The following is a 62749-nucleotide window of genomic DNA, read 5'->3' as shown; positions in this document are numbered from 1 at the left end:
AAGCAGATTTTGTTATGCATTAGTTTACATATTTCCATTAGATTCTTGCTGGGAGATGGTGGCCTAGGTGAATTATGTACCTACCGGGCCTTGCTCCTTAAATTGTAGGTGAACGGCCACCCCAAGCAGATCTTTTTTTTACACGGTAGTTTACATATTCTAAGTAGATTCTGGCTAAAAGATGGTGGCCTGTGTATTATTTGCCACTGGGCCTTGCTCCTTAAATTGTAGGTGAGAGCTACGCCCAGTCATATCTTTTTATTTTTATGGTAGTTTGTATAGTTTAAGTAGATTCTGACTGGGAGATGGTGGCCTGTAAATTATGTGCCTACCGGGCCTTGCCCCTTAAATTGTAGGTGTGTGTGTGTATTTTAGTTTTTGTCAGACGTGTATCAATCAGATATGATTATTTACGTCTGGGACCGACCTTTAACGTCACCATCCGAAAGACGTGACCAGGGCTCGAACCTCGAACCTCTGCATCAATTTGTAACTTCCCCACACAGCTTGGATTGCAGGCGCACGCCACAACGCCCAGTTGTAGGTGAATTGTAGGTGAACGGCCATGCCCAGTCATATCCTTTTATTTTTTACACGGTAGTTTACATATTTTAAGTAGATTCTGGCTGGGAGATGGTGGCCTGTGAATTATGTACCTACCAGGCCATGGCCCTTAAATTGTAGGTGAACGGCCACGCCCAAGCAGATTTTGTTATGCATTAGTTTTACATATTTCCATTAGATTCTTGCTGGGAGACGGTGGCCTGTGAATTATGTGCCTACCGAGTTACCCCTTTAAGTTCTAGCTTAACGGCCATGCCCAGGCAGATATTGTTATGCAGTAGTTTACATAATTCTATTAGATTCTGGTTGGGAGACAGTGGGTGTGAATTATATGCCTCCCGGGCCTTGTCTTTAAATTGTAGGTGAACGGCCACACCCAGGCCAAAAAAAAGTAGTTTGTTGAAATGATTTTAATTGATTATGTCTGGGGGTTGGTGACCTGTGAAATTATGTGCCTACCGGGCCTTGCCCCTTAAATTGTAGGTGAACGGCCACCCCAAGCAGATCTTTAAATATTTTTTAATACAGTAGGTTATGTAGTGTAAGAAGATTTGAGCTGGGAGATGGTGGCCTGTGAGTTATGAGCCTACTGGGCTTGCCCCTTAAATTGTAGGTGAACGGCTAAGCCAGGCAGATTTTATTATGAAGTAGTTTACATAATTTTATTAGATTCTGGCTGGGAGTTGGTTGCCTGTGAATAATTACGGGGCTTTGCCCCTTAAATTGTAGGTGAACGGCCACGCCAAGTCCTATTTCTTTACACGGTAGTCTATAAACATATATTTTAAGTAGATTCGGGCTCGGAGATGGTGGTCTGTGAGTTATGTGCCTACCGCGCCTTGCCCCTTAAATTGTAGGTGAACCGCCACGCCCAGGCAGATTTTGTTATGCAGTAGTTTAGGGAAGGTGTCCAAATTAACAAGGGCGGGATCCAGCGGGATTCCGATGACGCCGCTCTAAATTTGCGCTTGTCTTGAAAATCAGAATGCAGCGGGATCCAGATCACATCGTACACGCTCTAAAAGGGGCTGTGGTAGGTAGCGTCACGCCGGGGCTCGCCGCGTGGTGGTATCGCCTTGCCCCTTAAATTGTAGGTGAACCGCCACGCCCAGGCAGATTTTGTTATGCAGTAGTTTAGGGAAGGTGTCCAAATTAACAAGGGCGGGATCCAGCGGGATTCCGATGACGCCGCTCTAAATTTGCGCTTGTCTTGAAAATCAGAATGCAGCGGGATCCAGATCACATCGTACACGCTCTAAAAGGGGCTGTGGTAGGTAGCGTCACGCCGGGGCTCGCCGCGTGGTGGTATGCCGCGGGATCACGATCCTCTTTGATGACGTGAAGCAATCATGGCACTGCATTGCTTTCTTTCCTGTTTTTTACTCTCGGTACTCAAGCTTTACTACAACCAATGTTCTTCTCCCCTCCTCATGTTCAAAATTTGTAATGGTTTTTATGTTGATAGGCCTATATATCTGATTGACCAATTTCTCACTCGGGTTCTCACTTTCTTGAATTTCCACTATCTCATTACTCCTCTCTCGATCATTAATCTATTTCTATTCTCTTTTCTTTACCACTCTCCAATCATTTGCCTTTTATTTTCATAAAATTAGAATGCTCATTCTCTGACTCTCATTAGTCTATCTCTGCGATGCTCAAGTCGATGTTTATGAATTAACAAAAATTATATATTCCTAAGCAGGAGCGGATCCAGGATTTTCCTGATGAAATTTTGACAAGTGTATGTGTGTATTTGAGTTATGTCAGACATGTATCAATCAGATATGAGTATTTACGTCTGGGACCGACCAGGGCTCGAACCTCGAACCTCTGCATCAATTTGTAACTTCCCCACATAGCTTGGATTACAGGCGCACGCCACAACGCCAACCCCCCCCCCCCTCATAAAAAAGGTTCCTCACATTGAATAGGGGGTGGGGCACACATGGGTGAAATTTGCATATATTATATTACAAATTTTGATTATGGCTATCAAGGGGGGGGGTATGAGCTCGATGTGCCCCCCTCCTTGGATCCGCCAGTGTTCGTATCAATGTATTGTCATGGGATTGTCATTAATATGCAGATCTATCATCGATTTTTATGTTTTCATTGTTTGATTGATTTCTTTTGATTGCCTCTCACCATAATCACTTCACCCTTTGCTTCATTTTACATCTGCTGTCATTAGCTCTCTTATTCGACTTTATTTTCTCTTTGTACTCATACCTTAAAAGCATACTAATTTGGTAGTATTGTTTTCAATGCATATTTGTCAAATAACAAGGAAAGAATTGTCTTTATAACTAAGACCCTAAGTTGGATCATATTAGCCTTAAAGGCCCAACAATGAACCACTGGCCTTAACTAAAGTCCGACAATGGTAACATTAGGTCAATTTACTGTATGTCACACCAAGGATATCCCTTAATTTTACAACTAATTATAAGTAAATCCCCAGGTTAAATCCAAACCCACATTTCATTAATTCTTTCATAATTATTTAAGGTACAGCTTCTCTCCTGACTTGACCAAAGACAAAGTTCCTTTGAAAAAAAGAGCAAAGTACACAATGGAAATTTTAACATTCTTTTCATAACTTTCTGACCCTGTTAGTTATGTTTGCTTTCAAAATATGTGCAAACTGCAAACTCACCTAATAATATATATATAGATATGAAAGTTGATTTTCTGTCTTTCGTAGCTGTCAGTGTGTCAGTCAGTGTGTTGCTTTAAGAAGGGGTCTACTAGATGTAAACTCACTCTCATACTGTACAATGATGCAGGTTTTGTATTTCTCTGTCTGATAGAATGTAAAATTTAGAGGTAAATCGGAGCTCGGCACTGCACCGTATGTCGAATTGGCGCTGGTTAGAAGTACAAATAGAGTCTAGTGTATCAATCTATCTATCAGCCCTTCATGTCTCCATGAATATTCATTACATGATCTAATGAATATTCATCTGTTCGTGAAGACATGCTTAGAACTGTTTGACCAGAAAAATGTAAATCTTTATAATTCAATCACTAAGTTATTTGTAATCCGATTTTGATGAAATTTTCAGCCTTTTGCTTTGCGAGTTTGACTATTTATTGATATATAAATATCTTCAGCTTGGAGTATCCCTTTAAAGACAGCCGTGACATTGGGAACCTAGGGGTACTCTGGGCAGAAAATATTTATATCTAAATGAATATCAGATAATAGCAAAATTATTGAATTTCAAAGTTAAGCAATATATTGTAAAAAAAACCCCCAAAACCAGTTATTCACTTCGTCATGAATATTATTACATGAAATCATAATTGTTTCATTTCTTTCATCGTGTGTGAATGATATGTCTACCTTGTAATGAAACAAGTTGCAGCAACAGTGACGTACATGTACGCAGGGAGGGGGGGGGGGGAGGTGGTTACAGGTGTTCAACCCCCCTTTAATATTTTTTATACCCAATCCCCGCCCCCTAAGAATTCACCCCCCTCAAAAAGCAGAGTGAGACTATAGGCGCCACTTTTACGACAGCGATGGCGGCGGCGGCGTCAACACCAAATCTCTAAGGTTAAGTTTTTTAAATGACAGCATAACTTAAAAAGTATATGGACCTAGGTTAAAGGACCTAGTTCATGGAACTTGGCCATAACCCATAAGGTTAATCAAGTATCACTGAACATTCTGCCTGAGTTTCAGGTCACATGACCAAGGTCAAAGTTCATTTAGGGTCAATGAACTTTAATAGACCATGTTGGGGGAATCAACATCAAAATCTTAACCTAAGGTTAAGTTTTTGAAATGTCATCATAACTTAGAAAATATATGGACCTAGTTCATGAAAGTTTAACATAAGGTTAAGTAAGTATTACTAAACATCCTGCTTGAGTTTCATGTCACATGACCAAGGTCAAAGGTCATTTAGGGTCAATGAACTTTGGCCAAATTTGGGGTATCTGTTGAATTACCATCATAACTTTGAATGTTTATGGATCTGATTCATGAAACTTGGACATAATAGTAATCAAGTATCACTGAACATCCTGTGCAAGTTTCAGGTCACATGATTAAGGTTAAAGGTCATTTAGGGTCAATGAACTTTGGCCAAATTAGGGGTATCTGTTGAATTACCATCATAACTTTGATAGTTTATGAATCTGATTCATGAAACTTGGCCATAAAAGTAATCAAGTATCTTTGAACATCTCGTCCGAGTTTCAGGTCACACGACCAAGGTCAAAGGTCATATAAGGTCAATAAACTTTGGCCATGTTGGGGGTATTTGTTGAATTACCATCATATCTCTGTAAGTGTATTGGTCTAGTTCATAAAACGTGGACATAAGAGTAGCCAAGTATCACTGAACATCTTGTGCGAGTTTCAGGTCACATGACCAAGGTGAAAGGTCAATGGACTTTGGCCATGTTGTGGGTATTTGTTGAATTACCATCATAACTCTGTAAGTATATTGGTCTAGTTCATAAAACTTGGACATAAGAGTCATCAAGTATCACTGAACATCTCATGCGAGTTTCAGGTCACAAGACCAATGTCAAAGGTCATTTAAGGTAATTGGACTTTGGCCATTTTAGAGGTGATTATTAGATTGCTGTCATAATTTTCAAAGTTTATAGATATAGCACTTGTATAAAATGTGGATATAGGGGTAATCAAGTATCACTGACAAGTTTTAGGTCACATGATCAAGGTCAAATGTCAATGAATGTATTATTGTATCATTATATCAATGGTGTTTTTTTGTGAATAATTATTTTATAGTAGTTTTCAAAGTCAGCACTGCTGCTATATTGAATCGCGTGATGCAGGTGAGACAGCCAGAGGCATTTTACTTGTTTACATCTCTCTCAGCTTGAACCCCCTATCTTTTCAAAAATCCTGCGTACGCCACTGCGCAGCAATGAATATTTATAGTGCACTATCACAGGGCCCTTAACAATTTTTCCGGGAAGGTTTTCAATACAATTTGAGATCCAACTGGTGAAATTTGAAAAGTAAAAAAAAGTAAACGAAGGTCACTCCTCTTCCCAGCGCTATGCACTATCAGATGTCATTTTATTATTTTTTTTATGTCTTGAATGAAAAAAAATGATGTGTCACATCCTCCCTTCCCTTTTTCTTATATTACATGAAATCGTAATTATTGCGTTTTTTCATATAAAGACATGAGAAAATGAAACACATTGTGTTGATGCTATGTCTACCTTGAAATATAATAATTTGCAGGAAGGAACATCTAATGCACTTAGTTTGTTATTTATATGGCTGATGATGTCACATCCCCGCTTCCCTTATGTTATTACAAGGAGTCGTAATTGTTCATTTTTTTCATACATTATTGTGTTGATGCTATGTCTACCTTGAAATAAAATAGTTGCGACAACGAATATCTAATGCACTAACATCAGTAGTCAAATAATTTTTTTTCCCGAGAAAAAAAAATGAACAAACCTAATTCCTACAAAAGAGAAATTGGGTATTGTCATCATGAATTATGAAGACATGCCAAGAACTGTTTGACCGGAATTATGCATATATCTTTAAAATGTATAGTATATTTTTAAAAAATATATGCACAAATACACAATGCATACATTATAACGGTATGCATATTTCTGATCAAACAGTTCTTCATAATTTTGTTTTTCCTTGTTCGATTTTGATGAAATTTTCAGTATTTTGTTAGTCTGATTTTTTTTTTACAGTGCCAAGATAAAAGACAAATATAGATGCGTTCATGCATTCAAGAATATGAGAGAAGAAACTCAATTGCATATCAAAAACGAGACATTGTGTTCAGGTAGGTTTTGAATCGAAGTGGCTATTCAGGAGGACAGGCTAGGCTGGCTAGCTATAGGCATGAACGAGCGCACATTTTACTTTAATGGCGCACATCTGTAGCAAGGGCGGTGATGAAGATTCAGGATCCTGATGAGTATCTGAGAAGACAAAATCGTCTTCCGGCAGGATCCTGAACCACTTTTGTGATACGCGTAGGCTGCCTATCGCGCAATCAGGATCAAGCAGGATTGGCGTGGAATCTGGCGGCGCGCCGCTGATGATAATTTGGACGCCTTCCCTAAGATTTGAGCTGGTAGATGGTGGCCTGTGAATTATGTGCCTACTGGGCCTTGCCCCTTAAATTGTAGGTGAACGGCCATGCCCAGGCAGATTTTATTATGCAGTAGTGTACATAATTTTATTAGATTCTGGCTGGGAATTTAGTGGCCTGTGAATATAAGACGAAATGGTGAGTGGATGAAATGGCAATTAGAGTATTAGACCAATGATATGCTTTTCACACTGCATTTCCTTGATTACCCCATACTATCTTTTTTGTTTTCACACTGTCTTTTTTAACCCCATACTATTTGCTTTAATTGGCGGGGTTAACGCCTTAAGCCCGGACTATCGCACAGTTCATGAATATTGATGATTTTGCCACACAGAGCGTGATTAATGTGCAATTTTGAATTATGTGATTGGCTAATGCTTAGCCCCACTTTTCCTTTTATTAGTAGCCCGGTTTAGTTTCACACTGCTTCCCACTTTGCTATTAAAACGTATTGTGAAAATATGTATATGCAGTGTGAAAAGCATGATAGGAGAAGAATTGGTAGTAGACGAATTGAAAATAAATTGATAGGTTCTGTAGGTGTTATACACCTTTGGTTGTTACATGTACACTCTTTGGTGTTATGTTCAATCTCTAGGGTGTAATTTTTACCCCTCAGGGTGTGGTTCTCTATTAACACCAATTGGTGTCGGTTTTAACACCACAGTTTTTACAGTGTATGCTCCTGTGCCATGTGCTCCTCTCTTTATATCTCAGAGGGCATAGAGTTGGAGTTTGGATATAAGAGTATTTGGTTCAGACTCGGAGTAATGTAAAGATAAGGATTAGGGCTTTTATATTTAGTTTTAGATTTGGAATTTGGTTTTATTGTCTCACCTGCATAGCAGAGTGAGACTATAGGCGCCGCTTTTCCGACGGCGACGGCGGCGGCGGCGGCGACGGCGGCGTCAACACCAAATCTTAACCTGAGGTTAAGTTTTTGAAATGACAGCATAACTTAGAAAGTATATGGACCTAGTTCATGAAACTTGGCCATAAGGTTAATCAAGTATTACTGAACATCCTGCCTGAGTTTCATGTCACATGACCAAGGTCAAAGGTCATTTAGGGTCAATGAACTTAGACCATGTTGGGGGAATCAACATCAAAATCTTAACCTAAGGTTAAGTTTTTGAAATGTCATCATAACTTAGAAAATATATGGACCTAGTTCATGAAACTTATACATAAGGTTAATCAAGTATCACTGAACATCCTGCATGAGTTTCACGTCACATGACCAAGGTCAAAGGTCATTTAGGGTCAATGAACTTTGGCCGAATTGGGGGTATCTGTTGAATTACCATCATAACTTTGAAAGTTTATGGATCTGATTCATGAAACTTGGACATAATAGTAATCAAGTATTACTGAACATCCTGTGCAAGTTTCAGGTCACATGATCAAGGTCAAAGGTCATTTAGGGTCAATGAACTTTGGCCAAATTGGGGTATTTGTTGAATTACAGCCATAAATTTGAAAGTGTGTTGGTCTAGTTCATAAAACTTGGACATAATAGTAATCAAGTATCACTGAACATCCTGTGCGAGTTTCAGGTCACATGATCAAGGTCAAAGGTCATGTAAGGTCAAAGAACTTTGGCCACGTTGGGGGTATTTGTTGAATTGCCATCATATCTCTATAAGTGTATTGGTCTAGTTCATAAAACGTGGAAATAAGAGTAACCAAGTATCACTGAACATCTTGTGCGAGTTATAGTAGTTTTCAAAATCAGCACTGCTGCTATATTGAATCGCATGATGCAGGTGAGACGGCCAGAGGCATTCCACTTGTGTTTGGCTTTAACGTGCTGATTTTCCATCGGAGCAATTGTTGCTGGTCCAAATGTCATTGAACCAAATTAAAGGGAAACTCCAGGCTGAAAATATTTATATCTAAATTTAAATAGAGTAAAATTCACAGAGCAAAATGCTGAAAATTTGATCAAAATCGGATAACAAATTACAAAGTTATTGAAATTTAAAGTTCAGCAATATTTTGTGAAAACAGTTATATGCACTTCATAATGAATATTCATTAGGTGTCCTGATGATGTCACATCCCCACTTTACTTTTTCTTATGTTATTACATGAAATCACAATTGTTTCATTTTTTCATACATGTGTGAATGATGTGTCTCAATTATTATGAAATAAGTTGGAGCAATAAATAACTAATGCGCTTAATCAGTTGTCGATCCAATTGATTTAGTTCTTGGTAGAAAAATTTTGAATAAACTAATTTTATATAATTAAATACAAAAATAAAATACAAGTGGGGATATGACATCAGTTTGGTCATTGAATATTCATGAAGACATGCCAAGAACTGTTTCACCAGAATATTGCAAGTTGTTTAAAATTCAATAAGTTTGTTATTTGTCCAAATTTTCTGCATTTTGTTCTGTGAATTTTACTCTATTAATTGAGATATGAATATCTTCAGACTGGAGTATCCCTTTAAAGGCCTGTGGCACCACCCCTAGATCATGCTGTGACTCAAATTTTCTAGGTTATTAGCTCTATTTTAAAACAATTCCAAATTTATTGGAATAGCCCTTTGTTTTGACATTGATTAGGAATTCTGTCCGTACATGAAACCAAAATGTGTATTAAACAGCACCACCCTTCGTGTTGGGTGACCCCATAACTCATACATGTAGCTTCAATACAACATCTTTCAAATTACCATGTGAGGAATTTGTTCCATCCAGCTCGTTATGAGATAATTTCAGTCCACTTTCCAAGACTGCATGATGGTTAATTTATGGGGGCCAGTCAGATAATGTGGAGTTCAGCCATAGTTTAAAGATTTTAGTGTTATCACGATGGAACTTGACATGGGTGTACAGATCATATTGAGATGAGGTTTAGAGTGTGGGAGCGCGATGGAAGGTGCATTCAGACCGACCCGGTCACTAAAATACGCATAGATTTTTTTAGAACTTGTTCAGGCCTCAAAAATACCTGGGGGTGTTTCACAAAATGACTTATGGGGTGTTGCAATATACTTGCGATCAATTGCAAGTCTATTTCTGGTCCCTAAATCAATCATATATCTTGCAGCTAATTGCAAATTAGTGATTGATTGCTATTCTGCTTCTTGGAACAAGAAGTTTAATCTGATTTGCTACAGCTAACGTTGATCTATCAGTTGTAACATTGCAACAGAATATTTGCAATTGATCGCCAACATTTTCTTGCAACACCCCCTTAGAGTGGCACTTAAATGCCAATTTGTACATGTACATGATACTCCTATATGTAACGCACAGTCTTATTGATCAATATGCAATAGTGCGCATCCTCTTGTCATGATCTGATCAGATTAATTGTACCGGTAATTTTTTTTCTCTCTCTTTTTAGTTTCTTGAGATGGAATCGCTTGGTGATGCCCAGTCATTTGCTTGCCTTCTGGATGGCTACTTCCGTCTTCTTGTAGATTATTATCATTACCTCAGCGAATCCATTGCGCCACCCTCTATCGTCAGACTGACCACCAACAAATGCCACGGACCAATCCCGTATGTAAATCTAATATCAGAGTATTAACAATTTAGTAATATGCCTTGAATACTTGATTTTTTATCATTAATCTCGTTAGATTATGCTGTATTATTAAACACATTTTATACTTAAAATTTTGTTACATACATGTACAATGCCGTGCCCTATGTAGGCAATTTAAAGCTAATGATGATCATGATAACGATAATAATTATGATGATAATGATGATGATAATGATAATAATAATTATAATAGCAATAATACTACTACTAATAATAATAATGGTAATAATAATAATAATAATAATAATAATAATAATGTTAATAATGATAATACAAAAATTAAATAATATTGATAATTTATAATAAGTTAATCTTTACCTCAAATAAAAAGATACTTTTCATTCACATTTGTAGAAAATAAATAAAACGTAATTTGCCAATTTAACCAGAACGTGGACTAGTCCTGAGGTGTGGGGAGGCCTCTTAGAATTACCATTCTTTTGGAGGTTTTGATACTGATGTATTGTTTTCTTCATTGCAGGCTTTCCAAAGCAAAGCAAAAGATTGACGATATGTTTGGACGACAGGAAGGGGTGTACCTCATCCGTCAGAACCCAGTGGATCACTACAGCTACTGCTTGACCGTCAGGATACATACTAATCAAGAGCTTAAGAACTTCAAGATAAATCATTATGAAGGTATGCTGTCTTCATTAATTAATTAATAATGGGCAATTCCGTAAATAGATCAACCTTTTGGTACATCCGACCCCCATTTTTCTCAAGTTTTACTTCTCTTCATAAACTGACCAAGTCATGGTCATTTGACAGCATTACAGGCTGTCAAAAGAACCAAAAATCAGAGACAGAGAATTTCATGAAGGTCCCAAATATAGGGGGCTGGACGTACATATTTTATGGAATTTTATGGAATTGCCCTAATGATAATAATAACGGCATATTTACCCAGGGTAGCCACGACAGTTCCCGAAACTGTTCTCCCAGCGGGCCCTGCTATTATTATCACCCCGGCTTTAGCACGGCTACCTTGATCTTAACCTTGACCTTAATTCTGATCGAACCTGTTTCTTGCTATAACTATTATCATTTTAACAATATGCAACAATTATGTAGAGCTTTAATAAAAGTGCTGCATTCTATTACCCCGGCTTTAGCACGGCTACCCTGATCGGACACTCGAGCATTCAAGGATTTACTTCCCACTGGGCACCTATTTTCCACCCGGGTGGAGAGTGGCATATTTAAATAAATGCTTCCCCAAAGGATACAAATACTGCACCTCTAATAATATAGTGCCATCTAGTACCATCTGGGTATAATCTTTTCTGGGGCGCATTATTACCAACAGTGGCATAAAACATAAAGATGGGGGGAGCACTTCCCCCCCCCCAAAAAAAAAAAAAAAAAAACTTCTCAGCCAAGAAAGGAAGAGAAAAGGAAAGAGAGAAGGGTGAAATATATTATTTTCTAAATATTATGTCAAAATGTATCACAAAATTGGTGTCGAGATTTTTGCTCGCTTGCTTCACAGCAGGGACTCGATTTTAAGGCGCGCGAGAGTGATCGCGCGCTACATGCGCGCCTTAATCCATTTTTGGTAGCGCGATTAATAGCGCGCCTCGCGATAGCTGACCTGCGCGAAAATGCCTAAAGTCGCCCTCGAAATCACAAAAAATCATGCTTTCGGGGGCGACATAAAATCTGAATGTCGCCCCCGAAATTATTGCCGAGTGATAACAACTCAACGGCCCACTAGTGCCATATGCTCGAGCTCCGCTTACCATTTAAAAACCATCCAAAATCCACACTCAAAATCACGAATAGCCTTACAAGTAGCGAGTAGCGCAGTTTCAAATTCCGAAGTTGCGTTATTTTTTCTGTACCACGTATTTCCATACGCATGGTACCAGGTATGGAAAAAAAAATCAACGCAACGGTTGGGAAAGAGTTGCATGTATAGGGGTCAATTATGACTACCACCGTGTGCCATTTCGAATGCACATGTTTCCCCTACAGATATCACAATTCTGTGATAAAATAATTCGAATTACACAGGAAATAAATCCCAGAGTCTAGTAGCCTAGCATTGGTGAGTTGTCATTCGGCTTTGCTTTTCAAAACGGCTTATGAACTTCCAAAATAAGTTATCTAATTTATCAATTATAACTAAAAAATCATTTGTTTTCTTTTTCTAGGGGATGAGGTATTATATCAGACAATAAATCATCAAACAAAGCTTCATCTTTTTTACAAGGACGGCGGCAGGCTCACGCATTGGCGCTTTTACTAGCTAGCCAGTTGGAGCTCTGTCTCTCTGCCAGAGCTCTGGGGGACAATTCGCTCAGTAAAGGCCTCAATGATGGTGATTTTCTGTTTCAGACAGAGTTTACATTTCAGGAATATTATTCAAAACTGCCAATAAAGTTTGATGATTTCTTCATTGTCATGTATATTTAAGTTCTTAATGAATACATTCTCACCAAATTTAGACTCCCCCATAGAGAAATTAAATTTTTATGGAGATCTGCGATTTCAAAGAACTTCAGGAAAAGTTAGGGTAAGGGGGCCTTTATTATATTACATGTACATGTACATGGCTGACTAGGGTATTGTACTGGAATAAATGGAGTAGAAATTAGATATTGAATTCATTTATATCCAAGTCCAACTCACAGTCACACACACACGCACACACCCACCCATCCACACACACCCACATCCAAGATTCTAAACATGATAAATAACGTTAAAAATCATACAATATTAAACAAAAAGTAATAATTCCTTAATAAGTGAACAGGTATTCCTCGAAATACAAAAAAGTAGCATTTAAAAAGAGCCCCCGAAATTTGACAAAAAAATTAAAATGGAGCCCCCGAAAAAAAAAAAAATTGTCGGTGACTTAACTTTTAGCCAAAGTCAAAACCTAACTAAAACAGGTTTTACAACACACAATCTAATTACAATACATTGTAAAACAATTATAAATACTTCCTTTGGTTGTTGATTGTAATTTTATAGTACATACATTTCCTCCATCCATTTCGTTAATTGGGCAAAAAGCTCCCCTTGTATGTTGAAGAAGAGCTTTTTGAAGTGCTCCTCTACCGCTCTCCTTAAAAGTTCTAGGAGAGCTTTTTATTGCTCCCCTTATAATTATAAAACCGAGTCCCTGCTTCACAGGCTCGCAAATTTTGAGAAATTTTGCCCAATATGCCAAATCTAATCCCCTCAAAATGTTTGGCTCATTGGGCCACTGATTACCAAAGCGATGAACTCACCAATTTTTTTTAACTGCGCACAGCGTTTTTGATACCATCAACGGAGTAAGTATGGATAAAACATCCACAACCAAAATTTGGTGGGAATACATGTAGGCCCATGGGAGCCCAAGATTTGAATACCTTTTTAACTAAATTGACCCCAGGCCACTTTATACATGTTTCAATAGGGCCTATTACATGTACATGTACATGTAGGTATCAATTTGGTCTTACCTTTGTTAACTTATCTGTAAATTAAGCAAAATTTTTGTTTGTCTGTTTTTATTTGTGGGTATCAAAATTCCATTAAAACTGTTTAGACCTTTCTGCATCTGATAAATGATACATGGATATAATTCTTCCCAATATTAAAGCTCTTAATTGGTTTCCAAGGTCGGTATATAATATAGTTAGAGATTTCTTAAATAGCATTATTTACTGTCATGCTATTAATGTTTAGCTGCATTCTTACTGGTCATGAGCCAGTGAACATGAAGGTTGGGAGACGCTATTTTTATCATTCAAACATTATTTTTGCTAGAGACCATTCATGATGTTTTTTTTTTTCAAGTCAAGGATTGTGTGCAACTGGTATTGGGCCATACATGTAGGCAGAAGAATTTATTAGTAAGATCACGACGAAAACAGCTAAAATTAAAATAGCAACAAGAAGAACAAGAAAAAACAACAATGATAATAGTAAATATGGTCATTTGTAATGCGCCGGTATCCATCATGAATAGATGGGCATGACGCAGTATTAAAAGGAAACAAAAATAAATGCAAACCTATTAAAGAGGGGTAGAATCGTATTTGCTTTAAGCTTGCATGAATAACCAGTACTGACCGCAAAGAAATGTTGTATAGCGCTAACAATGCGCTATAAATAGAGGCCCTGTTACAACCAGTAATGTGGCGGCGATGCGTACATGTTACAATACATTTTGAAATAAATGTTTTGACTTCACAATCCAAAAGTTGTGACTGGACTTAAAAGTGCTTTGTTTAATAGGCTAACAACGTTTCTCTGCGGCTGGCACTGGTTTTTAGTGAATGTTAGAAGGTGGTAGACAAGTAATATTGTGGATGTCTTTTGAAAGTGGCACAAGTACAATTGCTCTGGCCCCATATCGCATCTGTTGTGATAATATGGCTGGTGGTCAAAATAAGAACAAAATCCTTTTTTTTGTCAGAAAATACTCTCTTTTTCCTGAGAATACTTTTGTTTTTTTTATAAGGAGGTTGGCATCTTTGTTGTAATCAATAATGTTTATTATTGTAGACTCCATGAAAACTTGCTAATCCCTTCAGGGACGCACACACTGTTTGTGATGTTCTGGATCAGGATTGGGATTAGGAATGGGATTAGGAATAGGATAATCCGCTGGACAATTGGTGGATACTATATGAAAAGCCTGTTTTTTATAAGAAAGTGGGTACAAAACATTTTTTTTTCAATTTGGAAAAGTTGATGAATACATCCAAAACTACATATAAGTGTACATGATACCAGAGTTGAATAGATGTCATTTTAGTGTATCTGTTTATAATAATAATAAACAATTATAATGTGACTTATAAAGCGCCAAATCCACTCTCTAGAGAGCTCAAGGCGCATAAAGAGCTAAGAGTCAAATAAAAAAAGTTTATGTAATAATTATTCTTTGTAGACTCCATGCAAACTTGCTACTCCCCATAGGGAAACAAACGCTGTTGTTGAGTGCTGGATTAGGAACGAGATACTTTCTGGACTAATTGTGGATGCTAAAGACAATTTTCAGCCTCTTGGATACAATCTTGAGATAAAGCCATTAATGCTTGAGATTTGACTGTCATGTGGTCGCATCATGGTAATGGCTAATGTGTCCACTTTACTGGACTTGCATTACGGGGAAGTTAGCCTTACTGCAAGGCTCAAATAGTAATTGAAGTGTCTAGATATATGTACATGTATGGCAGTCTAAAACTTGCCTTCTGACCATCTTTCGAAACAGAACCGCTGTACATCAACACACCATTTTTTTAATGAAATGTAAATAATGATTGCCCCTTTCTCATTTCAAAGACTTCAATCTAGTTGAAATTATATTCATTAATCAAATTCAATGAAATTCGTATTTTTACAAACAAAATTAGCATTTCTTTCTTTGCTCGGCTTGCTCGCTCAAAATCATATTATTTTGAAGTCAGATAATCTCATACTCTATGTGTATGAGGAAATATAACACTTTATCTGTACAATAGATTGGAGTTATACCGAGGTTTTTTTACCTGACTGCTAAGAAAGCACGAATGCCTGTGAGCAAGCAACCAGGGGACCAACGGCTTAAGGTCCTCTCCGAGGGACCTGGTAATGAGGATAAATGTCTTACCAAAGGGCACTAGCGCACCGCTTGGGAATCGAACCCGGGTCACCGGAATCCGAAACCCCCGCTCTACAGACTGAGCTATCGCGCCTCCCCGTATCAGAGAGTAGCCTACCAATATATATTGTATCATAATCAATTTCACAGTTTGGAACAGGGGAAAATTACAGGGGGGGGGGGGGGCTCAGGGTGATTTTCGCTCCGAAATCCTCCAAAGAGCCATGGAAATCCCCATACACTGCAATTTTACATAAATAAGCTTTATCCTACATGCATGCAGCAGACTGGGGCAGTACCGGTAGGTTTTGACAAGTAGCCTGGTTTGGAATTACATACATGTATACTGTTTTGCACTGCAAACGTGAGATAATTGTTATACATGTACTATACATTGGGATTGGGACCTAATTAGCGGTCCATTCCGATTAGGAGTATATCTTTGTATGGATGCATGACTCTTGATTTGATGTTTGGGTTTACTACTGCATGCTAGTTTTTATAGAGCTTACCTTTCTTCAAGCTATCAATGATGATGATGAAGAAGAACACGAAGAGGAGGAGGATGAAGAGGAGGAGGAAGAGGAAGATGAGGAGGAGGAGGAAAAGGAAGAGAGAGAGGAAGAGGAAGATGAGGAGGAGGAGGAAGAGGAAGAGGAAGAGAGAGAGGAAGAGGAGGAGGAGGAAGGGAGAGGAAGATGAGGAGGAGGAAGAGGAAGAGAGAGAGGAAGAGAATAAGGAGGAGGAGTAGGAAGAGGAAGAGGAAGAGGAAGAAGGAGGAGGAGGAGTAGGAAGAGGAAGAAGAAGGAAGAGGAGGAGAAGAAGAAGAAGTAGTAGAAGAAGAGGGATGAGGAAGAGGGAGAGGAAGAGGGAGGGGAAGAAGAAGAAGAAGGAGGAGGAGAAGGAGGAGGAGAAGGAGTAGTAGGAGAAGGAGAAGAAGAAGCAGAAGGATGAAGAAAAGGAGAAGGCGAAGAATAAGAAAAAGGAGGAGGAGAGAAAGAAGGAGAAGAAGAAGAACAAGAAGAAGGAGGAAGGAGGAGAAGGAGGAGGAGGAGGAGACAATAGTATATTGTGCTCATAGTCACGTAGGTGCTCAAGGCAAACCTTCATCCCGCCGGCTTCATGTAATCTAGGCCACTGATTTTGGTGGGCTACCTCACAGCCTTTAATATGAGGAATTAATTCCTGTTGGTACCCATTTTACCTTTTCTAATACAATATTCCCTGTTTTTTTTTGTGTGTGTATGTGTGTGAAGAGGGGGGGGGGGATGCTATATTGCTTCATTTCAGTCCACATGATAACCCTTTTTTCACAAATTTAGAAACTTTTGTGACACAAACGTTATAGGCGGGGGCGGAGTGTCATCACATCCGCTTAATGACAACAGCACTGACCTTAGTGCGATGAAAACAAAGTATAAGAAACACAATTAATGTCAGAAACAGCACTGAAAATTTCAGAAAGATTCGTAAACTTCCAGATAACGAAATGGGTAAATTTGATTATCACGACGTTCAGCACAAAGTATGAATGCGATGTTTGTGTATTATGCATTGTAGACATGCCAAAAGCACCGCGCTGCTGTACTTGTCGCTAGTGCATTCTTTTCATCTCCCTCACCCCTGGCCTATATTTCTGAAGAGCAGGGGTGTGAGAGTTCAGATTTTTAGCTGATTTCAGATATATATTTTTTGATTTTCAGCTTAATTTCAGCTTATGTTTGGCTTTCCTCTGTACAAAAACTACTGGAGCTCTTTCTATTTCAGACTTTTTCAACACTCTTCAGCTTTTTTCAGATCTTTTTATTTGTGACCACTCACACCCCTGGAAGAGGTTCCTTGACAAAAAAAGGTTTCACGCTCCCTTAGCTTTTATCACAACAGAAAAACAAAATCAGACAGCCTTGAAGTCAAGACTACTAGAGGGGGCTTACAGAAAGGCATTGAAATTGTAGATTCCCGCCAATTTGGTTGTGAAAGCAAGAACCGTCTTCAGGTGTTGCTTCTCGCCAGAATGAGGCGCATCGTTTACATGGGAGAAAAAAAAGCGACAAATATGAAAGAAAAACAAACGAGGACATGAAGGTGGTATTAAGTATCTCTCCGGCTTTGCCCGCAGGGAGGATATTGGTTACTGGATCTCATCGAAGGCGCTCATCCGATATCTGTGACATCTTCAGAAGTGGATTCATCCCAGGGAGAAAAGCTTGATGACTTTCACGTCTTTCTCTTTACGTCTTCACAATCCCTTCCCCCCTGACTTTTTTTTATAGGTGAAGAGGAATCCTCGGATGAAAACTTTCTTTTTGATTTTTTTTTCCTTAATTAAAAAACCAGATTGCAGAAATATGATCTTTTCCCCAAGCCATTCTCTCTGGTAAACAATTTTCTTTTGTGGCTTTCTATTTTTGTATCTCTGTCTTTATTTTTTTGAAATATTTTTTGAGGGAGGTTTATTAAGGGGGGGTGATTTTGAAGTGTTCTTGGTCGCAAGAGATTCTCTGCAGCCTTTCGAGGAGAAGAATCAAGAGTTCTTTATTTCCGGAGGTTTCTCATTCTTGGGTATTGTATAGGTCCATCTCCATTGGCCAGATTTGTCAAATTATCCAGCTATTTGTGATCTGGCAGATTATTATTCTCTTTTTCTTCCGGCAAATTATCCAACTATTTTTGATCTGGCAAATTATCTCGCTATTTCTCATCCGATAAATTTTCCTGCTAAATTCTGATATGGTATTAGATTGCCTATGATTTAATGCATCTAATTCAACGAATTATTGATTTAGTCATTAAAAAAATTAAGTAAATATTGAATGTAATTTCACTTGATGAATTAGACAAGGTATGTACCTCTGCAATGATCTCTGTATGAAAAGTCACTTTGCGCAAAAAAATCTTGCAAGATATTTCCAGAAATCATGAAATTTTGGGCAATTTTATAGTTTCGTTAATCGCCCGCTCAGATGTCTGATACAGATAATGATATTTATCACTCTCTAGAATAACTAGTGCATTTCCCTTCAGTTGTTATTTGCTATAAAAGCTCTAATAGGTTACTGCCATACTAATTCATGTATATGTTGCAGAATGGCGCCTCTGTCGCACTCTATACATGTAAACTAATGCCTCAGATACGCACTGTCTTTAAAAACACACCTATGGATTACCAATCAGTCAATCCTAATAAAATCGTTGGGGATACAGGACTCGTCTTATTAGGAAAATTGCCCCATTTTTAACAAAGAGTTGAAACTAAGAAATTGAATACAGAGTAAGTTGTGCATTTCGGGGAATATACATGTACATGTACACATACAGTAGCTCTTCCAACTGTGCTTCCATGTAAGTGATATCTTAATGGATTAATGGAATCATAATGCCTTGCTTGAAACGCGTCTTTTTAGGAGAAGAAGCCCGGTATAAATTGCATGGGAAACTCAGTACGTCTTCACACCGGCCAAAATAACAAAATAGATTGCAAGAACTGCAGTAGTTCAGGCCCCCGAGATACCTGATGGGTGTTTCATAAAGCAGTTTGTTAAAAGTTATGATTAACTTTATGATTGACTGGTGATCTTTTCTTGTGCTTTAATGATACACACCAGATTCCCATTGGTGTTGATTTTAGTTCCTCAGAAAGGGTGACCAATCATTCATATAAAACGTTGCTTGTAACTTACAAAAAGCTTTTATGAAACACCCACCAGATGCTATATTGTATCATATAATAAGGTCTTATAGTTCTGAGTTACTTATGAAGAGCTTGTTTCAAAAAGACTTACAACTATTGTATTAAACTAGAGAGTCAAAAGGGGCCTAAGCTTTCGATCCTAGCAGAATCTTCGTCGGAGACAAATTGTCAAACATATAAAGTGGAACAAACATAATATAGACCATAGACATGCAACAGCAACACTAGTAACAAGGAGACAAAAAGGGCATTAGAGAGTTGTGATGACCTATCAGGTTAGAGAAGGGGATGAAAGCAAAGGAGTAGGCAGACACAAAGGGAAGTATTAAGTAACTGTCATATTATTATAACTTCCATGGAAACCTTGATGATGATTGGCTGTTGAGCCCTGTTACCATGGTAGTTACAAAGTTCTATTGTAAATCATTTATGAAACTGGTGGGTGTTTCGTAAAGCTGTTCGTAAAGTTACGAACGACTTTACGCACGACTGGAACATGTTCTTTATAGGTCATAACTCAATGACATAGGGATATCACATAGCACAAGAAAGGATCACCAGTCGTGCGTAAAGTCATTCGTATCTTAGAACAGCTTTATGAAACATCCACCAGGACTATTTATATTCCTCTTTCCAATCAAATGTTCCTGTAAATTTACTCTCATACCACAAACCTCCCTGGGGAACCATACACGCCAACTGTTGAGGGTTCTCAGGGCTGAAATATTGTGATTTGAACAGAAGTATAATCAGTAAAAACAGACTAGAAATTTAAAATCGTATACAAGGAAGAACGAAGTTACATGACAATTTTAAAGACTGTACTATTTCAGTGCAAAACAGTTTTATGCATGTCTTCATGAATCTGTGCAATGAGCAAGCTAATATCAAAACTTATTCTTTTGTATTTTATTATTTGAATCATATTTATTCAAATTTTGTTCTCCAAAAATTAGAAAAGGTGGATTGACATTAACTAAATAATGCATTAAAAAAATTGTCATTTCTGCAACTCGTTTTGGAACAAGGGAGACATATCATGTACATGTTCACATGTATCAAAATATGAAACGACTATGATTTCATCAAAAGAAATTAAGAAAAAGGAAAGTGGAGATGCGACATCATCAGCCCACCTATTGTATATTCAAACAGCATTTCACAAAATACTGCTTAACGTTGAAATCCAATAAGTTCGTTATTAGATTTGGATGAAACTTTCAGTGCTGTGCTCTGAATTTTACTCTTTTTAATTGGAAATAACTATTTTCAGCCTCGAGTACACCTTAAGAGGGACCTTTCGGGAACGAAAATGATTTTCATCCAAAACGACCATGTACCCCTATTTTTGTGGCAGTTTGTCCATAGGGTGTATATAATTTAGCAACTTTTTTTGTAATCCTTCTTCCCTGCTTATGGATTCGCAGCGTTGGCACGTATGCAATTATTTTTCTCATACTTATACCGTTTTGCAGATGTATACTTTATGGATATTATGAGTATGAACAATTTCACACCTTTAGAAAAAAATACCAGGGTTATTATTTAGTAATCTACATGTAGATGGGTGTGGAAACTCATCCAGTGGGAAGTATAAATCAATGCAAGTTGATAAAAGTAAGATCTTATGGATAACATGCTTGTATTATAAAGCAGTCACTGTCTCCCTCATCTTTGTATCTAAAGAAACTGAAGATCTTGACATTAAAAGGTAATGAAACTTGTATACGGTTCGGTCATTGAACTGAGCTTCTCCTTTAATGATTGTAATTAAACCAGCATACCTTAATACAGGTATGTACATTATTAATGATAGAAAGGGAAAGGAATAGATTGGTTTGGGAAATCCCCTGAATCGGCCTACAATTTGTTTGTTGGATTGTTGATTTCAGAATAGACCTGGGCCCTGTTGTACAAAGAGTTACGATTGATCCGATCAATCGTAACTATGGCAAGCCCGCAAAGTCAACATACGAAATGCATGTTTGTTCCAAAAAAATTCTAGATATGAATGCATATCCATAAATTCATTGATTTCTTGACAATTTGGGGTGTTCTCCTTTGATTACAAAGGACATTTTGCAAATTTCCTGTAGAAAAAATTATGACACTGATGGATTTCCATAGAGTTACGATTGATCGGATCAATCGTAACTCTTTGTACAACGGGGCCCTGATATAGATGAATAGTATGTATCAAAATTGACTAAAATTTAAGGATTACCAGCAGCATAATGTTCTTTACATATTTTATTTAGACACCAACCTCATTATACTTTCTGAAACAAGTTTATCGCAAATCAGTTCAGGTAACCAGTTTGGAAGATCGCTTTGCTAGCATTCCCATTTGATCAGCCGAAAGTGGTTTTCAAACCACTTCACGTAAAGTGGCCTTGTTGCTATGGGAACACTCTCAGTGGGGTGACAAGTTCCGTGCAAAATTGTAAAACGTAACATAGGGTGTGTTTATGCTTCCATTGCGAGGACAGAATCAGCGTTTTTAAACGTCGATTCAAAACGCCGATCGTAAACGTGGTTCTGGGAGTGCTGTTTATGCTTAACTTTTCAGAGGCGAAATCACGATCTCCAGCTGGCTTCGCATCTTAATTTTCGTTGAGCAGGAAAGCGAGGTCAAATTGGGCGCGCCCTTTTTCGAAAGTTTTTTTTTTTAGTGTTGTTATGGGGAAGGTACGTCGGCTGTTATATAAACATCGAGCAATTTCCGATATTTTAGTCACTGCATGGAGGTTCTTGATATAGCCATATAATTTCCACCATGGTGAGGATAAAAGTAAGAAAAAAATAAAGAATATTAAGTATACAAAACAATAAAATAATTATTTGTTAATGCTACTGGGGCATCTGGCGATGTCTCCTCATTATAACTCATGTTCCAGGGTTTTTTGTGTGTAAATCCCTCAACGTTCATCGCGATGACAAATTGGAAGAGTAATACTAGTACTACACATGCAAACAAGGGAGATGAGAGGTAATTCCGTGGAGGTAACATGCGACCATGGATCAATACGACTGTATTTGCCCGCGGATTTTCATCTCACCGGAAGCATGTACCAAATGACGTCATTTAAACACGTTTACGATCGTGGTTCTGTTTATACTTCCCCAGAAAGCCTGATTCTGGTCAAACGACGTTTACAAACGCACCTTTTTGCGAGTTTACGATCGGCGTTTTGAAACAGCGTTTAAATGAAAGTAAGCATGGACGCAACCGTGTTTTGGACTAATCACGTTTGGAAACGCTGATTCTGGCCTGAAAAGTGGAAGCATAAACACGGCCATAGACATTCTACACACAGTGTGTGGAGTAGCGTGCTCAAAATGTGCGAAGATCGCTTCCCGAAGAACGATTGTGTCCTCACGCTGAAACAAGCTTAACGAGGCAAAGCAATCTTGAAAACTACATGTGGTTTTCCTAAATGGTTTGGAAGATCGTTTCCAAGACCGCTTCGACCGTTCTCAATTACACGTTATCAAAACTAAACTAATTTTAGGGCTATAATGAGAGCGGGGTCTTAGTATACAAAACTCTAAATAGATAATGATAATAATAATAGCTAGATTTATAAAGCGCTTTTTGCCTGAGGATACAAAGTGCTATTATTACCCCGGCTTTAGCTCGAGCTACCATCACCGGCGCTCAGTGCATTTAAGGAAATAATCCTGCCGGGTACCCATTCACCTCACCTGGGTCGAGTGCAGCACCTTGTGGATAAATTTCTTGCTGAAGGAAAACACGCCATGGCTAGGATTTGAACCCACGACCCTCTGTTTGAAAGGCAAGAGTCAGACCCACTAGACCACGGCGCGCCCACAGATACAGACACCACCTGAAGCCATATGATTTAAAACTGACGTTTTAGTTGAAGACCTTGTCATTCTAATCAAAATAATTCTGAAGAATGTCCACGATGCAATAATGATAATAACAGTATATTGACCATATTTACCATGTCAACAGTATTGTACTTTGTTGGGCCAAATTGGTCTTGATCGAAGACAATTGTGTGGCCTTGGCCTTGTCCTCATATGTCTGAAGTCTTTGGCTAAGGATTGACCCTTGACCTTGGACTCGGGGAAGGTCCTCGGACCAGGAGCTTGGTGCAGAAAGAGTTGCGTTTAATAATAAACACAACTAAAAAAAATCAAGCACAAGTCCCTACATTTAAAGATAAATTCCAGTTGTGGGAACAATCTCAAAATGACTTTTTACAGAATTTAATATAATGATTACCAAAGTGTCTGTTTGTATGAATAAAAAATATGTGCCAAAGGATTCTGGAAGAAATTGTGTAATTGCTGGGAAATAAGCGAAATAAGCGCGGATTCGGTCACTTCCGTCGGGTCTTTATTCCAGCAATAATAATACACTGTCCCACGTGTGCCTATCTGTGTTGGCGATCTTCAGTGTGATCGTTTTTTAGCTAGATATTATTATTTCACAAAGTTCAGTTTATGTAACTGTACCAGATCTAGATCCACGATGATATATCAATACTTTACCTTGGATTTACAGACTTTCTCATGAAATCAGTGTTTTACTGCAACTACGTTCATTTAGCTTTAAGTGCATTCCATTGATGCATGGTGCATTTGATTTCTTGCGTTGCATTCGATTGCAACTATTTCATGGACCCCAGGTAGGAAAATATATTAAGAAGGTATCAATAAGTCAATGGCCCGTATTCTGAAGTTGGGTTTAATTTAAACTCAGGTTTAAAGTTGTTGTTTAAGTATGGATAGCCAATTGTATAATACATGTAAATCACTAACAGTAGAGATATCATACTTCAGCTTATTTGGCTCTCAAATCATTCATAATTGTCTAGGAAGCATAAATAGATGATTGTTTTCACCATCGGTGAATCAGGAAAGAGCACAGTATGCATAAGAAACATACAACTTAATAAACATTTTGATACTTTTGGCTTCCCATACTTAAACCACAACTTTAAACCTGAGTTTAAGTTAAACCCGACTTCAGAATATGGGCCAATATATTTAAAATATTTTTTCATGGATCTGGTTAATTATTCATACATATTTAATATTCAATCATTATCTGTGTTTTGTAGGTCTGTAGTTCTTGGCCTTAGCCATTGGCCCTGACCCTAGGGCAGTCAGTTCTTGGGCTGGTCCTTGTGCCCGGACAGTCTTAGATTGGCCTTGGCCTTGATTTTTGCTATCTGGACATGATGATAAAAATGAGAATGATGAAAATAAAGAAATGTTAGATGCAGGACCTTTACTGACATGTTAAATGAAGAATGATTATAAATGGGACTGTGAAATCAGTATGTTTACATGCCAAAACTAGATCCTACTTCTAGAATCACAAAGAAAAGATTTTGTTTTCCTTTTCTTCGTGATGCAACACTTTTTCCCTCATTGCGCACTCACTTTTCCTTTTTCATTTTTCTTGTGAAGGGAAAGAGAGATAGCCTTTACTTTATTTGATACAGTAGACCTACATGTATGCCTATATTATGGCATGAAATTAGGTTAAGTTTTAAAGGTCAAGTCCATCCCAGAAAAATGAAGATTAGAATAAATAGAGAAAAATCAAACTAGCATAATGCTGAAAATTTCATCAAAATCGGATGTAAAATAAGAAAGATATGACATTTTAAAGTTTCATTTATTTTTCACAAAACAGTGATATGCGCAACTCAGTGACATGCAAATGAGACAGTCGATGATGTCCCTCACTCACTATTTCTTTTGTTTTTTATTGTTTGAATTATACAATATTTCATTTTTTACAGATTTGACAATAAGGACCAACTTGACTAAACCATATAATATTAAACAATGCTAATTCCACATGTTCAGGGAGGAATTAGTCTTTGTTTCACTTGACAATGGGGAGAAAATTAGAATATTTCTCATAATAAAATACAAAAGAAATAGTGATTGGATGACGTCATCAGTCTCCTCATTTGTATACCGACCAGGTTGTGCATATAACTATTTTGTGAAATTAAGCGAAACTTTAAAATGTCATAACTTTCTTATTTTACATCCGATTTTGATGAAATTTTCAGTGTTTGTTGGATTTTTTTTTCTTTTTATTCAAATCAACTTTTTGTTGGGGTGGACTTGTCCTTTAATACTGTCATGGGTGCAGTAACAAAAAGTTTAGCGACTGATCATATGCTTGATTTTGGCGATTGATTGTACATTGTAGGCTATGCAATCAATCATCAAAACAGCTCTACAATGATTACTAAGCTTTGTTTTACGGTCCTCTGGGTCCCTTAACACAAAGGTTTAATAGCGATTGATCGTATGCTTGATTTTTACGATTGATTGTGCTTTGTAGGCTATGCAATCAGTCGTAAAGATATTCCTCTACGATGATTGCTAAGCTTTGTGGTATTGTCCTCAGGTCATCCACCTCTGAATCGATTAATTATTCATGAAATTCTTTTTTTTTCATTTTATAGATTTGCAGCAGACATGTTTGTCAGTAGTTGTAGGTCTACCTACCCGTTTCGAAGGGAATGAACTTATAAATCTGTTTGTGAACTGGCTGAAATATACTCTAGACAATAGCCGGGTTTATTAAATATGGATTTTCCTCTCATTTGAGTATACCAAAAAACCTGGAATTGGACCATTAATCATTTGTATAGAAAGGAAGAGTATTACGAAAGGAGTAACAAACATGTATTATTTTGTAGAATATTTCATAGACCTAAACCCTTTATAAAGTTCTTTAAAAAGTGATATCAGGAGTGCTCATGTTCAGCTCAGTGTGGGTGTGCATATCGAAAACATGCCACTTACATCGTAAATATAGTGCAGTAAAACTGTATTCAGGCATGGAGTTAAATCCATAAACGAGAACTGATGAGAGTAGCGCAAACATGTTGTACGTCAATGTCACTACATGTATGTGGGTCACCGTCTAAGGGGGCGTCGTGGCCTAGTGGTTATGACCCTCGTCTTTCAACCAGAGGGACGTGGGTTCAAATCCCAGCCGTGATGTTTTCCTGCAGCAAGAAATTTGCCCACATATTGCTGCACTCAACCCAGGTGAGGTGAATGGGTTCCTTGGCAGGATAGCATGTACTTCCTTGAAGGCATAGATTAGATCGAGCTATATTAAGGCTATAAATGTTATTATTATGTATAACATATTGATCAATATTATCCCCAAACTTTAATAGCCGTCAAATATTTAATTCAAGACGACATCATTTTTTGTGCGCGGACACTATATGCGTGTACGTAGATCTACTTCACTGTAATAACAACGTCTATAAATCTGTTTGCTCATCTGGCTAGTTCTCGTCCTTTTTTCTGGCAATTAATTTTTCATAATTGACGAAATGGAGTAGATAATAATGACAATCATTGATCTGTCATGAATGTAAATTTTCATATTTTTTGTTGTGAAAAAGGCAATTACCGGTACATGAAAGCTTGTCTAATATTTTTGTATGTGATGTATGCAAGCGAGGTCATAGCAATCTTGCAGTTGCCTGCGATTTCAAGCAAATTTTGAAATCTTTTGCCAACATGGATGGCCTGAAAGCAGAAATTTAATTTGAGCATTTCCTTGCATCATTATGAAGTAAAGATCATATTACTCGTGTATATTATGCAAAATGTGAATTTCTCAAAAATTCGGTCACAGTCAACTTGTATTTAATGCTGTAATTATATTTTGTTTTGGAGTTATATGATTTGTGAGTCCAGCGTTAATGGTTGAATGACCTTTTTTATGATTTAACAATATTTCATTGTTTTTTTCCAGAAGATGACAAAGTAGGACTCGACAACCAGGGTCGATTTGACAGTCTAAAGCAGTTTGTTGAGCATTACAGGAAGAGGGAGAATAGTTGGTGTTTAGAGGGCCAACTAAGAAAAGGCGTACCGATAGAACCTAAAGGTGAGATTCCATACCAACCGAATTCAAGTACTTTAAAGGTCAAGTCCACCCCAGAAAAATGTTGATTTGAATAAATAGAGAAAAATCAAACAAGCATAACGCTGGAAGTTTCATCAAAATCGGATGTAAAATAAGAGAGTTATGGCAGTTTAAAGTTTTGCTTATTTTTCACAAAACAGTTATGTACACTCAGTGACATGCAAATGAGACAGTCGATGATTGTCCTCACTCACTATTTCTTTTGTTTTTTATCGTTTGAATTGTACAATATTTCATTTTTTACAGATTTGACAATAAAGACCAACTTGACTGACAACAACATGTTAAAACAATGCTAATTCCACATGTTCAGGGAGGAACTAATCTTTGTTTCACTTAACAATGAGGAGAAAATGAGAATATTTCATATTTCACATAATGAAATACAAAAGAAATAGTGAGTGGATGACGTCATCAGCCTCCTCATTTGCATACCAACCAGGATGTGCATATATATATCTGTTTTGTGAAATTAAGCGGAACTTAAAATGTCATAACTTTCTTATTTTACATCCGATTTAGATGAAATTTTCAGTGTTTTGCTTGTTGGATTTTTCTCTTTTTATTCAAATCAACTTTCCGTTGGGGTGGACTTGTCCTTTAAATAAAGTTTCAATCAGGCAGAAAATCTCCCCCATTAATCCACACATTTCTAATAATGGATTTTGAAATGAAGAATGAAAGAAAAGTTTTCACAGATTTTATTTTCTGGGAGATTGCCAGGATCTCTTTTAAATGTTGAAATCAAGTGAAAATCAACCATTCTTTCGAAACATTTGATTATTTCAGGAACTACTGTTCCTGATGGGGATAATGTGAGAAATATCAGAAAATTTATGAATAAATCCCCAGAAAAGACGATACTTCGTGTCTGGTAATCTGCACATTGAAAATATGATCTTCAAATGCATTATAACATAAATCAAAAAATATTATATCCACCCCCAGAAGGTTTGGTCATTGTGCTTTTTTACAAGCAACAATTTTCCTATTTCTTGCTATTTCTCAGTCTCATGCCTGTTCATATCAAAATATTAAATTGGTTTAGTAATGGCAGGACAAAAAAAAAAAATCAACAATGAGGATCAAATATTTGTGATTCGAAGGATATAAGATTAAAATGATGAAGATAAAAAAAGATAAAACATTGCCTATTTTGGACTGATCGAAGTTGAATTATTCCATCTTTGTGCAGATAAAGCATTGCGTATCTTTGATCGCTCGGCGTTGAAGGAAGATCTGCCGCCTCAACCAGACGTTGGACCGATGATCAGATGGATCCCGGAGGACAGTCTATCCAAGGATCTGATCCTCCTTGGGGAAGGTACCTTCACGCAGGTTTGGAAAGCAGATCTGAGGAAGAAGGTCGGGAACAAGACTCGCATCACAACGGTAGCCATCAAGTGCCCCAAGATGGATGCTCCTCAGATCGTTCAACAGGTGAATGATATACACCTTGGTCCAAGTCTTGTTCTGAGTCTTGGTCTAAGCCTTGGTCTGAGTCTTGGTCTAAGTCCTAATCTAAATGAAAATTAGAGAAACTTGGGACCGTTCAACAGGTCGGTATCTCAGTTTACATTCACTAAGTGAATGATATACACCTTGGTCCAAGTCTTGTTCTGAGTCTTGGTCTAAGCCTTGGTCTAAGTCCTAATCTAAATGAAAATTATAGAAAGTTGGCATTGGACCAGGTACAGTGTAGAATAAATGGCAAGAATACCAAATAATTAGTACAGCAACTGGGTTTGATTATGTGATATGAGACTATCTAAGAAGCAGACCATCTCCTTAGACCAAGATTTAAACCAAGACTCAGACCAAGATTATGGTCAAGACTAAGACCATGACTTGGAGGTCAAATAAAAAATTTGGTTCATAAACATGAAGTCGAATCATATACATGTAGAGAAATAGGATGCACATGATGTATTATGTTTACACATACATGTATGTGATGAGCCACCCAAAAACCAACAATAAGTCACCCTAAATGAACTTTAGAGATTTTTGTTGAGTTTGAACAAGCACATCCTAAGCTTTAAAATGATGTATGATTTGTCAAACTTCATCAACTCAAATACTTGATTGAATGCAGAGAAAACAAAGAGAAAGCTTCAGAAAATAAGGAGAAAAATAATGTTTGAAGTTTGTGTTCACTCAAGCATGAGGTGTGCACACTGAAATTTCAATGAAACTTCCAAGCAGTCTCCAAAATTTGTGTCAAAGAAACTCTTGTATCTTGTTTTCTTTTCGACTTCACAACTCCAAATTTTTATAGTATAAAGATGAGGAAACACCCCTTCAGACAAGCTAAGTTTTGAATTTTGGCTTTTTGAAGACCAATTTACAATTGATTGGCTATTAACAGAGCACCTTCCATGGCAACTTGGTGGTTTTGGGGTGGTTGGTCACATGTTTAATTCATGGTATTTCAATCACTCTTGGTGTATATTTCTTTGATTGTAGAAGAAAATAACAAATGTTTGATTTTGTGTTGAGAGATTGAAGGTTGGACCTGGGTTCATAAGATTAGATTGTTTTCAACACAATGCATCTGCAGTAACCAACACCAAAACTTTGAACAAAAAAACCGTGTCCAATACCAGCACAGAAACCCTGATAGCAGCATCAACTCCAACAGAAACACCAACACCATAGTTGACACCAATACTTAAACCACCAACAGCAATACCAACCCCAGGATCGACACCAATAACAACACCAGAATTAGCACGGAGACCAACATAAACTTCAATACCAACACTAGCACTAGTGATAGCTTCCAAATTAACACCATCACCAACACCAGAATTGATACCATCACCCAGCATAAACACCAAGAACAATACCAATGCCAATATCAACACCATCACCAACAACAGTGTCAATGTCAACACCAGTATCAACTCCAACACCAGCATCAATACCAACACCAGAATCAACACCAACACCAGCTTAAACACCAAGAACAATAGCAATGCCAATATCAACGCCAATACCAACCCCAGCACTAGCGGTAGCTTCAAAACTAACACCAACACCAGTGCCAATGCCAACACCAGAATCAACACCAACACCAGCTTAAACACCAAGAACTATACCAATACCAGCATCAACACCAATACCAACTCCAGCACTAGCTATAGCTTCAAAACTAACACCGTCACCAACACCAGCATCAACACCAGCATCAATACCAGCGTCAATACCAATACCAACACTTCATTGAAACAGTAACTTTAACACAACAACTACTTATATGTACACCAATACCAGTCCCATCACCAGTCCCATCACCTTAACTGGGCGTTGTGGCGTGCGCCTGTAATCCAAGCTGTGGGGAAGTTACAAATTGATGCAGAGGTTCGAGCCCTGGTCACGTCTTTCGGATGGTGACGTTAAAGGTCGGTCCCAGACGTAAATAATCATTTCTGATTGATACACGTCTGACAAAACTCAAACACACACATCACCTTTCATCATTGTCCAATCACTCATTGATTGTATTCAATCGAATGTGTCCATTCTGTATCTCACTCCCTAATCCTCCTGGGAATTTCTTCTGTACTTTGTAGAAATTCAGCCAATCCGTCGACCAGATGGCCTCATGGGAACACAGTCATATAATCCGTTTTGAGGGGATCGGTGGCGGCTATAAGCTGGTTATGCAGTACGCTTCGGAGGGTTCGTTAGACAGGTACATGCGCAGGATGGGTGAAGGGAGAAGACTCGGTGTAACCAGCCAACTTACTGCAGCTTATCAACTTATGGATGCACTGGAGTACTTGGTAGGCAATCGGCCCGTAACATAAAGCATAGCGATTGATTGTGAGGCAGATTTCTGCGATTGATTGCATTGAATATTGTGTATGATCAATCGCACAAATCAGTCCAACGATCAATTGCTTAGCTTTATGATACATGACCCTTATACTTTTACTAGTGAGCATTGCATATTTTCATGTATGTTAATGTAGAATGGCTCAGATACCAGAGATGTTCCACGAGTTTGAGTCAATGTTGCACAAATTGTGGATGAGGGCAATGTGATGTTGGCCCCTAATTAGTTGAAGACTCGGGTCTTACATGTCAACTTACTACAACTTACCATATTGGAGTACGGGTAAGCAATCGGACCAAAACTTAGAGCTTAGCGATTGATTGTGGCGCTAATTTTTTTAATTGATTTCAGTAATTGTTGTGTGTAATCAATTGAAATATAAGCCTAATGATTTTATGTTATATGACTCTGATACTTCTACCAATGAGCATTGCATAGTTATGTTATATAGAAAGGCTGAGATACCAGGGATATTCCACAAGTTAGAGCCTATATTGTACGAATTGTAGATGAGTGCAATACGATGCCAGCCCTAATTAGTTGAAGACTCGGGTCTTACATGTATATGTCAACTTACTACAACTTACCATATTGGAGTACGGGTAAGCAATCAGACCAAAACTTTCCACAAGTTAGAGCCAATATGGCACGAATTGTAGATGAGTGCAATACGATGCTAGCCCTAATTAGTTGAAGACTCGGTTCTACTACTCAACTTACTTTTGCTTATCAACAACTCATGAATGCATTGGAGCTCTTGTTCTCGGTTTCCAAATCATATACACTCACTGCATACTGCAGTGAGTGTATATTCATTATTACAATTATTGTCATTATTCATTCGACCAATATAAAAAAGTGGATACATGTTACATCAGAAAAAACAATTACAGTATACGAACATGCAAAGAAATGTGGGACCGGCATGTAGGTCAGGGGGCATAAAAAAGAAATTCAGCACTGTTGCCTGGAGGCATGCGCTCCCAAGACATACATCAAATAAATAAATACTCTTACACAAAATATTGCAGGTTGTAAAGAGAGAATGCAAAGGAAGGGAGGGGGGGGGGGGAGGGGGGCAAAAAGGGGATGGTGTTCTGATAGCCTGGTTTAATTCAACCTGGCTTAACTTAGACCTCACTTTTATGGAGTGCCACTTGTCAAGCCATTCACCAATTAAAACTTATTCTTATCCTGAGCACTGCAAGAAAAAAAGAAAGAAAGATTATTGAATCGTGAAATGGGAATAATAGAAAAATAAAAGAATATCACAAATCTTAACAAATTAAGTGATATATCGTACTAGCCATTAGTATGGAAGGAATCTTGTGAAGCTCTGTATTCCATAGAAGTGTGGTTTAAAACTCTAGTTTAGACTGGGTTAAACCTAGGTTTAATTATCAAAATACTCATAGGTTTTCCTAGATCTTTTGCTACACGTATCTACAATTGTTCTGAACATGTTTTACCGGAATACTGCAAATCTTTGATATTCAGTAACTTCATTATGTTGCTGGCATAAACCGTGAAATGAAATGTCGATGACGAACGCAGAAGCTAATGTTTAGAAATGAAAGAACACAGAAGTTACTTTTTTAGGAAACTGGGACTGTAGTCATATAGTCAAATGCAAATTTATTGTATGCCAATGGTAGGGCTGTGAAATTCTGTATGGATTTTTTGTTATACAGGAAACAAAACGATACGCCCATGGTAACGTGAGTGCACATAACGTCCTGGTGTCCCGTTCTGCTCCAGATATCATCATCAAGTTAGCCGATCCCATGCTTGGAGCGTATTATCACAGCTTAGATATGAAAAATCACGCTAAATTACAAAGGTAAGATATCATCATCATCAAGTACATTGACAGTTGGATGATGCTGATGGTGGTGATGGTGATGATGATGATGATGATTGTGATGATGAAGGTAATGATAGTGATGATGATGATGATGATTGTGATAATGATGATGATAATAAAGATGATGATGATGATGGTGGTGATGATGATGATGATGATGGTGATAATGATGATGATGGTGATGATAGTGATGACGATGGTGATGATCATGACGTTGATGCTGCTAGTATGTTAAAATTACCCTTATTTTTCTATTTACAGGGCACGTTGGACTGCCCCTGAGCTGTTAGCCACCAACTCTGAACCAACATATGCAGGTGATAAATTCAGCTACGCTATCACACTTTGGCAAATAATGTCACATGGAGCCATACCAGAAGATAAACTAAGTGATGATCAGGTATGTGATAACTCACATTCATTTTTACCTGCCAGGGATGAAGGTGAGGCTAAAGCAGACCTGCCAACCAGTACGTTTTTGGCGTATTACGTTTTTCTAACCAAAATACGGCAGTACGTTTTTGTCTCACCTGCATAGCAGAGTGAGACTATAGGCGCCGCTTTTCCGACGGCGACGGCGACGGTGACGGCGACGGCGACGGCGGCGGCGACGGCGACGGCGGCGGCGGCGTCAACACCAAATCTTAACCTGAGGTTAAGTTTTTGAAATGACAGCATAACTTAGAAAGTATATGGACCTAGTTCATGAAACTTGGCCATAAGGTTAATCAAGTATTACTGAACATCCTGCCTGAGTTTCATGTCACATGACCAAGGTCAAAGGTCATTTAGGGTCAATGAACTTAGACCATGTTGGGGGAATCAACATCAAAATCTTAACCTAAGGTTAAGTTTTTGAAATGCCATCATAACTTAGAAAATATATGGACCTAGTTCATGAAACTTACACATAAGGTTAATCAAGTATCACTGAACATCCTGCATGAGTTTCACGTCACATGACCAAGGTCAAAGGTCATTTAGGGTCAATGAACTTTGGCCGAATTGGGGGTATCTGTTGAATTACCATCATAACTTTGAAAGTTTATGGATCTGATTCATGAAACTTGGACATAATAGTAATCAAGTATTACTGAACATCCTGTGCAAGTTTCAGGTCACATGATCAAGGTCAAAGGTCATTTAGGGTCAATGAACTTTGGCCAAATTGGGGTATTTGTTGAATTACAGCCATAAATTTGAAAGTGTGTTGGTCTAGTTCATAAAACTTGGACATAAGAGTAATCAAGTATCACTGAACATCCTGTGCGAGTTTCAGGTCACATGATCAAGGTCAAAGGTCATGTAAGGTCAAAGAACTTTGGCCACGTTGGGGGTATTTGTTGAATTGCCATCATATCTCTATAAGTGTATTGGTCTAGTTCATAAAACGTGGAAATACGAGTAACCAAGTATCACTGAACATCTTGTGCGAGTTATAGTAGTTTTCAAAATCAGCACTGCTGCTATATTGAATCGCGTGATGCAGGTGAGACGGCCAGAGGCATTCCACTTGTTTCTTTTAAAAATATGTTTTTGTAAAAAAAAAATCATCTCTATATATATATATATGTCTCTATTTTATAAAACTTACACGAATATGGTTACTAGATCAATGTAATTTCAGGTAACTTTTTTTTTTTTCAATCATTTTGTTAAAACCAGGGTGAGATATACACATGTTTCAATGGTTTTTTTTCATCTGCAAGAGCAGTGTGCATTTTAGCTTGCATGCAGCTTGAGCGCCGCGATGAGCGAGTGTGCCACACATTTTATCATGAAATGCACTTTGTTTGGGGAATAATACATTTTTTTCATCACAGAGTACATTTTTTCATTCCCAGAGGTTGGCAGGTTTGCTCATGATGGGTCTGTGACCCGATTTCTGAACGAAACATAAAATTTGATGCAAATATTGAAAATGGAACATCCGTGCAAAGTTCTAAATCGTTGTAGGAATAATTTTGTCCGAATCTGCGACTATGCTACTATCTTTATAAGAATAAAAGCAAACTACATATTCGGTTGTCATGATGTCATTGCTATCATAGAATTGGCTATGATTTGAAACCAGTTTGCCCTTTTCTTTTAAATATAGGCTTGCAGTCATCTAACTATTGTTTATACAGTATTGTTTCTACTTTCAACCTCAAATGAAAATAACTTTTCATTTACATTTTCTGAAAATGAGCAAAAGGCTAGTTGTTCCAGAATCAGATTGTGAAACAGTCGAAAGGGACCCAAATGTTATCAGTCTACATGTATCTGTCACAAATGTTAGAGCCTATATTTAGATAAATTGGTAAATCCCCTCAAAAGTGCATGCTGCTATTCCTATACATTTTTAGCTCATGTGAATGTCTGTGCCCTTGAAAACAATTATGAATGGAGGATATGAAATGAAAATGTGTTTTACATGATATATTTGCGATTTTGTGCCCGATTTAAAATAAAATATCTGGTTTGGTTTACGTCTTTAAGATATCAATTCAGAGGAAAAAGGTACGTTTTGAAATAATCAACCTAGATTTGACGACCTTCAGCATCGCGATTACGACACTGAACACAATTGAGTTTAGACTTAACCCTTATTAAACTGGGGGGGGGGGGGCTCAAAAACGTGATTCTGTGTACAAAGTCAATGCAAATTGTGTTTTTCAACCAAAAATCGTAGATGTATGATTATTTTTACTTTTGTTGATTTAAATGGATTAATGTTATGCTATTTATGATCGCAGAAGGGTCCCCGACAAAGTTCATTGGAAAAAACAATAAAAAACAAAGGTTTGAAAAACAAAGAAATACGTAAGAATTAAAAAAAACAATAAAATATATAAGAACTTAATTGTATTTTTGCTATTTTTTGTAGATATTTGTTAGAAATGTAATAATTGATACTCCAACCAAAAATTAGCATTCTTCTAGTTATATAAATTGAGGTAAAGGCAAAAACATACACAAAAAACAAAATTTATGGCAAATTTCTACGCTTATTTGCATAATTAATTAATAAAATATAAAATATAAAGAATTAATTTTTTTTAATTTTACCATACAGTCTTGTAGTTTACATCCGGCTCTACGCGCATGCTAATTTTCGCGTCGATCACGCGATCAGCGGCCGAGATCTGGGGGGGGGGGGGTCAAATGGACCCCCCCCCAGTATATACTGGTTTTATTAAATATAGCCCAGTGAAGATAGTTTTAAATGTCCTCTCGAAGTGTATACTGCGCAGATATTAGTTTTTGAGAGTGGGGAATTCAAAGAAAATATACCTGTAATCAGCATTAAATTTCCGACCTTGAACGGTGCATCACTGATCATGTAATTGTAATTGTTCTTCACGTTGCTGTTTAAATATGAAATCGATATTCAGGGGTGTGAGAGTTCAGATTTTTATCTGATTTCAGATTTTTTTGGTTTTTATTTTCAGCTTAATTTCAGCTTATTTTGGCTTCCCTCTGTACAAAATGTATGGGAGCTCTTTCTATTTCAGACTTTTTCAGCACTCTTCAGCTTTTTTCAGATCTTTTTATTTGTGACCACAGACCACTCACACCCCTGGATATTGAACATGCCCTAACAATGTTCATCATTTTGTATTGTTTGTAGGTAAAGTATAATTACCTTAATGGAGTACGGTTAGATCCGCCTGAGGACTGTCCAAATGTCCTCATGAGAATCATGGAATCTTGCTGGTCTCACATACCTTCCAATAGACCGCCATGTAGAGGCGTTCTTAGGGACATCCACAATCTTCTCGGTAGGTACCAGGCAAAAAAACTCATATTAGTATTTTTTGGGGGCTACTTTTCACAGTCTAATGTACATCCTGCATTTTGAACATTGGAATGAACATTGCATTGAATGGGCACTTTCCAGGGCTTTTTTAAAAGCATTTTGGGTGAGAAATTGCCCTGAACCCCCATATAATTTTTTCCCTGGTTGGCACACTTGGTGATAAAGACTATGTTTATAATGATGTTGATGATGATGATGATGGCGATGATGGTGATGGTGATGGCGATGATGATGATGATGATAAATTTTCATTACAAATATTGAACGAGTACATTGTCGGCTGTCCATTGATGCAAAATTATTTCAAAATTTCAAGTAAACCTTAAAATATCACAAATTCAAAAGGGCATGATAAAAACTGAATCGCAAGAATTACCCCTAAGTCCCTTCTGGTGTGAAGCAAACAATTTGAGTCCAAAAATGTTTTTAAAACCTTCACCTCCTAATGTCTATGCGCCTTTAGCACTCTGCAGAGTGGGTTCGGCACTTCATAATTCACATGTATTCTTATTATTGATATCTTTCAGAATTATCAAGAGATAAACCAGAGTTCCGTGATCACGGTGAAGTCGCCATGATCCCCACTGAGAGTGATGATGAAGACGATGACCATACCGATCTCGATAACGTGGACAATGAGCGAAGAGGTCAGACATTTGCAGGCCTTTTCATATAAAGTGATGTTTAAGTGGTTTGTTGCAGAATAGTGGCTGTGGTATAGTATACAAATATACAGGCTTTGATTATTAAAATTATTCGTCCGAGGTTGGACTGGCATTACGAGAGTAATTTTGCCATCATTGACGTCACGGAATAGTCATTGTCCTTCGGTACGCATTTCATTTTCAACATCATCACAAAATAGTGAGAAAATGTAAGGTTACATGATTCTTTTTAAACCAATCAGCACACGGGATTTAATATATATACATGTATGTAGGGCATAACACTCTTTACATGTATGACCAGTACATCATCACCATTACAATGATAATCTCAAGGTGCCTGATGTCCAGAGCTGTTGGATGGTTTTTGTACTCGCCACCATCCTCATTACTACAAAGATCATGGATGCAATTTAGGTGTCGTTCATTATCTAGTCACGCTGCACATGAGTACATGCACAGTACACGTATGCTGCGCTGCTTTTGGATACAACGTTGTTGGCGCAAACATCTGCTGATTTTACCTCACATAGCAGCAAAGGGCGTAACCTACTTCTGCTGTTACTTCTACTACTACTACTACTACTACTACCACTACCACTAATATTAATAGTAATTATAATAGTAGTGATGATAATCATGATGATGATAATGAGGATGATGATGTTGGGGATGATAGTGATGATGATGATGACAATGATAGTGATTGATGATGATGATAATGATAGTGATGATGATGATGATAATGATAGTGATGATGATGATAATGATAGTGATGATGATGATGATGATAATGATGGTGATGATGATGATGATGATAATAGTGATGATGATGATGATGGTGATGATAATAATGATGATGATGATGATTGATGATGATCTTTTTTTACATGATGCTTTAATATACTGGAGTGTTGCCTCCAAGCACTTTATAGGTTTAGTATCACCCAATTTCATGTTAAAGTGGATTTTGTCAATTCTGCCACTTGAAATAACTTAGGAATATTCTTTTCCACACAGATACCATCTCACCTCCAAACAGTTCAAGTGATGGAGGAGCAGGAGCAGGTTCCGGGATAGGAAGGCCAACAGGAACCACGAGAGTAGCAGACATCTTAGACGAGATAGCAGAACATCTGAATGCTCAAGGTGACGAAGATATCTTGGATCCAGTGAGTATTTATATAATATTATACAACTCTCAAGAATGTTCTGTAATTTGATTGGTCCACATCGGATCACATGGTATTCAGCGCATTGCACGAAATTGCATCCAAAATGCACTATCCTGCACTCTGACGTCATACCAAAAGTACTGTCCTGCACTCTGACGAGTGCAGGATAGTGCGAGGTCTGGAATTATCTAGAATTATCTAGAATTTAGATCAAATATAGAATTTAGTGCAGCTCAATAACATGGGGGAGGAGGGGGTTGTATAAAACAAACAATGCACGCATTCTTGTGCATAGAGGACCTAAATAATGAACTCTGTGCTTGACTTGCCAAATGGATATACTGCACTTGGTCCTGCAGACCTCGGTGCGGTATATCCATTGGCTCTTCTTGCACATCGTTCATTATTTGGCCCTGCATGCACGTGCTTATGTGCATTATTTGTATACTGACTGGCTTAAAGGGAGATGCAATATATCAGGGTGCTACATAACTGTTTAGAAGGGCAAGTGAATTTCTAATAAGAAATAATAATAATAATGCACAGTTCTTGTATAGCGCATATCACAATTATGAATAATGTCTCTATGCGCTTCCAAAGGACTTGGATATTATTACCCCAGCTGTACATGTACATGTAGCTTGATTACAGCGCACACGCATTTCAAGGAATAAATTCCTGCCAGGTACCCATTCACCTCACCTGGGTTGAGTGCAGCACAATAGTTTCTAAATAGTTGGAAAATACTTGCCCGAAAATACATTTCACTTGCCCTAAAAAAATCCTTCAAAACAATGTTTTACCACTTCAAAAGAAAGTACTACGGTGTTATATACCATTGCCCCTTTACTCTCTTTAATGTGAACTATTGTACCTTTTAGTATTGTTTTTTTTTAAAGTTATTTTACCTCCTATGACCGAAATTTGTGTCAATACGCCATTTGATTAATTTTCTTAAAGAAAGAAAGAAAGAAAGAAAGAAAGAAAGAAAGAAAGAAAGAAAGAAAGAAAGAAAGAAAGAAAGAAAGAAAGAAAGAAAGAAAGAAAGAAAGAAAGAAAGAAAGAAAGAAAGAAAGAAAGAAAGAAAGAAAGAAAGAAAGAAAGAAAGAAAGAAAGAAAGAAAGAAAGAAAGAAAGAAAGAAAGAAAGAAAGAAAGAAAGAAAGAAAGAAAGAAAGAAAGAAAGAAAAAGGAAGAAAGTTCAAATTTGAAACAAAACAAAAAATGCAATCATCTAACAAAAATCTTGCTGATATTCGTTTAAAATATATTTTTAAAATTGTTGGAAAAATAAATGTTTTAGAAATGAATAAAGTTTCACAGAGAAACACTGACAAACTTAAAAATCAAATGAATCATCGCGGCATCGTGTACTTGCACTCATCTTTCTTCCCACTACACCGATCACAACAACACTCCAAACAACAGCTGAAACTAGTAATATGAAAAGTCAATAACTTGCTCCTCCGATCACATCACCAAATCAGTAATCTGAGAATCCATATAAGTATTAATAATTTCCCGCCGATCTTGTGGTTATTTTGTTGGAAAAGCTATTTTTCATGTGAGCTTGTTCACTTTGATTCTGAGTTTGATCGGGGATAGTAGCATGCCTGCCACACAGGCTGGAGGCTGGGCGCACCAGCCACATGTATGTATGCTACTATGCTGACTCTGTGTGTGTGTTTTTGTGTGTAGATTACAGAAAATGGCGCCAACCGTCTTGCAATTTGAATTGAGGGAGGTTGTTAACTTCGTTTTTTTCTCTCTCTCTTCTGTGTTTATGCGTGTGAAGTATGGGGAAATTTGGTAAAATTTCATGTCACAGTGAGAATTTTGCTTGCCTGATTCGGGCAAGTAGGTTTGTCTCTACTTCAAAACACTTGCCCAACTCTTAACTTTTTCTTGCCTTATGCCCTTATTTCAGCGCTTATGTCGCACCCTGCAAATATATTTCTTCAACTAGTCATATTGCCCAAATATTACAGGGGGGGGGGGCAATATGAATCGAGTGCAGTGTGGTACGTCCTGAAAGTAAGGTCAGTCAATATTGTTATCATTACCTGTTCACACCTATGAGTACATAGCATATGGGCATTTTCACCACAGATGGACACAGAGGCAAAAAAATCAAGTTGATATTCATGTCAAATGCTTTATGTTTTTTAATAAAACAAGACCTGAAGTTTCCGAGACAAAAAAATTTCCGACTCTGGCAGCCATTTTTTATTTCAAAATGGCTGCCAAAGTATGGATACAAATTAGTGTTGAAAATAGTATATTGATACACATTTTGTTTTGACAGATTTTTAAAGAACAGGTTTGATCATGATGTTTTCGCCTGTGATTTAGCTTGCTATTATAACACTTTTTAAAATCCCACAGAAAGGAACACCAGTAATTCATTCATCTGATAAAAAAACATTGATGAAGTATGTGATATGGTATGTAATGTCAGTTACCGAAAACATGAACTTTTTTTTCTAATTTCCTGGAAAAGAGGATATATTAAATGAAACTTGGTAGATTTCCTCTCTAGGTAACACCCCTCCCTTCTACACCAAAATTAAAGATTACCAATTAACAATGAAGCCATAGGGTACCATTAAATATATGTAATGTCAGTTACCAAGTGGAAAATGTAATGTCAGTTACCGAGATGTAATGTCAGTTACCATGATAAAACGTTGGTTACCAATATTGAAATGCAAATATGTGGTCAATTTTATGGTGAAGAAATATTGTATACTTGTTATTCAAGTCTTTCACTTTAAAAGTCACACCAGAAGGAGCTTGCTATTGACTTTTAAAAGGTATAGTTCACAAGGAATACTATATGAAATTATGAAGGAAGTTGCATTCCCATCAGGCAAAAAAAAATTACTATGAAATTGTTTTGTACATGCACTTACCAAGTACCTAATTGTATCAGACAATTTTTTGTTTGGTTTTCGGGGGGGGGGGGGGGGGGGGTAGGGGGTACTTTTCCCAACCTATTGCCTAAATCTGCAACATTTTTTAAGCTTAACATTGTGATGAAGGGAATTTCCAGGGTCCCTTTTTTAGTTTCTAGGATTCTTTTGAGCATTGCCTCACTAAAAGTAAATTCCTGGTTTTTATACCTGTTAGTAGTGTGGATGTGTGATACAATTTTGTTTTTGGTTTACAAGTATAGATGAAAAGTGAAATTTGACAGTTCTGATCAATGTTGCATGGATCTACTAAAACTGTTTTTTTTTTTTTTTCTAATTTACAAATAGTTCAGTTTCAGTTTAGAAGCTGGAGTTTATTTTTTGTTGACAGCTTAAAAAAGAAATTAGCAAAGAAAATGATTAAACAAATTATGAAGAGAATTGAAATCCGCTTGCACTGACCAGAATAGAAATCAATAAAACTACATGGCTGCATGAGATTCAGGGGAGGGGTACATGTAGCCTAGGGGAGGAGACCCTCATTCATTTTGCCTTTTTTGAGGGGAGGGGGAGGTTGGAGAAGGAAAAGGTTTAAAAAGTCAATATAAAACTGATGAATATATTATGGGTGTATAGTCAGAAAAATCCATGTGTACAGTAAATGCAATATTAAATTACTATAGGAAAACATGTAGCTGCTATGACCCCCCCCCCCACTCCCCCCGAGTAAGTAAAACATACATTTCTTATCTTTTGATAATTAAAAATGTGAAGTATTATGAAACTTTTATGATTTTAAAAAGCCTTACATATAAGTACCAAGAAAATTATGCCTTTGAAAATCATATAGCACTGGTATATGTTAATGTGTATTGTCAGTTACCGACAAGTAATGAAGAAAGGAATTAAGAAAAAGAAAAAGTTTTTTCATTGAAATGTTCCTAGAAACTCGGGTATACTTCCACATCAAGCTCACTTTCATGTGAAGCTCTGCACAGAAGATACAATGCAATGATTCCACACATTTGACTTCCATGTGTTATCTCTATGGCAAATTAAGTGTAATGTCAGTTACCGTAATGTCAGTTACCAGCATGGTTGTGGAAAAATTATCATAGCCCCCAAAAGACAAAAACGAATTGTTTAATATTTTGACACATCTTAACCTAGTAACAGAGGTATATTTACATATTCAAATTATTACTCTATCTACTCAGGGACATGAGATATTTCAATTTTAATGAACACCCTGAAATTGCATGTCCTTTTGCGTAATGTCAGTTACCGACACATGTTTGCTTGCTGATGCGTAAAAGAATGTGGTTACATAGGAAAACTTAGTATCAGGTTATACAGCAAGGTTCACTTTATTAACTCTATAAAAAGCAAACTCCCATCATTTGTTGTTTTAGAGATACACACAATGAAAGGTGTGAAAACATTGTGCCGTGTAATGTCAGTTACCGTGAAAATGCCCATATGTTGTTTGTGCAATTAGTGCAAAGTTTAAATTTTTAAATGCATGCTGAATCAATAAAAAGGTTTTGTTGTAGAGACTAACAAGTTATGTGCTGTTGCGCGTGTTGCATGTCAGATTGTGCACGCTTGAGTGGGACCAGAAATAAAAAAGGATAATATTCCCTGTGATTTAGTACAGACATGCAATAGGGAAATGAGAAAGGAGGGGAATATGGGAAATATTTCCTTTGGTGTTATGCAAATCCTGCTCTGTGACGTAATTTTTAACGAGTCCATCAATTAGAGAAACAAAATAAGGCCTCATATCATTTCTCTAAAAAAATGACTCACTCATGTAATAATAGAAGTTAGTGCTGGTCGATATTTGGTTTCAATATTAGTCGATTATCGCCAGCAAAATACTGCCGATAACACAATATATTGCCGGATCTGAAATTTATTATGAACTGCAATTTCATGAGAGCAAGGCAGGGGGAAATGAAAGAAAGTTTTTAATCAGAGCTTGTCCATGAAAAGTGGGCATTTGGATACCAGTACACAAAGTTCTGGGTTGGTTTAAAGCAGATATGAACCAATAGCGCCATCTCGAGTCCTCAACTACTCATACCTGGCCAGTTTCCTGACCCATAATGCTTGTGTAGTCTAGTAATATAGACCCACTTTCATGATAACATGCTAATTAACAACTCAATACATTTATACCGCAATAATTATGTTACCAAGTTGCAAAACAATTACTTTTCCTCTCAAAACATTTTAGTCTCTCTATACAAGTACAATTATATGTCAATTCATTCTCTGTAGTATTAGTAGATATCTGAAAACGTGTAGTATTAGTAGATATCTGAAAACGTATATTTTAAGACTATGCATTTATAACACACAGTCAGTGAGAGACCACACACAGTTCACTCCCCCTTTAAAGCAATACAGAACAGCGTTTCGGTCAATGAATAATGATAACATTTTCACAATAGACAACAATATTTTGTTCATATCATGCACCATGATGTATCAAGGCAATAATAAATTCATTATTGAATATTCAATAGCTTTTCAGTATCGCATTACTTTGATGATATCGAAATATTGCCATGTACAGGTATCGTCTTTGCCTGTAGATTTGTACTTTACAAAAAAATGTAACAATTATCATTAGGCCTGGGCCGAGTCGGTCAGTGCACCTTTGCCTCATCGATGCTGTCGGGTCACTTGTGCAATGTTCTGTAAGTTTGGATATCCATTTTTAAAAATATATTTTTGAAAAAAAAAAGTAAGTAAATCATGAAACATTTACTGCTTTCCCCTGAGAATGATCTCATGATGACGAAAACAGACAGGAGATAGAACCTTCATTATACAACTCCCAAGAATGTTCTGTAATCTGATTGGTCCAAATCGGATCACATGATATTCAGCGAATTGCACTATTGCATCCAAAATGCACTATCCTGCACTCTGACGTCATACCAAAAGTACTATCCTGCACTCTGACTCCAGAGTGCAGGATAGTGCGAGGTCTGGAATTATCTAGAATTATCTAGCATTTAGATCAAATATAGAATTTAGTGCAGCTCAATAACATGGGGGAGGAGGGGGTTGTATAAAACAAACAATTCATGTATTCCTGTGCATAGAGGACCTAAATAATGAACTCTGTGCTCGACTCACCAAATTGATATACCGCACTCGGTCCTGCAGACCTCGGTGCGGTATATCCATGAACTCTTCTCGCACATTTTTCATTATTTTGCCCTGCATGCATAATTGTATACTGTTGCATTCTCAATGGAATGGAACAAACTCACATTAAGACACTCCCTAACAATTGAATCATTCACGTAGTCCCTAAAAATTGTTTTGTTTTAGGCAGCTGCCTTCGTTTATATATTTATGTCATTATGTATTTGGTTTTGTACGTATTAGGTAAATTGAAGTTGCGAGTGCTTTGGGCCATTTGGGAAAATATATTGTAATATAATGATAATATAAATATTGGCTTTATTATTGTTAATTATTATTATTGCACCTATCTAGAAAGATGACCCAAAGGGAGACTGTGAAATTGGTTCCTTTTGAGCAGCAAGTCTTTGCAGATTGATTCTATTGATAGCATATTTAAATGTGGATTATTATTGGAGAATAAATAAACAGGTGGTTTTTCTATACAGGTGGTCAGTACAGGGATTCTCAGAGCTGAAAATAAATGTATCTAAATAATACATAGAGTAAAATTCACCGGGCAAAATGCTGAAAATTTCATTAAGATTTTACACCAAATTATGAAGTTATTGAATTTTAAAATATATATAGTCAATATTCTTTGATAACAGTCATATGCATGGTGTCATGGATATTTAGTAGGTGGGCTGATGATACCATATTCCTACTTTTCTTATATTATTACAGGATATTATAATAAACATATTTTCATACATGTATGTATATATGCTTAGTCTCCCTTGTTTCAAAAGAAGTTGCAGCAATGCTTATCTATACGCAATCCAATTTTCTCATTCTTGGTGGTCAAAATTTAACTAAATGTAATTTCATATAATAACATATAACAGAATAAGTGGGGACATGACATCATGAGCTGGCTCATTACATATTCATGAAGACATGCATCGAATTGTTTCGCCAAAATATTGCACACCTAAAAATTTTACTTTAATGTTCCTTGTCGATTTTGATTAAATTTGCATTGTGTCTTTTGTCTGATTTTTACACACTATCTGTTCAAATCATATAATTTTCAGCCTGGAGTATGCCTTTGAGGCTTGAATGTATATGTTATGTAATTAACACAGAAATGATGTAATGATATTGATAATAACAGTGATGTCTTATTGAGCGCACACACCGTATAGAGACGTTCATGTGCAGCAACAGTTCCTTTTGGATATACAGAAATGCATATATAACTACAAATATATGTAAATAAAGTAAACAAAGAGATCTATAAGCCTGGAGATTTTCAGCCTGGAGTACACCTATATATTTATTTATTATTCTACGTCAAAGTCCATATTACATGTATGCCTTAAATTGTAATGTTGAAACTCTGTATTCTATTGCTTTATCATAATGCTCTTTATTTGAATATTTTATAGGAGGGAGAGACGAGGTTTATTGGAGTAAACAAGATACAAAACGGAGAGCTCAAACGAGAAGGACAACTTGGAAAGGTATGTTGAACAAATATATAAGGCTGCCAGAAGTGGTGGTTAAGATTTAGGTTCTTGAAATGACGTCTTTTATATTAATGTACCAAATGGCTCTGGAAGAAAATGTTCAATTGCTGAGAAATGAGCAAAATAAACACAAAATTCCATCAAATGTTGGGTACTTTTTTAAGCAGTATTGATACACTGTACCACATTCACTCTTTTCTCTGTTAGTGATCATAAGTGTTGACAGTTTTCAGCTAAGGTTTCATGATTTGACAAAGATAAGCTTATGTTAATGTACCTGGTGGGTGTTTCATAAAGCTGTTCGTAAGTTTACGAGTTACTTTACGCACGACTGGTGACCCTTTTCTCGTGCTACATAGTATATCCCTATGTAGCTGCCTTGGCCCCAAAGAACATGTCCCAGTCGATAGTAAAGTTGTGTGTAAGTTTACGAACAGCTTTATAAAACACCCACCTGGTCCCCGTCTTTCAAAGAGTTCCCATTGATCCAATCAATCAAAACTATGGAAAGCCAGCAGCGCCAACATTCATTGTTGTTCCAGTCATTCTACTGAGCAAAATGCGCATGCGGCGATGATTTTGATAGGCCATTTCATTTAGCGATTAATCACTAATCTTTGTGTTGCGGGCCCCAGATCTCGATTTATAATAAAAGGGTGACAGTCACCTTGATTCTTTAATACCTTTCACTGGTTGTTGTTTGTGCATACAGGGTAACTTTGGTACGGTTTTCAAAGCGGTGTTGAAGCCTGCTGAGCAGTGTCTGCCTGCCGAGACGGTCGCCGTCAAGGTCTTGATCAAGAGCGAGAGCAAACCCGAACAGTTCCACCAAGAAATAAGGGCTCTGTCTTACTGCGACCACAAAAACATTGTCAAGGTTATCGGATACTGTGATGGTAGGACATTCCTAAACACAGCAACTTTGTGTTAAAAGAGAATAAAGCCTATCTATCTATCTGTCTGTCTGTCTGTCTGTCTGTCTGTCCGTCCGTCCGTCCGTCCGTCCGTCCGTCCGTCCATCCATCTCCATCCTTCCTTCCATCCATCTCCATCCATCCTTCCATCCATCTATCCATCTCCATCCATCCTTCCTTCCATCCATCCATCCTTCCATCCATCCATCTTTATCCATCCATCCATCCATCTCCATCCATCCATCCATCCATCCATCCATCTTTATCCATCCATCCATCCATCCATCTCCATCCATCCATCCATCCATCCTTCCATCCATCCATCCATGCAACCAACCAACATACATTTATCTTTCTAACTATCATGATGCAATACTTGCATTTTTTGTAATTTTCAGATTCTTCTGCTAGTTGTAATTTTTTTGTCTCTTTCGATGAAATAATGGTTGTATGTTTGTTTGAAAACATGTTGATTATTTGTATTATTTTTCAAATTCTTCTTCTAATTATAATTGTTTATCTCCTTTAATGGAATCATGTTTTTTTTTAAATATGTTATTTGTTTTATTTTTTAATAGATTTCTAATTCTGATTATCGTTCTTTTTATGGAAGAAAGGTTGTTTGAAAACATGTTGATTATTTGTTTTATTTTTCAGATTCCTCTTCTGATAATTCTAATTGTTTATCTCTTGTGATGGAATACTTGCCGTTGGGATCGCTTGAGAAGTACATTCAAGAGAGACAGGACAGAGTTAGTCATAAGACGCTTTATCTCTTTGGACAGCAAATATGCCAGGTACATGTACGCCGATCTGGGCCCCATCTTACAAAGAGTTACGATTGATCCAATCAATTATAACTCTATGGAAATCCATCTGTGTCATAATTTTTTCTACAGGAATTTGCAAAATTCCCTTTGTAAGCAAAAGAGAACACACCAAATTGTCAAGAAATCAATGACTTTATGGATGTACATTCATATCTAGAAAATATTTTGAACAAACATGCATTTCATATGTTGACTTTGCTGGCTTTCCATAGTTGCGATTGAGCGGATCAGTCGCAACTCTTGTAAGACGGCCCCCAGGATTAAAGATAAACTCTGGTATTGTTCACAACAGAACACAAATAAATTGCTCACAGATTTGAGCAAAACTTACACAGAGCTATAGAAACTATATTGCCAGCGAAGTGTCGCCGTTAGCACGATATATGGCCTAGCGTTAAAATCCATTATATCGTGAGAACAGGGAAGGGAGAAATTAAATGAACGTAAAGCTTTCATCAATGATTGTCCATGAAAAGTGGGCATTCGGGTACAAACTTGCAAAATTCTAAGTTGGATTAAAGCAATAACAGAACAGCACTTTGTTCAGTAAGGAATGATAAACTTTTCATGAACGACAATATTTTGGTCATATCATGAGACTGCGATATATCAACATAATCATGATACCTTTATCATATATTCTATACTTTTTCAATATCACATACATAGCTTCGATAATATTAACCCGTTGAATACTGAATTCTGTCATTCCCATAGACTTTGTACAGATATAACCCGGTTCCAGTTGGCAATGGGTTAAATATCGCCTAGCACCAATTCTATGTAGGCGATTCCATGCTAGAAAAATCAGCCATTTTCAAAACGTTTTTCAACCTGCTGTCCAAACGAACGAAGAACTTCTATTTGTTCTGTGGTAGTATTAAAAAAACTGACAACCAACAAAAATATGTCGTCCATAGGTGAATAAGAGGTTAAAATGTCGCATGTCGTACGGGACATTTCTGCGTCCCGTACGACACAACATTTTCGCCTATAATTTACCCATAATCAATATTTTTGTGTTGGTTATTAGTTTTTCACATGATTACCAACTAAAGCTTTTATCATTGACAAAAAAGAATATTTTATTGCTCAAGCATTCGGCTAGGAAACTAGAAATTGTTGTCAAATGTCCCGTATGACACGTATCGAATCGCCCATGTAACGTAATTTGTTTTGTTTGTATATTTCAGGGCATGAAATACCTTCATGAAGTCAGGATGATGGTGCATAGAGATCTAGCGGCGAGGAATGTCTTAGTCGCTAGCGAGAATGAGGTGAAGATCACAGACTTTGGTCTCGCTCGTATCTTTGGAACCGAGAAGGACTACTATCGGGCAAAGGAAGTCGGCCAGAAGGTGCCCGTCAAGTGGTAAATATCGATTACTTTGCTGTCCAAAAAAAATGAAGATTATTTTTAGTATTACTCCTACATTTACAGTAGATATCAGTTATAACAATCTAATAATAAAATAGCCTTCAAAACGGACATACTGAAGCTTTTCGACATGCACTCATCGGAGTAAAATCGCATGAATGACTAAAACGCTAGAGCAAAACAATGTATAATAGAACCGTAACCAGACAATGGACTCTAAATGGCGAGCTGTGATTGACTGCTGTCAAGCAAACAGGTTAGGCTTGGTACCAGCAGTATATTCAATTCATGGCTGGTACCAAGCCTAACTTGTTTGCTTGACAGCCAATCACAGCTCGCCATTTAGCGTCCATTGTCTGGTTACGGTTCTATTATATATTGTTTTGCTGTAGCGTTTCAGTCATTCATGCGATTTGCTACGATACTGCAACAAATAACAATAAAAAGATAAATTTGATTTCCTTTTTTTTTATTACAGGAAATAAATCATGTACTTAAACAAAATAAAACCAAACAATGATCTTACATCAATCTCTTGAAGTACGATGTACAATCCAGGGTTATAATAGTCAAGTATATAATCCAGATAAGATCCAAGTTCGTTGGCAAAGATTCCGTAAATTAAAGTTCACAAAGATGGCGACGATGAAACCGATGATGAAGCACGATGAATAATAAGAGTCACTGTAACAAGTTGAAATGTCAGTGAAGACGATGTTTATAATGATTAACAGTCAATTTCAGCAATCCATGGGTTGAAAAGTGTTCATTAAAACAGGTTGATGATCTCGATGAGAACTGAGAATTCCTCTCTCAAAATAACTGCAAACCGTTCATTGATGGCGGGCAAATAAAACCACAGAAGATAAATATTCCAGGTGGAAATAAACTCGGCTCTGACATAAAGTCTGGCGTGAAACTCTGAGTTCTGATCTGATATGATGAAGTGATCTGATATGATGATGTTCTTGAAGAAACTGCAGTTTATATATACAAATTTCAACTATTCTAGAAGCTTCTAGTATTCACTCTTCTGGAAGCTTCTGGTATTGTCTTTAAGAAGAACATTCTGCCCATTTCTAGAGCAGTCTACATTTAAAACACTCTTGAATGACCTCATTGAAATCAACAATGTCAACAAAATAGCTAAGCCTATTGTTCTTTTCACTACAACTACTGGGAGCTCTATTGTCCGCCTTACCCTATTCAAAAGTAAAACTCCTTGGCCTTTAAATAGGCGAGAGGCCTGCATAACAAGCTTTTACAAACACGGTCTGGAATGTTCTTTATTATTCTAGGCTATGGATATCCTTATAGAGAAAATAATGAAATAAATGAATGTAATTGCTCTTACAATTTTATTTGTATATAACAGATTTTACTCCGATGAGTGCATGTCGAAAAGCTTCAGTATGTCCGTTTTGAAGGCTATTTTACGATTTTGCAGTACCAAACACTTGTTTATTAATCTAATAATAAGGTCGAACATAATCAAATGAAATGACCGTCAAAGCTCGCTCTTCCACACATCCAGGAGATGGCATGATCTGTTATGTCAGTGACAAAATAATGGACATATGATTTTCATGACATATGATAATTATTCCTTGCTGAATTATTCAGCTTAGCACTTTCTATGCATTTTTGAATGACTACTGTGTAAGAGGACTACATTGAAGGACTGTAATTACAGAACGTTGTTCGATTAAAATTTGAAAAGTTTAAGATAAATGCCAGTTGTAATGATTTAATGTACAGAATCCAATAAAATTACCACCCAAGTGTCTGTTTGCATGAATGAAAAATATGTGCAAAAAGGTTCTCAAAGGAACTGCTTATGGAGAAGTTTAGTATAAAAATAAGCATGAGATTCAAGCTATATGTTGGGTATGTTTCCAAACAATAACAACTGAATGTCCTTCATGTGCTAATCTGTGTAAGGGATCTACAGTGCATTTTTTTTTCAGCTCTGATTTCATGATTTCACAGATTTCAGTTAATGTAACTGTACCAGATCTAGATCCAAGATATAATCAATTAATATTGACTGGCCTCGGGGCGAAACTACATATATCGCCCAAACTAGGTTTATATTGCTCAAGTCGTAGATGAGGGTGATATCAATTTAGTGAGGGCGATATTTGTACTTTTGCACCCAGACTAGTCAATATTGCTGTTATTAACCAAATCAGACATCTAGAGCAAAAATCTTGAAAATTTAGAGTTTAAGATTGGGAATCTATTTTGTCATGATGAGCAGACTGGGCCTCTGAAATCTACCATTGTGATGTAATTGAAATGACGCATCCCTGGCCTGGGGACGCCTTGTCCAGCGTTGTCTCAACTTGATTAACATTATGACGTATAGCACTGTGTACAAAAACCTGTAGAATACCCGAATGTGAGCTCTGCCTTGTTGCACACTACAATTCCACGCATTTTCTCATAGACTTTCCTGAGCGGGCAATAAATTTGATCCGTGGATAAACAATTGAAAACTTATTGACCGACCATTTGATCACAGTCATAAGCAGGCATTAATGTATTAAATTTACCCTGCTCAGATGTCTGATACGGTTAATAATAATGACTATTAATATTGGTTTTACAGACATTCTTAGAAATCAGTGTTTAGTGAAACCACTTTCATTTATCTTTAAGTTTATTCTAAGTATTTTAAGTATTTCCTGCAGTGTTCGCATCAAGTTTATGATTAAGGAGGCGCGATAGCTCAGTCGGTAGGGCAGGGGATTCGTATTCCGGTGACCCGGGTTCGATTCCCACTTGGTGCGCTAGTGCCCTTTGGTAAGGCATTAATCCTCATCACCAGGTCCTTCGGAGAGGACCTTAAGCCGTTGGTCCTCTGGTTGCTTGCTTACAAGCATTCATGCTTTCTTAGCAATCAGGTAAAAAAATCCCAATCAATTAATCAATTAATTAACCATTATTTTTATTTGATTGTAGGTATGCCCCTGAGTGGCTAAAACATAATAAGTACCTGAAGGAGAGTGATGTTTGGAGTTTTGGCATAGTTCTTTGGGAGATGTTCTCATACGGTGGAAAGATACAGTAAGTAGACCACTTTTTCTCTGGGGGGGGGGGGGGGAAACCACATTCTCACATTTCATGCGAGACATGCTTGTGAATAGATTGCATTTTTAGTGTCCATAATCATTTTTCTTTGGCCATTTCGGAATTAAGTTTAAATATTTTTTTTTACATTAAAGTATATTTTAAAACCTGGTTATGATTTTTTAAACCCCTTTATAGTTTAATTATATTGAAGTTTTATTAACCCCTTAACCCTATAGCACCTACAGATTCCTATGCATAATGGCAATTACTCACTGGAGGAAACAATAAAACTGGTAGTAAGTAGGCATTGTTTCAAACAAATTGAAATAGTTTTTTATAAATTTACTTTTGTTCATTACAAGTTATATCTATTTTGTAGCATAGGACCTGTTGAATAGAATGGTACATGGCAAAGTTCAATCAGATGTACGAATATTGACCTTTGACAATCGTTTGCAAAGCGAGAAGAAAAAAAAACAAAAGTTCGGGTTTCAGCCGCCCCAGTCCCACGCCTTCAAAAAAATGTAAAGTATCACTGACAGAATACTAAAGTTTTCGCCAAATCTTGGATCAAATATGTCAAAAATTAATTCCAACTCACATCTAGATGTCACTCTGTGTGATATCCAACGTTTTGATGAACATATAGCAACGCCCGAGCTTCTTCGGCGAAGTAAGTGGTTTTCCGAGACATGAACGCAGCCATCTTTGCTGAGATCGACTGCGCAACAGTCTGGAACTTGCTACACACCGATGCATGTCAATCGGTTTTTCTCTATTATACTCAATAGGAGCATACACTTTTCTATGCAGATCTATATAGCAGCCAACCTATACGGTATGCACACGCAATATTACCACGGTAAATCATAGACAAGAGATACTATAGCGCAAAGAAAACGTACGGGCGGTTAAGGGCGGTTCAGTGTGTAATAGGAAGGGCGGTCTCGGGCGGTTCAGGTGCTAAAGGGTTAACCCCGTAACAGGGAGTTTGCCTTTCACTGGTGCATGACAAATATGAATGTTTACAAAGGAAAGAAAGTTTACAAATGAGATGAAAGATATAAATCAACCTGCCAGCTGAAGGGTTCCCTTTTTAATCCACCAAGTAATACATGTACTATACTTGAATGGTCTCATTAAGAATATAAGCCTTTTTGTGAAACCTTGTGAAGAAAGAAAAAAATCACAGGCCAAGATTTTTCAGTGAATTTCCGTGGTAGGGATAATAAATGCCACCAATTTTTTTTATTATGGTCCTCTTATCATCTTACCACACTTTTTGATGGCATTCTTTTCCTGCTTGATCACGATTAATGTTAGAAGACATCATTCATGTTTGATAAGCTTTTGGGTGATTGATTAATTTTATTTCTGGATTCACATCAAAGAGGAGTATACAACATAACATAAACAAAGGTATCAAATCAGTAATACAATAATCGTAATGCGAGCAATAAAAATGAATATCAGCAAAATGTATCATTCATTAAACAGAACGATGATTAGAAGGATTGCAGGAGACTGCTTTGGGAATGAATGAATTAACATCTGACTGGTGACCATTTCTCATGTTGACTGATATATCCTTACGTAGCTCACTTAGCAGCAAATAACATGTTCCAGTCGTGTGTAAAGTCATGTGTGAATGTTCGAACCAGGGTGACTAGACGTCTCGTATTTCAGCAATTGGTACCGCGTCCTGTACGACCCTGCCCGGGATGCAGTTTTGTCCCGTATTTCACCATTATATGAACACATTTTATTTGAAGATATTCAAGAACTGCATTTTTCCTTGTATGCATAGTGGGAAAATAAGAAAAAGGGTGAAATATTATATCAGGGATTTTAGATATCCTGTCAAAATCTGTCACAAAGTTTAATTCTGAAAATGTCAACATTTTTGCTGGCTCACTTTGCTTTCTTGCAGCTTTTTAGAAATTTCGCCTGTTGCCATGTTTAGCCCTCTGGAAATATGGGGCTCATTACACAACTGATCTGACCTCCAAGTGTCCCGTATCTCGACTATCTGGTCACCCTAGTTCGAACATCTTTGCAAAATACCTGCCAGTCAAACATGCAATCTATTTTAGAACATCAATATTTTGTTTCTAATTTTTATTATTGATTTTTTTGTACAGCTATCGAGACCAACGGGGTGTTGAAGTAGGCCACGGCGACCTGTTGGACTTTTTGGAGAAAGGAAACCGTCTACCGCCCCCGCCGTCCTGCCCCTCGGCAATAGACACGATGATGCAGCATTGCTGGAGATTTGACCCGGCGGAACGACCAAAGTTCCAGGCACTCATCCACAGGCTAGGGAATTTAGTCCAGCAGTCTGAACGCGGTGAAATGGGATCATCCTCTTCCTCGTTTGGTTTATAGCCGTTGATATTAGCTTAGGGTGCGTTCAGACACTGACCAAAAGTTACAGGTGCCCATGTTAAGGGGGAAGTTCACCCGGATAAAAGGTTTTTTGTTAAAATAGCAGGAAAAAAATATAATTAAAGAATATTGGTGAAGGTTTGAGGAAAAACCATGCAAGATTTAAAAGATTATTAGAGTTTTATTTTTTTTTATTTGTGACGTCATATGTGAGCAGCTTCCCATGCATCGTGAATTAGAAAATTCAATAAAAATATAATTTCTCAAGAAATTGTTTTTTTTATTGTACCTTAAGTATAACACTTCACTTGCACGTCTTTTTACAATAAATGATTTTCCCAACCGAGATTTTTTTTCTCCAATATTTGAAATTTTGTGACATCGTTTTGTCAAAATGTGATTCATGATGGTTTCCATGAAGCCCACTCTCCTGGCTGCTATTGCTTCAAGCACCTCTGTGCTTATAATAGCTGGCCCCTGTATTTTACCGAACTCACTATATCACATGCTTATGTATGATTCAATTATCTGTCTTTTCTGTATTATTTACAATGTATCTCTTCAATCGTCACATTTAAATTGTATTCATTTATATGTTTGGTATTATTTGAACTTGTTAATTTATCATGATTTATGAATAAAATGCAGAAACTCCTGCAAAAAAAAAATATCAACAGGCAAATTATTTCACACCCGCTCCTGGAATAAGAAAATTTTTAGTCATCTTGAACCATTAAAAACTTAAAAATTTTCATTTTATATTACATAACATATGGGGTAGCTGCTCGTATATGACATCACAAATAAAAAAATTGAAATTCTAATAGCTTTCTTAATCTTTAATGGATTTTCCTCAAACCTTCACCAATATTTGTTATTATTTTTTCTGCTATTTTTACAATAAAATTTTTCGTCAGGATGACCTCCCCCCTTTAAGACTTGGGAATGTAGTCCAGTAATGTGAAAGGGGTAAAATGGGATCCGCATCTTCCGCTTACGGTTTACAGCCGATGATTTTAGCTTAGGGTGCGTTCACGCTCCCTTTGCGAACGTAGAGTGAATCGTTAGAAATGCTCATAAACATACTTCTGTGGAGTCCTGCTTATTATAATAATCATAATTTAATAAACTTTTTAAAGCACCTTTTCCAGCACATTACACAGAGACTAAAAGTAATAACGATTTAACGAAGTATAAGCTTAGATATAAAAACTAAAATGAAAATTGAATGAAAGTCCAAGAGAGAGGGAGAGAGAAAGAGAGAGAGAGAGAGAGAGCAATGCTGGCAAACTGGCATTAACAGAAAAGACGTGTTTTTAGATTTTTCTTGAATATGTCAAGTGAAACCTCAGTCTTTATAGAGTTGGGTAGATTCTACCATGTTCTTGAAGCAGCGGCAAGAAATGCCAGCATTCGTTCGACTTCTGGAGATATGGGGTGATATTTTGAAAAATTCTCTTCCCTTTTGTTGTAAATTGTATGTCGTCTCAGTGTGATAACTGTTCGCCTGTATAATCTCAAATCAGTATTCTGAATTGTCTTTTCTCTGTAAGGACGTCCCGTATTCTATCTCCGAAGTGCCCATGTTTATTTTGTCAACCAACCCTTAACTGTTTTATAATGCAGTGTGAAAGGACTCTCCAGTGTGAATGGTTCCCTCTTGTGTGAAAGGTCCCTTCAAATGTGAACAAGTTTCCTATGTGAACAGGTTTCGTCCAATGTGAATCGGTCTCCATTGATACGAATAAGTGTCCTGCAATTTGAAATTATTTGAAATTATTTTAAAATGTGATTTGGCGCATGCAATTGCTTTTTATTATATGAAAATATGAAATGGATTTCAAATTTAATGATTGATGAGTAGGAATTGCTTTTAATGCTTTAAGCTCAGGTAACATAAATTATTCAGATTATTTATCATGAAAAGTAGTATGACATGAACAGTATTTAAATGTTCTATTCTAAGAGGTGTTCGAGTACTCTTGAGGATAAATAAAATATGTGTACAAAGAACTTGAAGTCCCAAAATAGTTTGGTACCAAAGTTTGCACTCATGCAATTATGTAAAAGATGTATCACATAATCATTTATTTAACATGACACTCGTGCAGCATTAAGTATTTTCCAAGCTGATTGGAAAGAATAAAATGAAGTAATTTTCTCCTTAAATGGAAATTGTATAACAGTAGATTGTGGATGTGACCTAGGTAAGAACCTTTAAGACATAATTGGTAAATAACTGGATTGAATTATTATGCCCCAAAGAATAATGATCATTATTGATAGATTTATTGTGTCCAAAACGGGTATGGAGGGAAAGCTGACTGGAAAGGAGACTAGACTTGATTTAACGTGCATGTGCTTTGTAGATATAAAGTTATACATGTGTGTTGTACTATATTCCTCTTAGTATGTATGGAATATTGCCAGATAATTGCAATATGTAATGGCATGTCATATATTGTTCCATGACGTATGCTCCAGCGACAATTGCTCCGATGGAAAATCTGCATGTTAAGCCAAACATAAATTTAACCTCCAAAACTAAATAAACCCTAATCCTTATCTTTACATTACTCTGACCCCAAAACTATTACAATCCAAACTCTGAACCTGTGCCCTGTGAGGTGTTAAGATCGGAGCAAATGTCGCAGAAGCAAATGTTGTGTCACTGTCATACATGTATATGTTGTAAATGTAATCTCTTTTGTGTGATATTAAGTGTAATTGTCAATATATAGGTTCTCTTTCAGCAATCGTTTTAAGGAATTTCTCATTAGTCATCCTCATTGCCCAATCAATACACTATAAAAACTGGGGTTTTACTAGTTGATGTCCATAGAGGACCACTCCTGAGGTGTTAAAATTTACCCCCTAGAGATTGAATATAACTCTAATGAGTGTAAAAGTAAAAACCAAAGCTGTTGTAAGAACACCCATGAATGTTGAACTAACACTGTAAATGTAACACCAGAGTAAAATGACTGGTGTTGTCCTCTATTTACACCAATTGACACCAGTTTTCATTGTATAGGCCTATGCTTATTAGCCCTTATTAGCCTCAGTCTAGACGTGCATCATCCTTTATGCATAATGTGTTCACAATTTCAATTTCTCTGAAGTGTATACTGGATTTTTAACCGACTTGCGAAATATTCTTACTATGGACAATGACAAAAAGTTCCCGGATGTCGTTCACGCTGTTTACTCGTGTGACCCAGTTACTTTCAGGAGCTTGCAGGGTTCCCACAGTCATGGAAAATCCTGGAAAAATTTGTGGTCATGGAAAGTCAGGGAATTTTGGAAAATTTGTGAAAAGTCATGGTGTTGCGTTTACCTCTTGGCTATGGCAGCTTTCCAGTTTGTCGTGTCTTGCAACTCTCTTACTCTGTGATCATACTCTGCTATTATAATTGGTGTTCATGAGCTTTTTTTTTCCAGTTTTGTGACATCCCAAATTCGACATAACTCCTGGGACATCACGGGAAGTCATGGAAAGAAGCAATATAGTCATGGAAAAGTCATGGAAATCTGTTTTCAAATTTCTGTGGGAACCCTGGCTTGAAGGTAAAGAAAACGTGCAGCAAGAGGTTGATGACACAAGTAGCAAGTTTTATGATGGTTCTTCCTTGAAATGTTAGAAGAGATTGAGAACATGGTGCGAGAGTCGATGCAACTAGACTAGCGCTAGCTACGGTACAAGTAGACCGGGGGCCCCGTCTTACAAAGAGTTATGATTGATCCAATCAATCGTAACTCTATGGAAATCCATCAGTGCCATAATTTCTTGTACAGGAAATTTGCAAAATGTCCTCTGTAAGCAAAGGAGAACAGACCATAATCTCAAGAAAACAATTAATTTGTGTAATTTACGTTATATCTAGTAAACATTTTGAAAATTCATGCATTTCAGATGTTGACGTTGCTGGCCGTCCATAGTTGTGATTGATCGGATCAATAGCAACTCTTTGTGAGACGGGCCCTTGAAGTTAAGGTCACTCATCACTTAACAAGAAGTTGAGTTTCTATTTCAGTGAAAGGCAATTTCATGTTGTGCGCTACTTCCGGGAACCTTCTTTTTATTGTCGATAGTAAGAATTCTCTGGCAATGGGAACCGGCCGGTGATTTGTGAAGCTGTTCATAAAATACGCACAGCTTTACGCATGGCCTGTGCCCCTTTCTTGGGAGCTAAGTCTGGGCCCCGTCTTACAAAGAGTTACGATTGATCCAATCAATCGTACCTCTATGGAAATCCATCGGTGTCATAAATTTTTCTACAGGAAAATTGCACAATGTTCTTTGAAAACAAAGAGAAGCATACTGAACTGTCAAGAAAATGAATATACATCATATCTAAAAAAAAATTTGAACAAACATGCATTTTAGATGTGGGTGTTGCTGGCCTTCCATAGTTGTGATTGATCAGAACAATCGCAACTCTTTGTAAGACTGGGCCAAGATTGTCTATTATTTGGAAGCTGAACTTGAAATTCAATCTGTCAATGAGACCTTCTGTTGTCAACAAGCATTTTATGCATTCAAAGTTGTTTTTTTTGTCAAAATATTGATAAGGGTTGTAAAAATAGCGTCAGTATTTTGCTGAATCACCAGTGGCAATTTGGGTATCTTATAGGGACATTATAAATTATTATCAGATAATTTTTTTTCAAACTTGATACGGAAAAAGGGTAACCTTCTTCTTCCTTTAAAAAAAGTCTCCACGATGATGTGTGTCTCTACAGTACGTGATTAAATTACCTGTAGTATTGATGTTATTGGTTATCTTTCTGAAATGGTCTAGTAACTTCGTTGCATGTATTTTATATTGGTGTTATGCAATTTCTGATGTTTTCGTTTTGAATATTTATCCTCCAGTCCAACTGCAAGTGTTTTTTTGTTGGTCATGACTTGTTTGTTTGGATCTACCTTCAGACTTTTCAAGCATTCCTTGTTCTGAATGCTTGAACAATGTTAATCACTGCAGTCCTATCCCCTCCCCCAATTTTCAAATGCCATTGTTTAGTTGTTCGACTACTAATGCAGACCTGCCAACCAGTACGTTTTAGCCGTATTTAGTAAGTTTTTGCAACCAAAATACGGCAGTACGTTTTTTTTTTTTTTTTTTTTTTAAACTAAATCGTAATTTATTGAGAAAAATAATCTCTATATGTCTCTATTTCATAAAACGTGCTCAAATATGGTTATTAGATCAATGTAATTTCAGGTAACTTTTTTTTTTTCAATCATTTTGTTCAAACCATGGTGAAGATATACACATGTTTTAATGTTTTTTTTTTTCATCTGCAAGAGCAGTGCGCATTTTAGCTTGCATGCAGCTTGAGCGCCGCGATGAGCGAGTGCGCCAAGCATTTTATTATGAAATACACTTTTTGGGGGAAAAATTGTTTTTTTAATCACAGAATATAGTTTTTCATTCCCAGAGGTTGGCAGGTCTGCTAATGACTGTTGTCTTCTAAATCACCCTATCTCCGCCTATTTTCACATTTTCATTCCCTGTCATGTTCGCTGTTTTTTTTATACCTTCTTGCCTTGCATTTTTTCGCTTCTGTAGACCTAATTTTAAATTATTTTTCCTTCCAATTCATGACCACCTTTCATTTCTTTGTGTCTCCCCAACTTGTATTACGGTAAGTTTTATAGTGAACAAGATCAATTATTCATCGCGAATTGACAGAACAAGAAAAAAAGAAGAAGTACAATTTCCATTTGAATTCCGTAACAACCGAAATACACTGTTAATTTGTGATAAAGTTTGTACATCTAAGCTTGGGGTTATTCCCCCGGAATTCAGTTTAAATGCAATATCTGAAAACGGAATGCAATTCCCCACTCATGGTTCTGATTTTCTTAAAATCATGTTTCGTTTGATTCCCTTTGCTGCGTTTAAATCTGTTACATTAACTTGAGCTCATCTGGGCCAGTTGAGCAATCTTCAAGGACACTGCAATCTTTTTGTATTATGAACCATTTTTTATATATATTTTTTAAGAGCATTAATCTCTGCACATGTGCTGATTGTGGTTGAAATGCTATTTTCCTAAAGACAAGTTAGTTAGAGTTAGTAAATAATGATATAATGCTTTCCACAATGATCTCCGTGTAGGACTACAGATTTCCCTCACATCTGTCTTCGACGCATGCTTGTGTTTTGCACATAAATGATAATATATTTCACATCACTTCACAACACAAATCATGTCTATTAATTATTATTGGATCAGAATCCTAATCTCTGGCGATGATTTTTAGTTAATCACTTTGACTTGCGTTGAAGTAAACTGATAAAGTACAAGCATATATGTTTATTATGATGTAGAAGTAGACTCGTTGTTGTTGCATGTTTTGGTTAGAATTAAAGCTTAATATGTATGACATTCTTGTATTGCATATTGTTGTCAACGTGCGTTATGAGTGTTCTTGTATATACAATATATGCACAATGAGTTTGTGCTCTCTTTGATCAAAGATGAAATATATTATTATGATTCTTTATGTGAAAGTAAAAATATAAATCTGAATATGCATCATTGTGCCCTTCTGGTTTTGTTCCATGTGTTCTATATCAAAGAAATTGAAGGAGTCCTGGAGGAATTTAGGGTTGAGTTGTGGAGATGTTGGTTGAAATGATGGCAGTGCTGGAGTAGGGTGGGTTGAGAGAATAAAGTGAATGGAGTGAGGGAGTGAAGTGAGGGAGTGGAGCGAGGGAGGGGAGTGAGGCAGTGGAGCGATGGAGTGGAGCGAGGGAGGGGAGCGATGAAGTGGAGTGATGGAGTGGAGCGAGGGAGGGGAGTGGAGGAGTGGAGCGAGGGAGGGGAGTGAGGGATGGGCATGTTGGAGTGGAGATGAGTAGGGAGGTGATGGGGGTTAGGAAATCGAGTGAACAAGTGGAGTAATGTAGTAGAATGAGAGAGTAATGGAGTGGAATGAAGTAGTGGAGTGAGAGTGGATTGGAGTGATGTAGAGTAATGGTGAGGGGTGTAAAATGAGGGAATGGAGTGAGAGTGGAGTGAGGGAGTGGAATGCAGGGGCTGAGAGAGTGATGTGAGGGAGTGGAATGAGAAAGTGGAGGAAATGGCATGGGGAGTAAGCTGATTGGGGAGTGGCATGAGGGAGTGAGGTGGATGATGAGTCGAATTGGAAGTGGAATGGGTTTGTGGAATGAGGTAGTTGAATGAGGGTGTGGGGTGAGGGAGTGGAATGAGAGAATGGCCGGAATAATGGATGAGTGACGAAGTGGAGTGAGAGATTTAATAGAATAATGGATTAGATTAATGTAACAGTGGAAGGAGGGAGTGGAGTGGATGAGTGGATGAGTGGAGTGAGGGTGTTGAATAATGGAGTGGAGTGAGTAGTGGTATACTAGTGGAATGTGAGTGAGTGATGATGGGGTGACTGAGAGTAGAATGAAGGAGTGCCAGTGATGTATCAAGTGCGAAATAAAATTAATGTTGCACATTTTTTGTTGTTAAATGGACACGAAAGGATGGCTGTCATTCAAAGCACTGTTTATTATTGTAAATTTTGCGAGCTGATCGATTTGTCCTCTTCAACAAACGTCCCCTCTAACCTGAAAACAGGCGCATTTAATATAGGCCTAGTATATGAACACGGATACAAAGCACGAGCTGAAATTTTCTTTGATGTAAAGCGGGATATTAATTCTAAAGAATATAAACTTGTTTTAATATATTTTGCCGGATCAAAGGTTAGGGCCTGTCATTTTG

The 62749-nt window shown here is 37.1% G+C and overlaps 1 protein-coding gene across 1 annotated transcript; it reads left to right on the top strand.

Annotated features, from left to right (window-relative positions):
- Nucleotides 1-27192: 27192 nt before the first annotated feature.
- Nucleotides 27193-60131, top strand: LOC129267136 (BDNF/NT-3 growth factors receptor-like). The gene is made up of 14 exons (XM_064103633.1): nt 27193-27452; nt 28687-28931; nt 31067-31279; nt 33024-33172; nt 33458-33596; nt 36810-36960; nt 37526-37645; nt 38684-38835; nt 46341-46415; nt 47134-47317; nt 47993-48132; nt 49359-49537; nt 52508-52612; nt 54760-60131. The coding sequence occupies exons 2-14, from the start codon at nt 28758-28760 to the stop codon at nt 55001-55003; spliced, it is 2025 nt and encodes a 674-aa protein (XP_063959703.1). The 5' UTR covers nt 27193-27452; nt 28687-28757; the 3' UTR covers nt 55004-60131.
- Nucleotides 60132-62749: the final 2618 nt, after the last annotated feature.

The sequence above is a fragment of the Lytechinus pictus genome, chromosome 8, assembly GCF_037042905.1.
Source record: "Lytechinus pictus isolate F3 Inbred chromosome 8, Lp3.0, whole genome shotgun sequence".
NCBI lineage: Eukaryota > Metazoa > Echinodermata > Echinoidea > Temnopleuroida > Toxopneustidae > Lytechinus > Lytechinus pictus.
This window is presented reverse-complemented; position numbering and strand designations above follow the sequence as displayed.

Coding starts and splice junctions, on each gene's coding strand:
- LOC129267136 (XM_064103633.1), top strand. CDS start 28,758: ATGATCAGATGGATCCCGGAGGACAGTCTATCCAAGGATCTGATCCTC. Junction 28,932..31,066: donor CTCCTCAGATCGTTCAACAG/GTGAATGATATA, acceptor TGTACTTTGTAG/AAATTCAGCCAATCCGTCGA. Junction 47,318..47,992: donor GGTTATCGGATACTGTGATG/GTAGGACATTCC, acceptor TTTATTTTTCAG/ATTCCTCTTCTGATAATTCT.